Raw genomic sequence first — 72,089 nt, forward strand, 5'->3', positions numbered from 1 at the left:
CAGGGTGCTATTTGGGGTCCCGGGCCTCCCGTGTTCGGTTTCGCGCCTACGTTCATTAAAGTGAGTGCAAAAGACTATGAATAAGTTGGGGTACTATAGTCGTTTATTAAGCTGAAACAGGCGATTCCGCCCCGGGCTAGACTCTGAGCACTGTGCGTTTATGTTCGCGTTAGTGTTTTCTTTGTGTTTAGGTTGGGTTTGCGTTAGTGGTTGCGTTTTGATTTGGTTCGTTTTTGTTCTTTCTTTTTTTCGTTTTCGTTTGTGTTTTATCTTCTTTGCGTTTGTGTTTGTATTTGTGTTTGTGGTTAGTTTTGCGTTTGTATTTGGTTTGTTTTCGTTTGTTTTTTCGTTTGTGTTTTTTTCTTTGGGTTTGTGGTTGGTTTTGCATTTGGATTTGGTTTGTTTTCGTTTGCTTTTTCGTTTGTTTTTTTCTTTGTGTTCGTATTGGTGTTTGTGGTTGTGGTTGGGTTAGTTGTTAGGTTTTTGTTTTCGTTTGTATTTGTAATTGTGTTAGCGTTATGTTTGCGTTTTGTTGTTTTGGTTTTGGTTTGGGTTTGCAATGCCGGGTTTATGATGATTACTAAACACACAGGTAATGGTCTTTAACAGAAAGGTTTTTCACAGAAGCCAGAGCAGGGCCTGGCCGGGACGGCTAGTATATATATATATATACCGTATATTCATTACGGAACAATTACAGTTATATATAGAATAAAACATTTTTCTACCCCACCCTCATATTACCTCTCATTCAGTTACAAAACTTTATTTGAAACTCTTAAAATAATCAGCCCATCTTAAGGCAATGGTATGTTCTATTTATTAGTGAACATACACTGTTGTTATAATATTAGGTGATCTTAAATTAAGTAAATGAATATTAATTTGAATTGGCATTTTAAAAGAGCATATCACAATTACTTCCCATTTATTTTCTACAGTATTAACGGGAAACAACTCACAGACACAAAACCGATTCCTCACTATATAAATCAAAATTTAAAGGAAGAAAAACAAGAAAAATATGCTCACACATTATTTAAGATCTATTAAAGCAAATTTAAATTATTAATAAATGCTTAATAAGGAAAGCTGATCTTGAATGTTTTATTAATGCTATTGATACATTTAGAAAACGAATATTGTGTGCTTATTTAATGTTGCTTTCAGAGACAAGCAAATTATTAAGGTTGAACATTGCTCACTCTCACCGACACTGTTTTGGCTGAACATTTTTTATAAAAAAAAAAAAAAATACCTTTTAAAATGCCACATGTTCGAAAGAATGAAAAATAATGTGTCTTCCAACGCAGTTGAAAAGAACGGAGATAAGATTACAAAGGTAATGCTAACTGAAAGACATCGGTTGTCTATGGTCATCAGGTTACTGTCATATATGTGATGCATATATTGACCCGTGCATTCAGCGACATGATGTAGGGTGGCTAACAACCTTACACACACGTCAAAATGTGATTTTAGGTGCAAATACCGTTGCCCACCGTGTTGCAAACATGAGTGAAAACATTGTTACTCAAATAGCGAATGAAAGTCATCAAACGTCAATGTTTATACATTTTAAAATAAGAACAATTAAGCAAGACCTATCTATGTTATCTTATACAGATGAGTGTTACATTAAATTTAAATTAATTCACTTTTTAGGCAAAACATAAACTTTTCTGATACTATAATGTATAATCTAATATAATCTATTTATGTTATCTCTGTAACAAATAATGTGATATAAAAACGTTTGTCTGGAAAAAGTGAGTCAAAAACTTGGCTACAAACGAATCATAAACACAATGTTGTTCATCTTCCCCTTCCTTCATCATATTCATATCATAGCCAACAGATGGGGGAAGTGATCAACAAAGTATCTTACGACCCCCACCTTTCACGTGCTATTTTTTAAATAGTAACAGCAACAACATCTATTTTATAAAATCATGAAAGCGAGCTGACCGAGAAGATGTTGTCAATGTAGCAGGACATTGATATGGGATCTTTGATATTAGTTACAGAATCTAAGGCATTCCATACCTCAACAATATGTGACTACCAGACGCTGCTGTAGCATTTGACCAGTCAAAGGGAAACAATAGTGGAAATACCGTGTAATTCAAGAACGTAATTTCGTCCCCTTCTTATGAAAACAAAGCTATACATTATATTATTTATATCTCACCTATATAATAAACTCTATCACAACATCTAATCACATATTTATTTAACTGATTGTTTTAACTATGTGTATACGATACCGTGCCTGTACAAATACTTTTGATACCCAAGCTCAGAAAGGTACCTGAATAGCTGCAGACACATGTAAGACCTCTGTACAGAACACTTAACAGATAGTACACTTTGAACTTTATCAAAATGCCGAGTAGTGAAATGACGTAATCATTGTGGTGTCTGCTTATATGACAGTGTTAATACCTTGAATAACACGTGTATTAATGTCAACCACATTATACTCTCACGCAACTTTATATTGAGCTACATCTGACCTGCTCACAACTTTATATTGAGCTACATCTGACCTGCTCACAACTTTATATTGAGCTACATCTGACCTGCTCACAACTTTATATTGAGCTACATCTGACCTGCTCACAACTTTATATTGAGCTACATCTGACCTGCTCACAACTTTATATTGAGCTACATCTGACCTGCTCACAACTTTATATTGAGCTACATCTGACCTGCTCACAACTTTATATTGAGCTACATCTGACCTGCTAATTTTAAAACGTGAAAGACCCGACTGAACAGATTGAAATTTTCATGTGTAACAATTCACGTTTCTCAGTAAGGGGGCTAATAATATCCAAACACTGTTAGATAAGCTGAACCAATAGCATTTGCTTTTTTTCACTTGACATATCGCAATGTTCGCAGGTGGGTTTGTAAGTCAAATTAAACCAAATTGTAACCCACTTCTGATATTGAAAGACATTAAACTTTCAATCTTGTTAGATAGTCCAGAATTAAACTACCTAGTCAAAATCATGACTTGGACGAACCATGTTCTTATGACTTGATGTCAGTTTTGCAAGAAAATGATTAGGCTTTAGATCATGTTATTCATGTATGGTGTTAACTTATTAAAAAATGCAAAGAATAAAAAAAAAAATAATAATTTTCTAAAGTTAGCATTGCTGTTTAAATTTAATTAAGCACTTCACACCTAATCAATCGCTAAATAATTAAGTATGCAAACTCTCAAATGTTTTCAAAAACCAAAGCGAAGCTAGGCAGTATGCCTAGTTAAAATATATGTACGACAAATTTGGCATAAAAGATTGAAAAGAAATGATACAATGACAGATTGCTTCCAATACACATCACATTACAATCAGTAACTACTGTATATCGCACAATTGCTCTCTAGAAAGTCACGAGTTCGGTTCCCGTAGTCGAGTCCAACTAGCGTAGTGAGAAACTGCGGCCATAGCTAATACCTCCATACAGAACCCATAACAGACAGTACGCTTTGATTTTAGTCAAAATGCCGAGAAAAGAATCGGTGCAATCAATCACGTGACTATTCTGACTATTTGCTTTAAGTGACAGTTCCCATAACTTAATTAGGGAATTTATTAACATAATACATGCCATATTGAACTCAAGTTTATATTGAGCTACATGTGATAAATTTTATATTTGCTAATTTATAATGTGTTATTGTGATTAAATATGATTAAATACAATGTCGCCTATATTTTTATTTTATTTTAACATTGCAGTTAAAGTTAAAATAGATAACTCAATTTTGAGCCACCCTGACCGTGCATTAACATATTATATTTACATATTTATCTTTGTCTATTTAAATCAGTTTATGTGATTTAGGCCTGCAAAAAATGTCAGAATCTTTAGTAAACGTTTGAGATAAATATAGCAGTCTAATATAAGGCTTCTAATAGTGTTTGTCGATATTCAAGCTTCAATCATAGGCATGGTAAATATATGTTGTAAAAGGTGTGTCTAATTTTCAAGACATTAACAACACAATACAGTAATTATAGGGATAGAAATATACTGCATTTATATATATATATATATATATATATATATATATATATATATATATATATATATATATATATATATATATATATATATATATATATATACAAACACATCCGAACATAGCAATACAACCAAGACAAATTTTTACTTGGTTGTGTTGATATGTTTAGATGTGTTTTTATAAAGCCTGACATACATAGCTTTATAATATGAAAACGTTTTACAATTTTTAAGGAACAGGTAAATAGAGGTACATTTTATTTACATAACAAAAACATAATAATTAAATCTCCGAACGATATTTCCAGAACTAAAATATAATCATCGGTTTATGTATATATTTTTTGTTTAATTGTTTAATCACTAGTGTTGAATGCATTGCAAATATCCGCCATGTTTATTTGTATCTGTGTCGATGTTAGCGTCCCTACACCCAGGTGTTTTCTTTTGTATTCGTGGTGTCATCGTCTTCACGGGTCAATTGTTACGTCATCAATCTGACGTCAGCACATGTTGGACTGACCGTTTTAAATCAATCAAGCCAGGTGGATGTGGTATACGGACAGTGTATTGTAAGTCATGGCATCCGTCTGATATTTTTACACCACCTTCCACCCCATAGAACCACATGTTTTACGGAACGTTTACTAAAATAACCTAACAAAACACTAATTCTGCCATCCCAACCCTACCCCACTCCCACAAAAATAAAAAAATAAAACAGCCAAATATAACGTAATATATTGAGCTAAAATTAAAATAATTTCAAAATTCGTTGCTTTAAAGTTAAAATATTTGTTACTTGACGTTTGAGGGGAGCAAGGGTTATGTTTGTGTGAGTCTGTGTGGGAGGATAGGGTTATGTTTGTGTGATTCTGTGTGGGAGGATAGGTTAATGTTTGTGTGATTCTGTGTGGGAGGATAGGTTAATGTTTGTGTGGGCGTCTGTGTGGGAGGATAGAGTTACGTTTTTGTGTGAGTCTGTGTGGGAAGATAGGGTTATGTTTGTGTGAGTCTGTGTGGGAGGATAGGGTTATGTTTGTGTGTGAGTCTGTGGGGGATGATAGGGTTATGTTTGTGTGTAAGTCTGTGTGGGATGATAGAGTTACGTTTGTGTGTAAGTGTGCGTGGGAAGATAGGGTTATGTTTGTGTGTAAGTCTGTGTGGGAGGATAGAGTTACGTTTGTGTGTAAGTGTGCGTGGGAAGATAGGGTTATGTTTGTGTGTAAGTCTGTGTGGGAGGATAGAGTTACGTTTGTGTGTAAGTGTGCGTGGGAAGATAGGGTTATGTTTTTGTGGGAGGATTGGGTTATATTTGTGTGTAAGTTTGTGAGGAGCATGGGGACATTTGTGTGTGAGTACATAAGTGGCATGGGATTATTTTATTTATTAGTGAGGTGGCTTGGTGTAAAGTTAATATTAGAGTGAGTACGGAGGTTAGTGCCGTGAAAAAATGACAATAATCGCGTTGTCTTTATTGACATTTTATAAAACGGGTCACATTAAATAACGTAGTTATTTTAACTAAAATTTACAGATTAATTAACATGATCATCTGATATTTTGTTTGTTTATTAAATCAGTTTAATAAAAAAAGGATAACAAGGGTTAGAGCCGCGTTAAGACCTTGGTTAGGAGTTCGGATTAAAAATATTAAGCTTAAAGTCGGCTTTACCGTTTTTTTCTAAAAAAATTTCGTGATTTACGCCATTTCATGACGTATTTCGTGCATTAAAACAACCACATATGTATTGGCCAATGAATGTTTTCTTTCGAGTTCTGACATCTTCTTTGATCTAGCGGTTAGTTACCTTCCTATTGTGTAGAACTTGCCGGCTGTGCTTTGAAGAAAGGTGCTGGACATGAGGCGTGGGCGTCTCTGATTGACCGCTGTCAGGTGGTAATGATGAGCTAAGCGTGTCACCGCGCGACAAGGTTGACTGCACACACCAACCACGTGACGTTACCTCCGTGGATTGATGGGAGGAGCTTGATGCCAAATATGCAAATGAGGTAATGCTTATAGATCTGATAGTAATATATTAGACGTGTAACGTCTCCAACTGTTCAATTTATTTCTGAAATTAACTTGGATTACCTTCACAGTTAACTTTAATCCTACAGTGACCGTTGGTCAGTTCTGAAGAATTTTCCCCCTTTTCCTGGTAAGTTGTATTTTATTTAAGTTTCTGCTAGTGCAGAAAATGCCATACATGGTTGTCATTATATTTATCATTGAATAATTGTGAAGCTAATCTATAAAACATTGCTCTATAGCCCTAAACGTCGAAACATATTTTAGCCTCATGAATTTTTTTAAATTAGTGCTAATTGAGTAAGCTTTACCTGTTTATCTAACGCAATTGCGACACTCACATTTCCGTTTAGATTAAATTATATACAAATGCAGATACTATTTAAAATCAGTAAAATATACAAGAGGTATTAAATAAAGGCGATCTATATTATAACAATAATGCGCAAGACAGATGAATCCATTACAACAAGAATACAAACTTTAACAGCTCTTCTTAGTCCTTACTAACACCAGAACATTTCACACTTACAATACATTTTTCACTCATTTTATAACACAATGTACACGGTAACAAAAAAAAAATCGTACGAATGTTAACACATTTCGCTGCAGCAACATTTTATACAACATACTTAAATTGATAAAATATTTTTAACATTAGAAAAAGATAAAAATTAAAAAAAATAAGACAATTGCACGCTTAAATATTTCAACAGGCGTTAGGCGCTTTGTTTAAATACATTTCGATCATCATATAAAGAGTGCTTTATACATTAAATTTATTAGTCTATTTTTTATAAAGGAATGCACTTCTTTTATTTCTAGAATACCAGAATCTGTAATAGCGTTGTTAAACCTTGAAGTGAAATCTGAATTAACAAACTTTCCTTCAACGATGGCACAATCTCTCGTATGGCGCCCATGGGATTTTCAACACACGGATACAAATCTCAGCCCTGTTGGTTCTGATGACGCCTCAACCCTCCCAGAAAGCTGCGAAATCTCGCCAATTGCTGGAAGTTGCAAGAACTCTTTAGATAGTAATAGCCAATCCTCGCCAACACAGGCAACCTCTAGCTCATGGCCTGACTCTGGAAGCTGTGAAACAACATCTTTGCCGAGAAGTGGCGAGAGTTCACCATCATCTAGCAGCGGTGTTCATTCATCCATGTCAGGATGTGAACACAACTCACCTGAATCTAGTTCCTACAACAAACATAACCTGGAACCACAAAGATTCTCGTCTACAGCTTTAACTGCTGTACCAAGATCATCACATTTTAATCAACTAGCTAATAATGAAACTGTATCCAGAATTATTCACTTCAATCAGATACCTGGTCATAACACATTACCAAGATTTCCTCTCTACAACCTATTACCAGTTCCTGCCTCCACATTTCAACATTTCCCATTACATTACAGACCAGATATTCTCCCACCATTTTGCCCAGCCACCACCAGACCAATCTACCAGCCACCAACCAACTTATATTCTAATGTCATGCCACCCCCTGCAGCTTTTATACCTGACTTAAGGAATCTTCATTTACTACAGTCTGTGGCTTGCAATGCCCAACCATTGTATCCCCTACCTAGTTCTACTCCACCCAACCACATACCATGTCCTACTCCATCCAATCACATGCCACAGTATACCAGGTCTATACAGGTTGATGAGCCATTAGATCTCACATCCACTGGTTTAGTCAAGCAAGAAATTAATGATTCTAACATTAATGAAGTCCAACATCAAATACCTGACCCATCAAACAATGGACATCAACAGTGTGACATTCATATCAACACATCGTATCACCAGCTGCTCAAGAAAGAAATTGTTGCAGACGAAGAAGCAACAATTTTATACGATGACAGGCCTCAAGTTACGAAATCTGAGGAAGATGAAGATGATTTTATAATAGACGTGGTGACGTGCGACAACGAGGACCAGAAGATAATTGAGGATACACCTGACCAGAAGATAACGGATGATATACGTGAACAGAAGATTATTAAGGATACACCTGACCAGAAGATAATTGAGGATACACCTGACCAGAAGATAACGGATGATATACGTGAACAGAAGATTATTAAGGATACAACTGAGCAGAAGATAATTGAGGATACACCTGACCAGAAGATATCGGATGATATACGTGAACAGAAGATTATTAAGGATACAACTGAGCAGAAGATAATTGAGGATACACCTGACCAGAAGATAACGGATGATATACGTGAACAGAAGATAATTAAGGATACAGCTGAGCAGAAGATAACGGATGATATACGTAAACAGAAGATAATTAAGGATACAGCTGAGCGGAAGATAATTGAGGATACACCTGATCAGAAGATAACGGATGATATACGTGAACAGAAGATAATTGAGGATATACCTGATCAGAAGATAAATGAACACAATGCTATCTGGCTGACCCCTGTATATGAAGTTCCTGTTGTTACCTACGAGAAAAATACAAGATCTTTTCCTGACATGATGAGAGTTGAGCATGTTGCTACCAATAAGACACATGAAAGCCATGATGACAAGAATAAAGCTGATGAATATGTTGACAGCACGATTATTGATGGTCATGTTGATCAAAAGGAAACTCAGTACCATACAGACAATATGGCCGTAATTATTCAAGCAAGAAAAAGAAAGGGAGAAGGTTCTGGAAACAAATGCTCAACTACAAAAAAAGCTAAGAAAGATAACTCAGCAAAAAGAGAGAAAGTGATGCCCTATGGTGACCATGAACTTCATAAGCTAAACATAAAATTTGATTCAACAAACAAGGAGAGATTTTGTGATGAAAAGGGAAATTACATTGTAAGTTGAATCTTTTCGCTTAATTATTGCTTAAAATTTATTTATTTATTTATTTTTATTTTTTTTTGTTTTTCTCTTTTTCATAACTACAGCGTAATCCTCTTTTTTTAAAAAATATTGTAAATAAATTAAAATATTTTTGTGTTGTTTATTTTCACCAGATTACAAAATTACCAGAAGATCAGGATTCAAAGCAGGAACTCAAAACTGCATTAAGTGATTTTTTTGCCAACAGTAATTTACCCAAAATACCTGAACAACTGAAGGACAATCTTCAAATTCTTTGTTATTTCCCTGACATGACCCATTTACTCAGTGTAGGTTTATTTTCTCTATACATTTATTTATTGAAAACCTAACTTTTTAAATAATTTAAATCGCCAAATTTAATTTCTGTATTCAGTTATTTATTGAAAACCTAACTTTTTAAAGAATTTAAATCGCCAAGTTTAACATTTGAAAACATAAAATATAACATCAACTTGTCTCTCTACAGCTTCACCAAGACCGTGTAGACATCCAGACTTTGAAGTTTTCCTCCAACGGTTTTAGTTTCCAGAACCCACAGCTGGCAGCTCTTGGAGAGGACAAATTTATTCATCTTTTAGACTCCATGTATCAAACTGATGGTAGGTTGTTGTAGACAATTTAAAAATTATTAAGAACAAATGTATTAACAGAATAAAATTATATTGTAAAATCGGAAATAAATGATATTGCCGTAGTAGATTTATTTTAATTACCGTTTACTTTCAGGTGAAGGTTTAATGCACTGCTGTGTACCAAGAGCTGTTGATGACGGTGCCTTGTGTGGTCACGTGACCAAGGAACGCGGTAAAATGAGACGTCACTGCAAGGTCCACTTCCCCCATAAGAAATGGGTGTGTTGCTTCTGTAGAGCCCGGATGTTCGACACAACAGACATGGACAGACACACAGCCTTACATACAGGTAGGAATGGGTTTCTTACAAATATATCAAAACAATTTTAGTGATCTTATATTATAAACTATTATAAATAAGGCTTGTAGAAAATAGTTATTCAGATCTATAAGAAGTTATTGATTTTTTAAAACACAACGTAGAGAAACAAAATATTAATTCAATATATGGTTTATTTATTATTTTCTCTTGTCTCTGTTCCAGGTATAAAGCCTTACACCTGTAGCCAGTGTGGCACACAATATGCCCAGAAGATTTCTCTCGTCTCACACGTCAGGAGACACCACAGTTAAAAGTTACAAGACACCACAGTTACAGGTGACCACACACCACAGTTAAAGGTGTCCAAACACCACAGTTAAAGGTGTCCAAACACCACAGTTAAAGGTGTCCAAACACCACAGTTAAAAGTTACAAGACACCACAGTTAAAGATTACCAGACACCACAGTTAAAAGTTACAAGACACCACAGTTAAAGATTACCAGACACCACAGTTAAAGGTGTCCAAACACCACAGTTAAAGGTGTCCAAACACCACAGTTAAAGGTGTCCAAACACCACAGTTAAAGGTGTCCAAACACCACAGTTAAAGGTGTCCAAACACCACAGTTAAAGGTGTCCAAACACCACAGTTAAAGGTGTCCAAACACCATAGTTAAAGGTGTCCAAACACCACAGTTAAAGGTGTTCAGACACTACAGTTAGAGGTGACCAGACACCATATTTAATCGTGGACCTGAGTCACTACAGAGTTCGATTAAAAAAAATATTGTTCTATAGTTAAAGCTGTTCAAATGTTCCAGATTTTTTGGCAGTGACATCTAATTAGCCTTCAACACGGTAATATAATTTTAATGAACTTTAATTTTGGACTTAATTTGACTCTTCAAGAGTAAATGTGCATAAATGTTTTAATTTTACATTTAGAATCCCACGAAAGTTACATTTTAGTTGCTCTTTCAGTTTGATTTTTTTAAAACGGTTTCTATTGTCTCCGACCCATGTGGTACTTTCTACAACTATGTATGAAAAATATTTTGCTTACAATTATGCCATGAATACGATGATATTATTTTGATGTTGTTCTTAGAATAATTTTTTAACTCCAGTGCAAAGTATTGGGTTAATTTTATATAATAATCAAGTGATGAAAAGTTTACAATATATAGATGAATAAATTAATGTCATTGTGGTGATATTTTAAACATACTTAGTGATTATTATATTGTATATTGTAAAGATGCAACTGTGAGGTCATTTTTAAGGCTGTAATATATTTTTGATTTTTCTGAAGAAGTTACCAAATGGCTATTTCAATGAATCCCTTTTTTTATAAATACGAATATTTTCTTATGTCACGTCTACACTTAGCAAAAAAAAAGGTTAATACATATTTCGAGGTTTTGTCTTTATGATTAACACATGTCAAATGAATAGTTTACAATTTGGTGTGATTAAAATTATGGTTCCAATACTGAAATTTTAAAAAATACCAATATTAATAACTGCAAAATATGCAAACAATTTTAAAAATCATTCAGTAAAAACATTGAGTAAAATATTTATAAACCGTTTGAGTTAAAGAACATTATTTTAATATTGGAATGGACACGAAATTCCTTAAGCGTTAAGTAATTATGTGAACTTTATATGATTCACTATCGTTTTCTATCAATATAAAAGTAAAATGCGAGGGCCGAAAAAAACATTGTTAAAATAACACTTTCTTCATTGTTACGCAATTGAAAACGACAGTTGAATTAATTTTTTTTTTACCTGATAAGGTCTTTTTTGGCTGCTATTCAAAATAAATTAAAATAGATACCTGTCATATAAAGATTCTAACAAAAAAAAATATTGTTTTATATGCAAAATTGAAACATTTAGTTAAATACTAGACTTACCCGTCATACCTTGGATGACTGTGGGTTTCGGGGGTCATCTATAAATGACATCACATCGGTTACTTATCATCACAAAATAACCAGACCCCCACATTCAAAAAGACGTTTTTTTTTTTTAAAAAAAAACACCGATTTCGGCTGAGCATGGGTCTGACCACACTATCCCTTCATATACTGACGTCACAGGTGACCTTTTAAAAGTTCTATTATGCTTTTCTGGCATATCTAGCCCTGGCCACCTATAGCATGTTTATATAACGTGAAAACCCGCCATTTGGTCGTGGTAAACATGGCATAAAAATGGTCGGAAGTCTTGCACCTGGTCCTGACGCCATTGTTGTTAGCAAGCGACCACGCCTCCAAGTTAGCGAGTAATCCTACTATATCTAGATCTAGAACCTAGATAGATAAATCCCATGTATTCTCGAATTAGATGTTCATTGAAGCTAAACAAAGATTTATATAAATAATTAAGGCCTGAAATAGATTCTAGATCTAGAATTTACGTCTCGTGACCTAAATCTATCTATATACTACTAAAAGTCAAGTTTGTTTACATGTTTGAATTTTTTTTTTTTGTCTGATAGACTATACCACCTACAATCTCACTTTCTGCTATCTTTTAATTATAAATTCCTGATTTTGCTTTAGTTAGTTTACAGTACATAAATATTGTGACTAGTAAATTTTGCTGTTCAGTATTTTCAATAAATATGGACTCTAAACAAAAAAAAATTGATTAAGGAACGAAATTCACAAAACCTCCACATAGAGATAAACATAGTCCAATTAATCATTTTTTTTCTAGACATGACTGTAACATATTAACTTTTAAAACTATATTTTGATTTACTGTTAGATGTTGCCACATTTTAAATTAACTCCACAAGTGTCTCTAAGTCTCTAAAAGTGTTACATTTTAAAGACATTAATAAATCCCCAAATGTGGTTATAGAAAAAAATTCTAGCAAAATAAACGTGTGATCATAACAGAGGCATAGCGATGGGGGCGGGGGGGGGGGGGGGGGGGGGGGGGGGGGGGCAGGGTTGTACATATGTCCACGGGCGCCGTCCTTAGGGGGCGCCAAAATGGGTTGTAAAAACAAATAAAAATGCTATTTTAGCTGCATTTTTGCATTTTAAATAGTTTGAGGGGAAGGTGCAAATCGAAAGTTTGAGGGGGGGGGGTGCAAAATTGAAAATGTGCTCACGATGGGGCGCCAAATTGAAAGTTTGTCCCCGGGCGCCGAGAAGAACAACTGGAGTTCACCTATTTCTGTGACCTCGGCATATTATGAAGAGATAGTGTGGTCAGCACTATGCCAAGCCGCCTTTAATTTCCCTAACGCGTGTTAGGTACCCATCAGAGTTGGGTGGACTTAGGGACGTTCTACTTACTTGAACCTAGATTCGAACTCGAGATTCCGGCAAAGATATGTCTGATTCTGTATGGGAAAAGTGTGTTTTAGTAAGGAGCCCTTAGCAACATAGGGAAACGTAACTTCGTTAAGGTATCACACTTAAGTGTGTATAGTATGACAGTTGTTAATTCTTTACCCTAGCTGTTCAATGTTTATCAATCCGATTCTAACGAAACCAGATTAGATGTCGTTAACTCTTGCATTAACTGTTGACTTATCTCCTATATCCGTGTCAGTGTTGCTGGTGTTTTAATCTGCTAATGACCAGTGTGAAGGTGTGACCACGTGATGACCACGTGATGACACTGATACTGTTGATCTTACATGATAACCCTGACTTAAAAAACCCCTCCCCCGAAAAATGTCTACCCCCCCCCCCCTGGAACGAAATAAATTTTATATAGAAAATGTATATTTTTACCGGTGGCCACGCCCCCCCCCCAGAAATTTTATTAGTCTGCCCCACCCCCGAAAAATGTCAAGTGCCCCCTGTGACCTACTTAGGTCCAATAATGTTTTAGTTTGACATTGTATTAATGCCATATATGGATTGATGGTGCAACTACCGGGGTTTTTCCACTGTCTTATTAAGAGTGTCTAAGACGTAGAAATTTTCCATCAAGATCTGATTGATTGATTCGGATCAGATGACTACCCCAACCAATGGCTACATGAGTTGAGGATAACCACACCATAGCTCAGTGGCTAGGATCTCGGCGCGCCACGGCGGCGGCCGAGGTTCGATTACTCGGTGTGAAGCTGAGTATAGTCTATGGTGTCTAGTGGTTTAGTGGCTTAGATGTCTCGGTTCACATGACCCTCGACCACTGTTACGCAGTGGCCTGGATCACGCTCGCCCAAGGTGGCGTAGATCCCATTACACTCAGGGTGGCCCTTGTGGCCTGGATCGCTAGATCCCTTGACCCTCGACCTGTGTGGTCGTATGACTTAAGTCTCACGGGGCAGTCTACCTTGATCAGGCAGTCCACCTTGATCAAGCGGTCCATTATGACCAGGCCGTCCATTTTGTCCGGCAATAGATTCTGACCATTTGAACGTGAGAGAACTTAAGTCCTGAGTGTGCTATGCTTTCTTAAGTTGTTTTAGTCTTCTAGTATAATATTACTTGTCGCCAAGTGATTCTTGAAGCTATAGCAGTGTTGTGTGACCTGTGGCTATTTTTATACAGTGTTAAAATCTGTGATAGTGTTTTTTCTTACGCTTTGTAAGTTGGGTTTTGTTATTTTCTAAATTAAATATTTTATCTCGTTTAACCTAGTGTTCTTCCACAACTGTGTTCGCTTATTAAAGGTTGTATGCAGATTGGATGAGTGTTAACGTCAATAGTATCACTAGTTTTCCCTAAACGTCGAATTCGAGCCCTAGTGTGTTGTTGAGTTAGTGTTCATTCATTTAGGCTGTAAGTCATTTGCATATAACCCCGAAAAAAGAATCCGGGGACGTTCACCTTCTATCTGGCTGGTAGATAGGTAAACGTTACACCCCCCTCCCTCCCCCCCCCGGAGAAAATAGTCTGGAAAAAACATAGAAGTCATGACATTTAAACCAATTCTAGGGTTTTGCGTGGTCGGGCGATAACAGCTCATGCTTGCTAAACTAAAAAGTCTCGAACTCGAACCCCTGGGTTAAATCGCTGGGTATAGCGAACCATCTAGGAGAGAAAACTCCAAACAGCTGATGATTTTAGTTTGTTCTTAAAAAAAGAAACGCAGTCTGAAATCTGATTTAAACGGGACAATTTGCGCATAACATGTCGACACATTATTTATTTATGTTGGATGTAATCTCATCCCATATTAGAGTTAAGAATAAAGAAGAGGAAGAACAAATCATTTTTAGACTACCAGTTATTATACACTGTACTGTTATAAATCACTGTCTCTTTAACGATTGTTATTTCACTGCTTAACAGATAATTGTTTTTAGAAAACATTTTTAAAGAAGTGCGGTTGTGGGTATTTGTAATTTTACAGCAACATACTAAGGTTAGAAAAGCCAGTTACAAGTAAAGAAGCATGGATCTTACTCAATACTTTCCAACACTTTTAATGGCTAGTTAGCGAAATTTGTCAACAAAGCAGTTGTCCCGCTTTATACCAGTAAAGCAGCAATATTGTCATATAAAATAAGGGCTTGAGTTTAGGATCACTTTGTATTGCAGAGTTATTAAAAATTAAATATCGTTCTAATTTTTGGGGTTTTAGTTTTTTTTTTAAAGAACACATTTTATAAAAACACATCCGAACATAGCAATACAACCAAGACAAATTTTTACTTGGTTGTGTTGATATGTTTAGATGTGTTTTTATAAAGCATGACATACATAGCTTTATAATATGAAAACGTGTTACAATATTTAAGGAACAGATAAATAGAGGTACATTTTATTCACGTAACAAAAAAATAATAATTAAATCTCCGCAAGATATTTCCAAAACTAAAATATAATCATCGGTTTATGTATATATTTTTTTGTTTAATCACTAGTGTTGAATGTATTGTAAATATCCGCCATGTTTATTTGTATCTGTGTCGATGTTAGCGTCCCTACACCCAGGTGTTTTCTTTTGTATTCGTGGTGTCATCGTCTTCACGGGTCAATGGTTACGTCATCAATCTGACGTGAGCACATGTTGGACTGACCGTTTAAAATCAATCAAGCCAGGTGGATGTGGTATACGGACAGTGTATTGTAAGTAATGGCATCCGTCTGATATTTGTACACCACCTTCCACCCCATAGAATCACATGTCTTACGGAACGTTTACTAAAATAACAAAACACTAATTCTGCCATCCCAACCCTACCGCACTCCCCCCCCCCAAAAAAAACAACAAACAGCCAAATATAACGTAATATATTGAGCTAAAATTAAAATAATTTTAAAATTCGTTGCTTTAAAGTCAAAATATTTGTTACTTGACGTTTGGGGGGAGCAAGGGTTATGTTTGTGTGGGAGGATAGGGTTATGTTTGTGTGTGATTCTGTGTGTTAGGATAGGTTTATGTTTGTGTGAGTCTGTGTGGGATGATAGGTTTATGTTTGTGTGTGAGTCTGTGTGGGAGGTTAGGGTTATGTATTTGTAAGTCTGTGTGGGATGATAGGGTTATGTTTGTGTGATTCTGTGTGGGAGGATAGAGTTACGTTTGTGTGTGAGTCTGTGTGGGATGATAGGGCTATGTTTGTGTGTGAGTCTGTGTGGGAGGATTGGGTTATGTTTGTGTGGGAGGATAGGGTTATGTTTGTGTGGGAGGATAGGGTTATGTTTGTGTGGGAGGATAGGGTTATGTTTGTGTGGAAGGATTGGGTTATATTTGTGTGTCAGTTTGTGAGGAGCATGGGGACATTTGTGTGTGTGAGTACATTAGTGGCATGGGATTATATTTGTGAGTGAGGTGGCTTAGGGTAAAGTTTGTGTTAGAGTGAGTACGAAGGTTAGTGCTGTAAAAAAATGACAATAATCGCGTTGTCTTTATGGACATTTTATAAAACTGGTCACATTAAATAACGTAGTTTTTTTAACTAAAATTTACAGATTAATTAACATGATCATCTGATATTTTGTTTGTTTATTAAATCAGTTTAATCAAAAAGGGATAACAAGGGTTGGAGCCGTGTTAAGACCTTGGTTAGGAGTTCGGATTAAAAATATTAAGCTTAAAGTTGACTTTACCGTTTTTTTTTTCTAAAAAAAATCGTGATTTACGTCATTTCATGACGTATTTCGTGCATTAAAACAACCACATATGTATTGGTCAATGAAGATTTTCTTTCGAGTTCTGACATCTTCTTTGATCTAGCGGTTAGTTACCTTCCTATTGTGTAGAATTTGCCGGCTGTGCTTTGAAGAAAGGTGCTGGACATGAGGCGTGGGCGTCTCTGATTGACCGCTGGCAGGTGGTAATGATGAGCTAAGCGTGTCACCTCGCGACACGGTTGACTGCACAAACCAACCACGTGACCTTACCTCCGTGGATTGGTGGGAGGAGCTTGATGCCAAATATGCAAATGAGTTAATGCTTATAGATCTGATAGTGATATATTATACGTGTAACGTCTACAACTGTTCAATTTATTTCTGAAATTAACTTGGATTACCTTCACAGTTAACTACACTGACCGTTGGTCAGTTCTGAAGAATTGTCCCCCCTTTTCTGGTAAGTTGTAATTTTATTTTAGTTTCTGCTAGTGCAGACAATGCCACACATGGTTGTCATTATATTAATTATTGACTAATTATGAAGCTAATCTATAAAACATTGCTCTATAGTTCCAAATGTCGAAACATATTTTAGCCTCATGAATTATTTTGAATTAGTGCTAATTGAGTATGCTTTACCTCATATAACACAATTGCGACACTCACATTTCCGTTTAGATTAAATTATACACACATTCATATACTATTTAAAATCAGTAAAACGTACACGAGGTATTAAATAAAGGCGATCTATATTATGACAATACTGCGCAAGACAGATGAATCCATTACAACAAGAATATAAACTTTAACAGCTCTTCTTAGTCCTTACTAACACCAGAAAATTTCACACTTACAATAAATTTTTCACTCATTTTATAATACAATGTACACGGTAACAGAAAACAAATCTTATAAATGTTAACACATTTCGCTGCGGCAACATTTTATACAACATACATACATTTATAAAATATTTTTAACATTAGAAAAAGATAAAAATTAAAAAAAATAAGACAACTGCACGCTTAAATATTTTAACAGGCGTTAGACGCTTTGTTTAAATACATTTCGATCATCATATAAAGAGTGCTTTATACATTAAATTTATAAGTCTATTTTTTTATAAAGGAATAAACTTCTTTTATTTTTAGAATACCAGAACAAAATATAATCTGTAATAGCGTTGTTAAACCTTGAAGTGAAATCTGAATAAACAAACTTTCCTTCAACGATGGCACAATCTCTCGTATGGCGCCCATGGGATTTTCAACACACGGATACAAATCTCAGCCCTGTTGGTTCTGATGACGCCTCACCCCTCCCAGAAAGCTGCGAAATCTCGCCAATTGCTGGAAGTTGCAAGAACTCTTTAGATAGTAATAGCCAATCCTCGCCAACACAGGTAACCTCTAGCTCCTCACCAGACTCTGGAAGCTGTGAAACCACATCTTTGACGAGAAGTGGCGAGAGTTCACCATCATCTAGCAGCGGTGTTCATTCATCCATGTCAGGATGTGAACACAACTCACCTGAATCTAGTTCCTACAACAAACATTACCAGGAACCACAAAGATTCTCGTCTACAGCTTCAACTGCTGTACCAAGATCCTCACATTTTAATCAAATAGCTAATAATGACACTGCATCCAGATATATTCACTTCAATCAGATACCTGGTCATAACACATTACCAAGATTTCCTCTCTACAACCTATTACCAGTTCCTGCCTCCACTTTTCAACATTTCCCATTACATTACAGACCAGCTATTCTCCCACCATTTTGCCCAGCCACCACCAGACCAATCTACCAGCCACCAACCAACTTATATTCTAATTTCATGCCACCCCCTGCATCTTTTATACCTGACTTTAGGAATCTTCATTTACTACAGTCTGTTGCTTGCAATGCTCAACCATTGTATCCCCTACCTAGTTCTACTCCACCCAACCACATACCATGTCCTACTCCATCCAATCACATGCCACAATATACCAGGTCTATACAGGTTGATGAGCCATTAGATCTCAAATCCACTGGTTTAGTCAAGCAAGAAATTAATGATTCTAACATTAATGAAGTCCAACATCAAATACCTTACCCATCAAACAATGGACATCAACAGTTTGACATTCATATCAACACATCGTATCACCAGCTGCTCAAGAAAGAAATTGTTGCAGACGAAGAAGCAACAATTTTATACGATGACAGGCCTCAAGTTACGAAATCTGAGGAAGATGAAGATGATTTTATAATAGACGTGGTGACCTGCGACGAGAACCAGACGGCAATGGATGATTTACCTGACTCAAAGATAATTGATAATATACCTGAGGATGTAGCTGAGCAGAAGATAATTCAGGATACACCTGATCAGAAGATAAATGAACACAATGCTATCCGGCTGACCCCTGTATATGAAGTTCCTGTTGTTACCTACGAGAAAAATACAAGACCTATTCCTGACATGATGACAGTTGAGCATGTTGCTATCAAGACACGTGAAAGCCATGAAGACAAGAATAAAGCTGATGAATATGTTGACAACACCATTATTGATGGTCATGTTGATCAAAAGGAAACTCAGTATCATACAGACAATATGGCCGTAATTATTCAAGCAAGAAAAAGAAAGGGAGAAGGTTCTGGAAACAAATGCTCAACTACAAAAAAAGCTAAGAAAGATAACTCAGCAAAAAGAGAGAAAGTGATGCCCTATGGTGACCATGAACTTCATAAACTAAACATAACATTTGATTCAACAAACAAGGAGAGATTTTGTGATGAAAAGGGAAATTACATTGTAGGTTGAATCTTTTCGCTTAATTATTGCATTTTTTCTTCTGTTTTTCTCTTTTTCATAACTGCAGCGTAATCCACTTTTTTTAAAAAATATTCTAAAATAATTAAAATATTTGTGTGTTGTTTATTTTCACCAGATTACAAAATTACCAGAAGATCAGGATTCAAAGCAGGAACTCAAAACTGCACTAAGTGATCTTTTTGCCAACAGTAATTTACTCAAAATACCTGAACAACTGAAGGACAATCTTCAAATTCTTTGTTATTTCCCTTACATGAACCATTTACTCAGTGTAGGTTTATTTTCTCTATACAATCATTTATTGAAAACCGAACTTTTTAAAGAATTAAATCGCCAAATGTAATTTCTCTATACATGTATTTATTAAAAATCTAACTTTATAAAGAATGTAAATGGCATTTTTAATTTCTCTATATTTTTATTTATTGAAAACCTAACTTTTTAAAGAATTTAAACCGCCAAGTTGAACATTTGAAAACATAAAATATAACATCAACTTGTCTCTCTACAGCTTCACCAAGACGGTGTAGACATCCAGACTTTGACTTTTTCCTCCAACGGTTTTTGTTTCCAGAACCCACAGCTGGCAGCTCTTGGAGAGGAACAGTTTATTCATCTTTTAGACTCCATGTATCAAACTGATGGTAGGTTGTTGTAGACAATTTAAAAATTATTAAGAACAAATGTATTAACAGAATAAAATTATTTTGTAAAATCGGAAATAAATGATATTGCCTTAGTAGATTTATTTTAATAACCGTTTACTTTCAGGTGAAGGTTTAATGCACTGCTGTGTACCAAGAGCTGTTGATGACGGTGCCTTGTGTGGTCACGTGACCAACGAACGCGGTAAAATGAGACGTCACTGCAAGGTCCACTTCCCCCATAAGAAATGGGTGTGTTGCTTCTGTAGAGCCCAGATGTTCGACACAACAGACATGGACAGACATACAGCCTTACATACAGGTAGGAATAGGTTTCTTACGAATATATCAAAACAATTTTAGTGATCTTATATTATAAAATATTATAAATAAGCCATGTAGAAAATAGTTATTCAGATGTATAAGAAGTTATTGATTTTTTTAAAACACAACGTAGAGAAACAAAATATTAATTCAATATACGGTTTGTTTATTATTTTCTCATGTCTCTGTTCCAGGTTTAAAGCCTTACACCTGTACCCAGTGTGGCACACAATATGCCCAGAAGATTTCTCTCGTCTCACACGTCAGGAGACACCACAGTTAAAAGTTACAAGACACCACAGTTAAAGGTGTCCAAACACCACAGTTAAAGGTGTCAAGACACTACAGTTAAAGGTGTCCAAACATCACAGTTAAAGGTGTCCAAACATCACAGTTAAAGGTGTCCAAACACCACAGTTAAAGGTGTCCAAACATCACAGTTAAAGATGTCCAGACACCACAGTTAAAGATGTCCAGACACCACAGTTAGAGGTGACCAGACACCTTATCTAATCGTGGACAAATACCTGAGTCATTACAGAGTTGGATTAAAAAAAAATGTTCTATTGTTAAAGCTGTTAAAATGTTCCAGATTTTTGGCATTGACATCTAATTAGCCTTCAACATGGTAATATAATAATAATGAACTTTAATTTTGGACTTAATTTGACTCTTTAAAAGTAAATGTGCATACATTTTTTTTTAATTTTACATTTAGAATCCCATGAAAGTTACACTTTAGTTGTTCTTTCAGTTTGATTTTTTTTTTAAAACGGTTTCTATATTGTCTCCGACCCATGTGGTACTTTCTACAACTATGTATGGAAAATATTTTGCTTACAATTATGCCATGAATACAATGATGTTATTTTGATGTTGTTCTTAGAATACTTTTTTTTAACTCCAGTGTAAAGTATTGGGTTAATTTTATATAATAATCAAGTGATGAAAAGTTTACAATATATTGATGAATAAACTAATGTCATTGTGGTGATATTTTAAACATACTTATTATTATTATACTGTATATTGTAAAGATGCAACTGTGAGGTCATTTTTAAGGCTGTAATATATTTTTGATTTTTCTGAAGAAGTTACCAAATGGCTAATTGAATGAAAGCTTTTTTTTTTATAAATACGAATATTTTGTTATGTCACGTCTACACTTAACAAATAAAAATTCAATACATTTTTCGAGGTTTTGTCTTTATGATTAACACATGTCAAATGAATAGTTTACAGTTTGGTGTGATTAAAATTATGGTTCCAATACTGAAATAAAAAAAATACCAATATTAATAACTGCAAAATATGCAAATATTTTTTAAAAATCATTCAGTAAACAACATTGAGTAAAATATTTATAAACCGTTTGAGTTAAAGAACATTATTTTAATATTGGAATGGAAACGAAATTCCTTAAGCGTTAAGTAATTATGTGAACTTGATATGATTCACTATCGTTTTCTATCAATATAAAAGTAAAATGCGAGGGTCGAAAAAACATTGTTGAAATAACAATTTCTTTATTGTTAAGCAATTGAAAACGACAGTTGAATTACATTTTTTTTACTTGATAATGTCTTTTTTGGCTGCTATTCAAAATAAATTAAAATAGATACCTGTCCTATACAGATTCTAACAAAAAAAAATATTGTTTTGTATGCAAAGTTGAAACATTTAGTTAAATACTAGACTTACCCGTCATACCTTGGATGTGGGTTTCTTTTGAATTGTATGAAAGAAACTCTTCACGCAAACCACTTAGATTAGACAAAATTGGCTTTTTAAATTCAATGTTTACTAGAGAATCTTTTAAGCCCCCTCCCCCCTCCTCAACTCAAAAGAATTTCTTCATCGACACTCTATAATAAAATTACCGCCTAATTAATGTGTCTAATTCTTCGGGTAGTGGCTAAGCGCAAAACCAGTGTTTCTTTCAGACTTTTTCCTCCCAGGAGGGAGGAATTTTTCTAATCTAAAACAAGTGTTTAGCGTGCAGTTTTTTTCATGCGTCTCTTCCGGTAGGGGCGAAGCCCCGCCCAGATTCTTCCTTTAGTTTGTATGATCTACAAATGCGTCTAGTATTTATTTCAGGCTTTTTCCTCCCCGGAGAGGGGTGGGGGTACTTAAAATTTTCGGGGGCGGGTGTAGAATTTTCGGGGAGGAGGCGGATACTGGAAAAGTATATAATTATATTTCGTTGAATGGGACGGTAGACATGTTTTGGAGTATGTGTGGGGGGGGGGGGAGGGGGGGGGGAGGGGGTTGGTTTTTGTTTAGAGAAAAGAGACAGCACTATCAACCTAGCACCCGTTGTAGCCTTCCTCAATGGGCCATTTTTCTCGTGTTTGAACTTACATGTAGGCTACGTCTTTATTTTATTTTAAAATCACAAACCTAGGCCTAACGTCTACAGTGCAGTGCCTTTAGTACCTAGTGTTTACATTTTGAATATTTTCTTTGTTGAAATCATAGTTTCTTCCAGGCATCTCTTCGGGGGGTCTACTCCTCCGAACGAGATGGAATTGATATAGTAAACATACACTTTAACTAGTTCAACTACTTCGTCACATGATGGTATGTTCTAACTTCCAAAACACAATTTATACTGGACATACATTTTTCTGTTAATTATTTTGCTATTACTTCCCATTAAAGACGTCACAATTATAAGGGAGACAAAGCCATTCTAGTGTTAATTATTAGCCGCGTAAAAGATCATATAAAACAAACATGAACCAAAGTATTACGCCTAACATGTAAATCAAACTAAATATTTATGAAATAATAATTTGAAAGAGATATAAAAAATGTTCAGAATAGTAGGTGTTGTTGTTTAAAGATGTTGTATTTATAGAGTCTGAAAATTTGTTTTAATGTGTTTACATTTTTCATAGACATGCGAATAAGTTCAATTGACGGTGCTACATTGATCTTTAGTTACTTTGTTTATTACTTTTAATTGTAAACAATTCAAAATAAAAGAGGAAACGTCTATATTTGTGATGTTGGGTTGATAGATGACTATGGTTCCTTGAAAAAAAATATGACAATTGATTGTTATAAAAACTCAATTGTTGTAAGGACGCTGAAATTGATATAGATACACATTATTATTGCAGATATGTACACTACATATATAACGTGTGACTGGTAATACACATATAGTTAAGTTATCTGGAAAATCATGAATGGCATCATACTTAAGTGTAAGGTAATGTATGCCATGATATGTAAATGTAGACCAATGTGTGACACGTTATATAATAGTACGCTGATATGTCGGACGTTACTTAACCGGGATCGCCTTTTCTTAATCGTATGTAGCTTGGCATAAAGTGTAAAATCAAACACAAGTACAATTGAAAACATGCTGTAATATTTCTTTATTTGCACATAATCAATCATCTACACTCTTGTACCCTGCTATTCTCTACTTTGACTGTCTCGCCTATCTCGTAATAATCCTCGGTCTAATCTGACTACACCATTGTGTTGTCTGCTTCAAACGACAGTTTCAATAAATTATTAAGGATTGTATTAACATAAACTCTGCCATATGGAACTAACACACAACTTTATATAGAGCCACACTTGAACTGCTCCCAAAATAGTACTATATATCATACATACATATTTTCTATTTAGTTTATTTATTTAAATGTGTCTAAATGTTAGTAAAATGGCTACCACCAATTTACAAAGCACAATAGTGATTATAGTAAGTTAAGTCTTCTTTACCGTTAGTCATTTTAAGCAATGTAAGTATTATATTGTATTATTTTTTCTTCTGTAAGTTTTAGTAGGGGAAATAATTACATATTTAATTAACAAAGCACGTACATTAAATACATTGGAAACAAATTAAATGAAAACACACATATGCTTTTATAAGTATAAACAAAAGCAATGTATAGTAAACATGCTTAATTAAAAATTATTATAGATCGCCTTTGTTTTCTATTTAATATATATATGTAATTGAAACAAAAACACATTCATGATGTATGTTACCTATTTTAAAGACTTGAGATAAAGTCGACTAAATAGTACTCTTCTCATCGCTAAAAATAGGGTTTTTTCCTGAGAATTTTTACTAGATCTATACATATAACTGAGGGTCGGCAACATGTGGCTAGTGCAGGGGTCGGCAACCTGCGGCTCGCGAGCCGCATGCGGCTCTTTTGGTGTCAAGATGCGGCTCTTCAGCTCCATGCATAAGTATTAATAATTTTTATATTTTATTTTTAAAACTCAAAAATTCTTTTTTTTTTTAAACTTATAGTAATAAATATAAACAATAAACACTCGTGGAGTATTAAAATGTTTAGTTACTCCCTATTTCACTGTACTTCCTATTTATTTGTCCATCCCAAATTGAAACATTAAACTTCATGGTAGATATCATAAAGTAACTAAAGCTAAATGTACAACTGCAATGAAAAGAAAACCCAGCCTATAACTTGCTTGAAGAATTGGAAAATTACTTAATTTCGAAAAATATTAAAAAATATCATGATGAAACCGATGCTACTATTAACATGAATCACATCAGCATTACTATAAACATAATGACGGATTGGTTTACTGAGATATTTGAGCAATTCAAAACAAATGCAAGTACTCGGACGTTCTTAATAGATTCTCTTAACACAAAAACAAATGAGATTAACTGTGAGGAATTTGGAATTGATGCTTGCTCGCATCAAGTGGAATTGCAGGATATAAAAACCAAGCATTTTTGGAGTGGTAAGTTCACAGATCTACGGAGCAAGTTAGGAGAGTTTGAGGTCCAGTAAAACATGCACGAATCGCTGCATAAGTAGACAGCTCTAAAAGAAATGCCACAAGTTGAGGCACTATTATGTGACGCATGGAAATAGTCTTCCAGGATGCTACAGTGAGATGAATAAACCGGTAGTGATCTCCCCTAAACGTTCTCGAATATTCTTATATAAAACAACAGGGGATGGTAACTGGGGATATAGTTATGATTTTTAATCCATTTTAAATACTTAAACTTTTAAAAATAGAATAGAATCTCATAAAAAAAAAAGATTGCGCACCAAGCAAACGCCGAATAAAAACGCGTATAATAGTGCGCAATATTATTAGTACTTTAAAAATTTACATTAGTTTTTTGAGAAATCGGAAGTAGCGTAAATTACTACTTCCAGTCAACGGAAATTACTAAAAATTTAACAGAAGGTAGAGAATTAGATCTTTTACTTACATGTGAAATTTCATTTATCTATCTGAAATAGTACTCAAGTTATAGGCTTTTGAAAAATTCAAAGTAGGAAAAGTACCACTTCCGGTTATCGGAAATCGCTCAAAAGTTGATACGTATCTACGATTTTGATAAAATACTTATATATGAAATTTCATCAACCTAGCTGCAACGGTACTCAAGTTATCGTGTTTACACACGGACAGACACACACACAGACACACACACAGACATACGGACAAGATTGCAAAATTATGTTTTTCCGTATCAGTGAGGTGTAAAACGTCGAGATTTGTAAAAATCTCGATTTTTTTTTTTGCACGATTACAATACTTTCTCTATACTACGTATATACGAGAAAGTAAAAAGGTGGCATTTGGAGTGCTGAAGATCTTCGAGTCAACATATTCATGCGTGCAAGCGTTTTCTTGCATGAATATAATAAAAAGTATAGAAGCCATCTAACAAGTAAAAAAGTTTTAAAAAAACCACGTTTTCTGATTGAACTAAAAAGTAGAAAATAAATCCTATACATCACAATAATGCAAGCGATCACTCTACTATAAGCGATGAAAAACGTGGGGCGCCGAAGTAAAAGTTTTTTATCGGTCATTGTTAACCCATATTATCCCAAGGTCTCACATTTTTATAATTTTTTGATATGGTTTAGCTTTTGGGCACTGAATGAAGGAATGACTATGGATTTTTTTTTTTTAAATCAATACTTTTTTAAATATCGATTTTTTAAAAAACGCCCCATAAATGGGACGCTAGCAACGAACGGCCCCATGTACATTTATTGAAAAATAAAATCATTTATCACGAAATATGGCTATTCACGCAAAAATTAAGCTGTATACTGATTTTATATTGTTAGGCCATTGATTACATTGTTTAGGACAGCTAAAAATACTGATAATGATCTATTGGTTTAGCCATACCATGGTCTAAAATGCAGAAATTATGTTCAAAATCTAGTTTTCTTTCAATCTAGCATCCATCAAAGTGAATAACACTTGGAAATAAGTAAAGATGTGACTGGTACATCTAATTATACACACATGATCACAAATATTGTTATTATTCATCGAAACTGTAATTTAATCAAATATAAATAATTGATTTTTTGGCGGGCGTACTTGAAATTTTCAGGTGTGGGGACTTAAATTTTAGGGGGAGGGTGGACATTGGTAAAAGTATGTTTTGTACATAAATTCCATTTTGTTCTGAGGGCAGAGCCCATCACCCCCTCTCCTCTGAAATGATACCTGAAAGAAACTCTGCCCTCAGTGAATTTGCAAAAGATGACCCGGTCCAGTCCCAGATGTCATCCAGCCATCTTCTCTTTTGTTACCCTCGCCATTCCTCCCCTCCCTCACAGGCGTACATTAGGACATCAGACATCTTATTTCTAGGGCACGGATCCGTCTCTGGGGGCTTGTATTGAGTGTTCATGGCTCTCATCTATGTATGCACCTCACTATGCGAACAGCTCCCAATCTAACACCAGGAATCTCCTTAAAAAGTTAACAAAGTAATACTGGTATGGGGAACCTTGGAGGGAATATTATTGAGGCATGACAACTGTACACAGCTAATTCACATTTCTGCTATATGTAGCTTGAGCTCTCTTATATGAAGAGAGTTAACCAACCCCCATTACTGAATCATTTCACCTAAATTGTGGCCATTGTTATTATTCTGGTTTGTTATAATTTTAATATCACGCGCTAGTAAATTTACAGCAATACTAAATTATTTTGTATTCAATGGTATTAAATACTTCAGTAAGTGTAATTCTGAAAACTTAAAAATAAAATGTAAGTTTTTCAATATTTGCAATTTTTTAATACAATAATATATAAGAAAATATAGCTCAAGGTCATAATTAAATATCTATAAATACTACTTAATACCCCGAAGTCAACAGTTAACAAAGTCAACACTGGTTTTACCATAAATAACCATTTAACATAAATATTTGCATATGTGTTTCTCGCTAGTGTCCAATAAATGGGACGTTTGTGTAACAATCTACATGGGGCCATTCGTTGCTAGCGTCCCACTTATGGGACGCTTGTTGTACACTTGATATAACGAAGTAGTAAAAAATATTGTTATTCTTAAATTTTTATCAGATAGAAATATGGTACTGTTACAAGTTTCAAATGTATTTTGCACTTAAAATGTTAATATTTTAAAAGATATGCATTTTCCTGTGCGCATGTTTTCTTTTTTCCGCCATTTTGACAAGTCTTGCAAATCCGGCACTATAACATTTTGTAACTATTGTAAATATTAAATAGTTATATAATTTGATTAATGATTTTATATTTCTTGCAGAGCTAGCTAAAATACCTTAATATTTTTGTGCGAAACATGGGAATGTTTTTATATGAATAAATATTATTTCATATGGAAAGCTATTTATTTTAAATTATATATATATATATATATATATATATATATATATATATATATATATATATAATATAATCATAATCAAATATCATATTATTGAAACAGAAATGTTAGTGGCTCTTTAGAACTGAGAAATTGTGTTAATTTGTAACTTTTGGCTCTTCCATCTCAAAAGGTTGCCGACCCCTGGGCTAGTGACCCGCGTGCGGCTCTTTCGATGTCAATATGCGCCTCTTCAGCTATAATCACTAATATCAATATTTACATTATTTTCATTTTCATAAATTATATAAAAAATTATACTGTAAAGAAACACAAGCTTAAACAGAAGAAAAAAAAAACTCATCAGAGAACAGTGAGAACATGTGCAATAGAAAGTATACGGACAGCCGCTTGGGCACCAGGCCCACATCCGTGCTGGGGACAGACACGTGACAACAACTCCAAGTGCTGACTTTTTCGGATATCGTTAAATGGGAAATGTTATTTTTTATTCAGAATGCATTTCCCTATCAGTCAGTAATCATTAATTTGACGTGTGTGACGTAGTTTTTTTAGTTATTAGCTTCCTACGGTTGAGCCGAGTACAGGACGGTGGGGTACGACTTTACCCTGCGTCCATTGGGGTGGAAGATAAGAAGCCTGGTGAGAACCAAAGGACATAAGCGACGGATACACGGTAATCAAACATATACCCAAGCCAGTTAGTTTGAGATAGCCGTGCCGAGGCCTGCCTGGCTAATGGGAGACACCTCCTGAGCCGGTGATGTCCGAAAAGAAAAAAAAAAGTTAACTGCTTCTAAAAAGCGGATAAGGAGAGTACTTTATTATTGTTTTTATTTATTACTAATTATATTACTCTGGCGAAACAAGCGTTATGTTTTTATTTGAATGAATATTATATATATATATAAAGATATATTTTAAATAACAAGTCAAATTTATTTAGTAATCCTAACAAAACAATAAATATTGAAATAAAAAAAAAATGTTAGTGGAACTTTAAAACCTGGGAAATTTTTAAAATTGTAACTTTTCGCTCTTCCATCTCAAAAGGTTGCCGATCCCTGGACAAAACCATTACGAACTCAATAACAGTAAATATCTGGTACCACAATTGTTGCCGTTGGTGTCTCAAAGTAAGATTACAATATAAGGGTTCTTTTAAGTGTGTATAAACTAAACTAAATATAGCGGCCGGATGAAGGACATAATATACACTTTTTTTTTTTTAAAACCGATACAATAAATTAGAGCAACATTGCATTAACGTGCATGCTGTTACACTTTTACTTTTGGAAACAATTTTAAAAAATATTAGAATAACAATAAAATGTGTTATGAAACGTGAGTTGTTACATAAACACTGATATCCTAATTTTATATTTGACTTTAATTACACAATTGCCATGTAATCACTCATACGACATACTCAAGATAATCGTCTTACCCTACAACGTATTTTACAAATATCTAGCAATTAAACGACAACTCAACTGTTTTATTTAATACTTAGTGAGTTTACATTTGTGTCGGCTTAGAAGAAATTAAGTAAGGGAATTGAACGAAATGGATCAATTCAATGTTTCCCCTCGTGTTCATTCCTGTTTTATAGAGATAAGTTAGATCAGTTATCACATTGAAATATTCACTTATACTAGATCACACGGGTCACCAACAAAAGCCCACGGGTCACCACAATTATATTACGGGTCACTCACTGTAGAATGTGTAAAAAAAGCCATTTTGTTTGTCCTTGGGCATTTAGATATACAAAATACTTTAAAAGTAACTTAAAATAACTATACCGTATTCGTTTCTTTTTTTTTTAATTTTGAATATGTATAAATGTTGTCAATACAACTTGAGTATAATGAATGTTTAGCTTATTATTATATTTTAACTGATTTATGGAGATAATGGTATGAAGCATCTGTTCGTGTTTGTGTGTATTAGCTCATGTGCTTTATTTTGAGAAAAAAGAATCGGACCTAATCGGAAAAGGATAGTTAAATTAAAATGACATCAATTGTCATAAATATATATGTTTTTAATTATTTAAATATATGTGGAATAAATGCACATGTGTAGGCCTATTCAAACATTCTATTTGTATAAAACACATGTGTGGACAAACCACATCTTAGCAATGACAATGTGGAAAAAAAAAACATAACATCGTTAGCTACAAACAACTTATAGTCAAAGTCCATGTGTTCAAATCGCCTGTAGCTGGATAACCCATATCTATAAGCAACTTATTGTCAAAGCATCAAGACTATATTTTTTGACATAACCAAAGACCTATTTGTTAATTTTTAAAAAATGCAGGTCTTGTTAAAATGTTAAATTTTCTTTTGAAGAAATGCATCAATGCTGATAACCCACCAGCTGTTTAATTTTGGTATTTTAAATGTGTATTATACTGTTACATATACATGAGTTCAGACATGAGTTTATTTAAAACAATACAAATAAGTATTAAACAAGTAATTACATTTTACTGTACCCTAATATTTCAGGGCAGATAACGCGTACGTTATTTTCTTTGCCAACCTTATACAATAGCAATCACAACTAGAGCACTAACAATGTACCTAACTACGTGACAATGATCAAGGGGGAGTATAATTAATATATACGTATATACACATTACAGTTTTTAATTGCGAACTACATTTTGGTTTCTTAAAATACATCAGTACTTATTAAAAAAAAAGAAAATATATTTCATATTTTAAACTAAATAAAAACACGTGTACATAGTATTGTTTAATTTGTGTTTGATGTTGTCGTTTCATTGGTAGCAAATAGTTATTAATTGTATATATTTTTATAATAAGTTGTTATTTACGTAATTAGTTATGATTTATTTTATTAATATTATTTAGCGTTCAAAAATAACTGATGATTTAATTACGATACATTTTTGTTTTCCAAAAATGAACGGGGCAATTAGTCCACTCAGGTCAGATGGGTTACCTGACTCCGTACATAACCCATAGCAGATAGTACACTTTGATCTTAGTCAAAATATCGAGAAGAGAATCGGTGCAATAAGTAACTCGACTACTTCGACCACTAATTTAAATGACAGTTTCAATAACTTGATTCATGAGTGTATCAACATAATACCTGCCATATTTAACACATGCACAACTTTAAATTGAGCTACATTTGACCATCTCTTTTAGTAACGCATACTTATCTTACATTGTTACATAGTTTATATATTAGTTTATGTTAAATGTATTCATATGATTCGATACAATACGATATATTTTTTTTTATTTGTTTCATTTTACAGATGCTGATATTTACCAATATTTTTTTCTTGTTTGGTTATTGTGCAAGGGAAGTAATTAACTATAACATAGACTATTTGTTAAACAAAAAAAAACAAAAAAAAAAAAAAAAACACTTACATATTTTTTCTTAAAATTACAACTATATTCTACAATAAAGTGTTTCAAATAATATACAAAAAAGTAATGGATGTGTCTTTGTTTTATGTTTAAAATGTTATTGTAATTGCAAACAGCAGCACAATAGTATTATTTTTACTCATTTGAACGACAAGCGAGAATATCACACAATCTATGGTTTTAGTAAAGTATCCCTATTCTATTAAAAGAAATATATATTGAGAACAGAAAACTTTCTTTGAATTACAAATAATAATGTACATCTACATTGTTATCCTTTAATGTTTTTGTGATGTGTGTTGTTTTGCTTTACTATTAAAAGTAGAACCCATAATGTGTTGAGCTGTATGCATATCAATTTTCGCTTACAAAAGAGTACCAGATATATAACGGATCGTCTATACATGACGACATATCTGGAGAGAGAAGGGGATAGACGAGGAGGGATTGATGATGATAGAGAGAAAAAGAAATCAAACGTTATTGCAGTAAAAACTAGAAAATGAGTTTTAATTGTATTTGCGTTGTCAAGAAAATCGAGCTTAATTAAAAATATGAAACATTAAATTAAATTAACGCCCTTTTACTGTAATTTTGAGGGTGGTGTTTGGTAAAATGAGGTGTGATATAATTTTAGGGGAGGAGGAAGCACCTTAACCATTACCTCAACCAAGGCAGAAATTGCGTATCACCAAATTTTTAGAAATATTTTTAGTTTGGTTTAATCACCAATGTAAATGTCAACTTCAGTGATGATTTCATTAATTGGAAACTGCAACAGAGTGACTATTTCACAATGTAAAGTCTTCTAGTCAACTCTCTCTGTCAGGGTGAGCATGTCTCAATGTAAAGTATTCTATTCAAATTTCAAAACCATTGTTAGTTAGGTTGTACATATGGAAATATATTACACCGTAACACAGCCATACATATGTTAACGTGTTATGCAGGCTGTACTTATGTCACCATAACCTAGACGTCTATATTCATACATATAATGACACCCTAACACAGCCGTACGTAGGTAAATATTTTATACTCCCTAATACACGAGGACAGAATAGCTATAAATATGTATTTTCACTATACATCGACAATTAACTTTAATTCTTTTGATCAAAGTGTGAACTCAAAAGCGTGTTTTGTTTAAAATTAGTAACATTAAAAACACAGTTACTTCACTTGGAAAATTCTATAATCCACGCATTTTGTTTCAGTAGATATATGGCACGGTACAACAAAATGCTTTACTTTGTTTAGTTGCTTAACATAATTAATTAATATTTTTTTGTAATGCTCCAAAGTCAATGTAATCATTGCTACAATCATTTTAATAAGATAAAAATGTGTATGGTCTACTATTACTATTATCTATAATTAAAATAAAATAAATCTATTAATACTTTCTTATATTTATTAGAGTTTGCAACTATTAATTAGTGTAAAAATTGACTGCGTATCTTAGTCTGTGTTTAATCTACTAGTTCTATATTGTGAACCAATTCATTTAAACGAGACACGTAACCTAACGTCGAACCCAGTAGAAACAAGAAACCGTCAGTAAAACATACAGACACATATTATTTAAATCAATTACTAATTTTCATTCTTAACTCTAGAATAGAGTTTAGTTATCTTAAATCTAAAATCGTGTCTCTATGATCAAATCTATCAAATTCAGACTTAACATATTTCTACAGTCTATTTATCGCTTGTATTTGAAACAACAAACAGTTATATTATTACAGTTATCGACAAAAGCTAAAAAAGCACAAGTAAACATTATGCATAGACGGTTTCATTGATGCGCTATGCAAATGCAAAATATAAGTGCGAAGTTTAAGTGGGCTTCACTCTAAGCCTTAAAGTATTTCACGCTGTTCTTATACAAGTAAACATTTTGAATAGTTGGTAGGATGTTTGGTTAAATTGTAAACAGTACCCATACAAGAATATCAACTTGATGTTTGACTAAAGGCCGGGACGCGTTGTCAGCCTCTCGACTACTTCGTCACATGGTGGTATGTTCTAACTTCCAATACACAATTAATATTGGACACGCATCTTTATTTTAATTATTTTGCTATTACTTCCCATTATACACCCTCATCATTATAAATTGTCCCTTTTCAATAAAAAGACAATACATATACATTATCTCATTATATTTAAGAAACAAAAAAATAATGACTTATGAGACCATTAAGCACGTCTACCGCCCCTATAGCGGTAACATATTTATATAGAAAATATGCTTTTATCAATGTCAACCCACCCCTTAAAAAGTCTGAAAGAAACACTCTACATGCAAACCACTTTTAAGATTAAATAAATGCATTAGGTAGTATTGTTGGTGTCTTTTTTATTGAATATCAATAACGTCATTATTGTTGTGGTATTTTATTTATTTACTCTAGAATCAAGAAACTCATTTTTCTTTTCGTGTAGCTTTGAAAGAAATACTGTGGTGAAGGAGAAATAAAAGTCAACGTCAGTCGGACGTGACAACTCACATCACCAGATAGGCCGAACTCGTGAGACGATGGGTGACTGTGACAGACCTGTACTACAGACACGGACACGATCTTAGGAACCTTGTAGCGACAGTTTAAACTTTAAAGACTGGTCTAAGGGAGACAATAACTAAAATATATACGCTTTACACTAGGTTAGGTCACTGCCCTTGTTTCCTCGGCAGCAATACATAATGCACTAGACATATTAGTATATAATTCGACCAATAATAAAAGTTGTAACAGGTATGCTAACATAAATGTTAGCCATATTTTATTTAACTTTAAACATTATATGGTCTTTAACGACAACAGATGTAACAGTGACATAATATTTTAGGGGGACTGTTAAAAAAAGTGTTTATATTGATGTCGATTATTCATCAAGTAAATGTTACCTTTTCAAAAATTAAACGGCTAATGTTTACATGTATCGTGCTGTTGCCCATGTGCCTTGTGTTGTCTTAACATTAATTAGACTACATGTTGTTGTTTCTCTATAAACCAAATGTTCATACACATTATAGAGCTGATTTTCAAGGAAAACGTTGTTTTTTTTTTTATATTAGAAAAATAAATGGTGTCGTTGTGCATTATTGGCTACTTATTTGATATAGATATATTGTAATAGGGAAAGTTTACAAAATATGAATGGACTGATTCTAAAAGTGCTTACATAATTTTTAGTGTGTGAGTAGAAATGTAAAACAAATCTTTGGTTGGTTGAGTGTTGTAGGTTTGACTCGTTTCAGTATATTTGGATGAGTTGTTGGTATTTTTAAAAAAAAAAATGTTCTGTGCTTTTGGCAGTTTTGGTTTTTTTTTTCTTGTGTAGTCAAACTGTAATATTTTTAATGTATGGTAATTTTTAAAGCAGAACAGGGCCTTATTATAAAAAATATATTATACCATATTTTTTTTTCCATCTGTGAAATTGATTCGTTAATGAATTGTGTGGTCTGGTCAGTGACGTAACGACCCATTCCTTCACACGGGTCGACCTGTCAATTTGTTGACACCCCCATCCCTTCACGTGAGATGTAAATATCGTTATCAACATTTGTCAGTTTTAATTTGGTGTTACACAATGAATGTGGAAAACAATTCAATATTTCCGAATAGCCAAATGGCTGTCTATTTTCTTAATTTTGACTGTATGTCATATCAACTCTAGTTGGCGCACCCACATGGGTCGGCGCCCCAAGACATCGCCCAACCTACCCTCCCTTTGTTACGCCACTAGGTCAGGCCAGCCCTATGTTTAAGGGCTAGTGCTTTTATTTAAAAAAAATGTGTTTCACATACATATCGTACACCTCAGAAATATAACTCGACAAATCCGAACAACGTTCCCCTATGTCAAAAATATTGTAATAAACATTTAAGTGTATCGGTTTAATGTTAGACCTATTATCCACACTGAACTATATAGTGAAATATGCGTTTACCCAATTGTTGCATGAACATAATGGTCTATTTAGATAAATGTTACTTTTCACGTAACGGTAACATTATATACACACTATAAACGAAATAATAGTACTTAAATATTGACAATGAGTATTTAAAGTTTGCTTTTTATCCCTTTTCTTTAATGATGTTAAGGGAAATAACCGGTTGCTAAATTGTTATGCCGAATTGATAATAGTAATAACATTTTTACAAAAGCCAGTTTTGGTTTTTTTAAAATGTTAATATTTATAGTTCTTCAAAACATACATTAAAAAAAAAGATTGGGTACAATTACTTTTACAATCATTGTGTAGGCCTATTAAAAAAAAACATTTTATACTAGTCTATAGATTATTTGACAACAGAAAAAAAAAAACTGTTCTCTGACTAATATTACGCCATCCTGCGAATAACACAATTACATTATCTTCTGAAGCTGTTTTCGATCTAGATTAATCCAGATCAAAACATTATTTATAGTTAATATTTGTAGTTCTTCAAAACATACATTACTTTTACAATCAATGTGTAGGCCTATTAAGATCAAAACATTATTCATTTACTATCATTGAAACTTACTTTAAGAACAGACATCAACCTTTTTGTTTTCAAGCCTAGCCCCTTTTTGATGTCAACTAAAATAACGTGTTGTCGCCATAAACTACCTTCTTTAGACAGTCTATGGGAAATGAATGTGGAAATACCACGAAACTCAAGAAAGTATTATTATCCTCCCCTACTTACTGAACATAATATAACTAGTTTCAAATGATTGCTTATACACGGAATTTCGTTTAACATAATGTGGCTTTAAAAAAGTATTATAATTAATATAGTGCTAATAAAAATATACAATACAATCTAGCCATTCATCTTGGCTGAAGACTTAAAATATGTGTACGAAGAACTGGAAATGATTGGACGAAAAGTGAGAATAGAACGATTTGCTGCTTTCGATACACCTACCATTGTAGTTAGTAATAACATAACACAACAGAGAATGTAGGCATATTTATACCTGTATATCTAGCCATTGTACGGATCAGAGGCGTAGCGACCCTTCCCGACAAACTTTTCGATTTGCACCCCCCCCCCCCGATTTGCACCCCCCCCCCCCTCAGACTTTCGATTTGCACCCCCCCCTTCGAGATTTCGACTTGCACCCCCTCTCAAACTTTCTATTTGCACCACCCTCAACCTTTCTATTTATTTTTCCAACCCATTTTGGCGACCCCTAAGGTCGGCGCCCGGAGACATTATGTCCCCCCCGCCCCCCCCCCCCCCCAAATATAAAACAAAATGTCAATCACTTAGAGTTATTCATATTCGTAGAGATTTTCCTCTGTCTTCGATCTTGGTGGGAACCTGTAAAAAAATCATATTGACTGATTGGGTTCCCTATTTCAAACGCTATCATCGTGGCTAGAAACTATCATATAGTTTGTTGAACATATTTTGGATTTGATAGCCAACACTTAAAATATTGTTTGAATTAAATGATTCTATACTTTAACATATACCAAGGTTAACAAATAAAGTGATACTATTTTTGGAACCAAATCGAGAAAAGAGTTATATCATTAAAGCAATAAACCAAAACTAAAACAGGACATGTAAACATCTTTTATAGTCAGTTGCATTGATACGGTATTGTACCGTTGTTGATCGCGCTGCGCAAATGCGAAATATAAGTTCAAAGTTCAACTCTCACAGTCTTAATGTCTTACACAATGTCCTTACATTAGTAGAAGTGTTGGATTTTTGGTAATATGTTTGGGTATATTGTAAACCTAAATCAAACAAAAAATATTATGTGTTTGACTAAAAATATTTATTTACTTATTACTTCCCATTATTCTTACTAAACAGCACACGGGAGACAATTTTCTTCTAGTTTATACCACTAGCCGTGCAGATGAACTGATACAATATACAGAAATCCGACTAGTAAGTCTGAATTGCAAATTAAATACATTCTATTACAATAACAAGCTTGGGTTGCATGTAATTTTTTTCTGAACAATTTTTTTTGTAATTTTTTGAAGACCAAAAACTATAAGGAGTTTGTTATCGCTCATTAAAGACATGCGAATAAGTCGGTTCGATCATTGCTTCCTAATTTTTCCTATAGCTTTGTGTTTAACTACTTATTTTCAAAGGCTGTCTTAGTGCCATTTATGGAACTTAAAATGTGTAACAGTGCTTAGTACTGCCAGTGTAAAATTATCTATAACTTTAATTTAGTCTTTTATTATTTTTTTTGTAACTCGTATGTTAGTGTTATGTTGATTGTTACAAAGATTTTATTTTTTACCTGTCTGGTGGTGTGATCAGGGCTTTAAATTTTTTCTCAAGCCATCACAAGAGGGTTGGTTGTAAGTAGTGTCACAGTATGTTTTATCTGCTTTTGATGACATGCGAGTACTGTAATAGTTTTCATGACACATGACAAACTTGGGTCCTTGTCAATTAATGTTGATCATCATCATATCTTCACAGTTCTCCTAATGTTGTGTAGGTGTTCTCATCACATTGATAATCATCATTCACTTTGTTCATTATCATTGTATCTTTGTAGTATAGAAAAACTTGAACAAAGTCTTAAAAAATAGTCATTGTGTGTTTTTTTTTTCACCACTACTTTTCATACTTTTGATGTCCATGAAAACATGTGTTGTAATAAAATTAAAATAAAAGTAATATAACTGTAAAAAAAAAAAAAAAAAAAAAAAAAAAAAAAAAAAAAAAAAAAAAAATTAAAAACGACTTCATAGAAATTACTTAAACGTGCCAACTCCTGCTGTTGCTTCTGATGGATGACGTAACTATTGTTCCTTGAAGAAGATGACGTTTAATTGTCAGAACAAATCACCTGTTGTAATGACGTTAATATTGATGTGTTGTTCTATTTTATTTAATTTCATTTTAAAATCTCAAACATAGGCCTGACGTTGACAGTGCAGTACCTTTAGTATCTAGCATGTTTATTTCGACTTTTTTTTTTTTTTTTTGCTTTTAAAACAAAAAAGTTTGAAAGAATCAGTACAAGAAGCATATACTAATGTATGCAGAAACAATGCAACTTTCATTTTTAAATAAACTGTCAAAGGGACGCAACAGCAGAAATACCGCGTAACTCAAGAAGTGTATATTTTCTTCCCCTACTTATAAAAAAAAGGCATTTGATTGAATATTTTAATTAAGATAATATACTATCACAATATCTAATCCTACATCATTCTTTTAACTAGTTGCACATGATAATGTGCCTGTACACATACGTATGACTAAAATGTATGTCTTAAAAGTAACGCAATTTAACAGGGGTAGTACAGAAAAACACATAGGTATTAGATCTTAGCTGGAGCCTTATGGTTAATGTCAAATTTTACTAAATATGTTTACGACGAATTATAAATCACAGGAAGAAAAGATAGAATAAACCACATTATTGCTTTCCATACACCTAACATTTCCGCCAGTAACACAGGTTATATATAGTAGATGTATTTAGATCTTTATATTCCAAAATTCCTAATCCGAAAGTTCGGATCCAGAAGTTAAATCTTTTGGACGTTCTGTATTACACCCACCTCAGATGGGTACCTGACTAACGTTAGGAAAAACTGCGGCCACAGCTAAGACCTCCGTACAGAACCCGTGACATATAGAACACTTTGATCTTAGCCAAAAGGTCGATAATTTAAATGGTGAAATCAATCACTCGACTACTTAGACCAATGTAGTAATTGCTTTATTCAGGATTGTATCAACATATGGTCTTCCATATTGAATCGCACACAACTTTATATTTAGCTACATCAGACCCGCTCCCAAAGTAGTAGATACATATTTTATATGTTCAGATATTTAATATTTTAGTTCATTTTAAATGGGTATAATAGATTAGGTTTACTTCATTGTGCATATTGTTATTTTTGTTCACAAATGCAGATAAGCGTTTGCGTTAATTCATGCTCCGAAATTTTTTCAAAGGGAAATAATTACCTGAGTAATTGACATATCATATAAAATGAATGCGTTGGAAATAATTCAAATAAAATAGGCATAATGTTTTATTTGTCGAAACGTACTCGCTTTAAAATATGTTTTTTGTTTAAGAAATGATAAATACTGAATCTATGTCTTTGCTTTCTATTCAAAATGTGTATGTCATTGAAAAATAAACACAGTCGCGATATCTGTAACACATTTAGAAGACATGTGATAAAGTCTGATTAATGAATGTTTGATCTCCTGTTAAAACGTTCTATACGAATTTCCTGATTTAATGAATAATATTATATAATAACTTCACAACCGACAGAACCCTATTCGTGTAGCCACCTTAAAAAAAAAAAATCCTGTTTGAACGGTGCCATTAAAACTTTAACACATCTTTTGATAAGTTGATGGTAGTGTTATGTGGTTTTGCGAGTTTTGGCTTTGCTTTTTGTTGTGAAGTTGAATTTTCAGAGAATGTGTTTGTGGTACTTAAAATGTAGAACAGTTCAACACTACGCGTAAGGGCTATTGATATGAAAAGTTGTGTTTTACTACATTCATATAGCGCGTGTCAAAAATCATGTAATACAACACACGACACATCCGCACTATTCTTGTATGTTTTAAAAAGCTTTTAACCACAACAATAAACATTTAATTTGTTCTGTTGAGTGTTAGCCGTATATCCTTTACAGACAAGGTTATATTGAGACCAATCTGAACCTTCTCAAATTTGACTTGCATAGCTCTTGTTTTTACATAAACACAAATTAATGGTGAGTATCGGTTAAAGTTACATTTTAATAAACTTTTTTTTATAAAGGAATATATAGTTCTTTATTATTGAAAATTACAATTGAACTGTTGCTTTTTATTTTTAAAGTTATATGCTCATTACAAAATATTTTTTATGACCCTATTAATAAAAAAAAAATCATTATTCCCAAACTTACACGTTTTTTTACGAAAACTTTTAGATCTGTCAAAAAAAAGAGCGTCAACCAAATAGAAATAATATTCGTAATTTAATTGTTGTTTGATATACTGCCAAATTCTGACACTGAAGTGAACGACACAACTAACTTGTCGTTCGACTGAATTCTACAAACCAGAAATAAGAATTAACAAAGTTTATGTTAACTGAAAGACATGGTGTTGTTGTTTACCTTCCTGCATCATAGGGAGAGCCGTGTGTCAACAGAAGGGGGAAGTGATGAACGAACTCAATAGCGACTCACACATTTCACGTGCTACCTCTTGTAACATTTGATGACGATAAGTTAGCCGAAGTTTATTGTTTATATGAAACAAAATAATAGCATCAATGTATATTTTCCAAACAACTAGCAAGTAGACCACCTAGATGTTTCAATGTAGCAGAACTGACAACTAAGTTAACCAAACAATATGTCATATATGTAGGACGCCCTTATGTCCACCAAGCTCAGATGGGTACCTGAATAACGTTAGGAAAAACTGCGGCCACAGCTAAGACCTCCGTACAGAACCAGTGTGATATAGACCACGTTGTGTTAGCCAAAAGGCCGAGAATTTAAATGGGGCAATCAATCACTCGACTTCTCTGACACGTGTGATGAATGCTTTAAATGACATTTTCAATAACTTGATTGAGGATTGTATCAACATATGGTCTTCCATATTGAATCGCAAACAACTTTATATTTAGCTACATCCGACCCGCTCCCAAAGTAGCAGGTACATATTTTACATGGTTAGATATTTTCTATTTTAGTTCATTGTAAATGTGTATACTAGATTAGGCTTATTGCAGTGTACATGTTCTTATTTTAGTTCACAAAAAAATTTAATTCATATTTTGAAAGTTTGCAAGGGAAATAATTTGGTGCTTAATTGACAAATTAAGTACATTTAAGCCATTGGGAATAATTCAAATAAAAGAGGCACAATGTTTTGTTTCTAAAAACATACAATCTTTAACATATTATATCATTAATTGAAAAATGATAAAAACGTTAATATGTGTCCTTGCTTTCTATATAAAATGGTTATTACATTATTGTTTAAACACAGTTGCGATATGTGTTACACATTTAGAAGACATTTGATGAAGTCTGATTGATCGATGTTTTTGCCTGTTTTTGTTGATGTGGAATTATTTTAAAAAACTTCACAACTGATAGAACCCTATTCGTGTAGCCATCATTGACATTTTTTTCCTGTTTGAACGGTGCGATAAAATTTTTATCACATCTGTTATAACATTTCTCTGGAAATCCCAGACTGACCCTAATTTAACCCACATTTATAGACCTACTTATATTTTATATGGTAAGGATTTATTTTAAAAGTTGCTAAATTATATTTTAAATTTCGACATGATGTAATAATATGTTAAATCATCATGTATAAATACAAGTCATCTAAACTACTCTATGTCAAAACCATAGAGAATCTTGGAGAGTATAGCACGTCAAAAAGGTAAAAGAACTTTATTGTATCGTGGCCACGAGTTTTGGCTACACAGAGAACGCCAGGACGGGTCACGCGTTTGGCGGTGTACGAAGAATCGCACTTGTAAGTGCCAAGCTTCAATAGTTGCACAACATCTTGTGATTATAGGAGAGCTGATTCCTCAACATTCACACGAAGGAAACATTAGCTATGGTTTGGCAAAACGAGCTGTTGGAGAAATGAAAAGAAGACTGGAGGATACTCTTGCTACTCCAGCAGCAACACAGCTTTGTTTCCAGTTGAAAATTGGAATCAAATGCACACGATTGGCGATGGTGTAGCATGAACAAATAACATTTGTGAAGGATGGCATTACAGTCTTCAGTCTTTCATCCAATGTAGTCAACCAACAATGTGGCGTTTCCTTGAAGGTCTACAGATGGACTGCTCACGGCAAAAGACAACTTTCTTGCAAGGTGTCGCAGGGGCAAGCTACCCAGCTGAGAAGCGATACAAGATGCTGCACAAAAAAGTACAACGTGCTGTCCAGACATATGGTCAAACAGATGTACTGACACATTTGCTTGCTATAGCACATCTGTCATTTAGTTAACCATTTTATGTATTACATCTTTGACTATATTGTTGGCAAGTTTTGTATCATTTTTATCCTTTATATATGCTATGTATTTTCAAGTACATCTACATTATTTATTTATGAAACTTGTTATATGTCGCATTATTTGTGTTTCATGTATATTCAAAATAAATCTATGAGGCCTAGCACCAGCCTTTATGTGGAGGTTAAAATAGAGTTCTTGGATTTTTTAAAATACATGTTAATTTATATTAACGTACTCTCAGGAAACATGTATAAAATCGTGTTAATTGTATCACACCGTGATCAAACACCAGTTGATAGACCACCTGTAATCAAAGACCCTCTGCTGAGAAAAAATATGTGGTCGAACCCCCTATGATCAAACCCCCTATGGTATAAGCACCGCTATGGTCAAAGGCCCGCTGTGGTTAAACCCCCTATGGTCAAACCCCTTATGGTCAAAGCCCCTATGGTCAAAATTCTGCTGTGGTCAAACCCCCTATGGTCAAACCCCCTATGGTCAAAGCACCGCTATGGTCAAAGGCCCGCTGTGGTCAAACCCCCTATGGTCAAAGCACCGCTATGGTCAAAGCCCCGCTGTGGTCAAACCCCCTATGGTCAAAGCTCTGCTGTGGTCAAACCCCCTTTGGTCAAAGCACCTGTGGACAAAGGTCCACGCACCGATTAGGTGCCATTTTTAGACCCCAATAGGTTAAGAAAAAGCCACCAAATCATGTACTTTAAATTTTAAAAAATTAATTAATTCGAGATGAAACAAGATTCGAAAAATATGCAGTAAATACAAAAAATAAAATAAAAGTTATATACCTAAACATCTACGCTTTAAAAAAAAAAGATTGAGATTTAACTGCTTGGTAACTCTGCCTAGTTTATGTCTGCTTTACACAGCTTGAACAACAAATCATTTAATGTTACCAGATCTCAGTTATAGGCCTATAGATATCACACACGTGACACGCTTCAAACTTGATTTCTACAGCTCGTGTTCATGTATCAACAACATATACCAATTGTAATGATCGTAAGTTGTATCAGGGGGCTAGAAACAAAGTATTGGCAATTATTGTAGTTGTCAGCTATAATTATTATTTTGCAAATTTATACTCAGGGAGATACAATAATAATAATACCACATTTACCAAATAAAAAACAAACAAACAATAATGTATTTTAATGTAGTGCTTCAAAACAACAACAACAGCATACAAATTAATACATGAATTAATTTGTGTACATGGTTTAAAGACTAGTGATGACATTATGTTAAGTGATGTTTCTTCTTTGATTTTGTCAAGTAATAAACACTGTTTGTCTTTGAGAGTCTAGCAATAGAATAGTAATGTAACCTTAAAAATAATATGCGTCCAAGTAATTATTTTGCTACTGCAATCGGAGCCACAACACCACCCATCAGCACAACACTACACCAGACTGTAAATATATAAGCCGGTAATATGTATCTGCTAATCAGTACTGAGATACAGCTTAATTTCATACATAGGGGAGGTAAATACAACTTGTTGGGTTTTTTTTTGCTTAGAAATTTAGCAAGGGGAATAATTACCTATTAAATAGACACAATAAGTTTGGTAAAATAAAATCAAACAAAAATGACATATCATTGACAAATCATACCAATAAAGGTAATACCTTTTTTTTAAATAATAATGACATACATGGATGTGCGTTTGTTTAAAGTTTTTAAAAACATATATATATATATATATATATATATATATATATATATATATATATATATATATATATATATATATATATATATATATATATATATATATATATTTATATATATATATATATATATATATATATATATATATATATAACTTCAAACATACACACAATATCATTATTTTTTACACATGTGCAAGACAATCGAAGATATCGTTAAATCAATATTTATACCAGATGTACTTCGGGTTGTTTTTTTTTTTTTTACAGAGAGATCACTGTGTGTCTTAATTATGTATTTTTTTCATGGATTATTTCGCGTTCATAACATTTAGTGGAAAGCTGACTTTCATCGAAGCCTCTGTGTTGTTTTCTATAATTATGTGTTAGATTTTCATCATCGACATACATTGAATTTTATTGTTTACGCTATATTTCTATTGATTGTGTTTTTCAATAATACGATAATACAAGGACGTTGGCTCAATACAAGTACCAACGCTGAATTAAAAAAAAAAACACAATTTGCCACCCTAACAAATAAGCAAGACACATATATATCACAAGTATACTCTAACGAAGTACCAGGGACTGCTGTAATAAAGTCAGCTAAACAATATGAGCGACTGGCGGCAACAGAGTTTGTGTTCCAACCAACACTTGGTACAGAAGGGACACAGAGAATTTTCAAAATAGCAAATACACATCTCGACAAAAAAGATAACACCAGACGTGTTTTAAGAGGGGTGCCTTATTACTACACAAAATAAATGGTGAAACAAAATTTAGAGCCTCTATGTGATGTGAATCAACAACCAAAAGTGTTAAAAGTTGATAAGGAATATGGTACAGAATAAAACATCATAATAAAAGCCTAAAGATGGCATTAAGAATATTCCACATGTCATAGATGTATAGGACTACATTGGCATTTAGAGAAACACATAGGTCCGTCAAAAACACTCGATTTAATGCCCCAAAACTCACAAAAATTGAGTTTTTTTTTACCAAATCCAAAATTTGAAAATTCGTACGAAAATAGTTGCAAGATCTACATTTAAAATGTTTAGCTGTGTACCCCAAAATATGGAATAAGATTATGATATTATTGTTTATTGGACTTAAAATGCAGTATTTTATGATTGGTGTAAATAATAAATTAGAATTAATGCACGGCCTAGATTCTCTAGCTAGATCTAGATCTAGCCTTGTCACTAGCTCTAGCCCTAGGCTCAGCAACTTCTTTTTAAAATGAAATCTTAAATCTAGCAAGCGAAATCAATCAACAAATATTAACACGTTACCTTTCTACAAGATCTCTTTTTCTTCCACTTATTTTTGCTCCTCTTCTTCGACATTCTTTTTTAAGTTGAACTAAATTCATTTTCCCGAAGCTGACTTTCTCCATGTTTCGTGTTATCGTCACTTTAACACGCGATGAAAAGCAGAAAATGACTGAACAACAATGTGAACTTAATCTGTCAACTGAACATATATATGAACTTAATCCTTCTGCTGAACACCTATTTTTAACATATACTCTCATATAAACTCATATATAACTAAAGTATGAATGAATTGTTGGAATTTAGTTCGGCTGTTTCTAAAACTAAACATGATGAAACCATTGTTTCACGGCTTGTGTATCATCCCAATAGATCAAAAATCATACATGACGATCTTTGGGAAGTTGTTGAGAATATTCCTGGGGAGGTTTCTGCGAAAAAAAAAATTCAAATTCGCAGGGGTGGCGCCCCGGCAGGGCGCGATTTGTTTTTCTCTATATACGGTATATGAAAATAAAAAGTCGATTTGGCATCGTTCATCCGATAGCCATGACACTTTGGGGAGTTCAATATACCACTCTAGGGAAGGGTTCTGTACAAAAATAATTTTTAATTTCTCAAGGGCGGCGCCACGGGAGGGTCCGATTTTCCTCTATATATGGTATATAAAAATAATAAAATTGAAATGCAGTGATACCGTTCATCCGATAGGCATGAAACTTTGGGAAGAAGTTGAATTTATACCTGGGGAGGTTTCTGCGCTAAAAACAAATTTTTAAATTCGCAGGGGTGGCGCCCCGATAGGGCGCGATTTGTTTTTCTCTATATAAGGTCTATAAAAATAATAAAAGTGAATTGCAGTGACACCGTCCATCCGATAGGCATGAAACTTGAAGGGTTCTGTAAAAAATCATTTTTAATTTCGCAAGGGCGGCGCCACAGGAGGGTGCAATTTTTCTCTATATACGGTATATAGAAATAAAAGTCGATTTTGGTGTGACACCGTTATCCGATAGCCATGAGACTTTGGGGGAGTTGATTGGGACACTCTGGAGAAGGGTTCTGTAAAAAAAAGTCATTTTAATTTCGCAAGGGCGGCGCCACGCGAGGTTGCGTTTTTTCTCAATATACGGTATATAAAAATAATAATAGTGAATTGCCGTGACACCGTGCACACGATCGCCATGAAACTTTGGGAAAATGTTCAGAATATTCCTGGGGAGGTTTCTGCTCTAAAAACATTTTCAAATTCTCAGGGGTGGTTTTTTTCTTTCTCTATATGTTATATAAAAAGAAAAGTTGATTGCGGTAGCCATCAAACTTCAGGGACTTGATTAGAACACTTCAGGAAGGTGCGATTTTCTCTATATACGGTATATAAAAATAAAAATTGCTTTTGGTTTGACACCATTTATCTGATCGCCATCAAACTTTGGGGAGTTCATTAGAACAATTCATGGAAGGGTTCTGTAAAAAAAAAATCCTTTTTTAATTTCGCAAGGGCGGCGCCACGAGACGCTGCGATTTTTCTCTATATACGGTTTATAAACAAAAGTCTATTTCGGTTTCACACCGTTAATCCCTGTACCATAAAACTTTGGGGAGATGATTAGATCACTCAATGGTAGGGTTCTGCAAAAAAATGTTTTTTTTAATATTGCAAGGGCGGCGCCCCCCGGGGAGGGGGAGCGTTTTCCCCCTCTATACACGGTATATAAAAAATAAAACTCGGATTCGGTTCATCTGAGTGCCATGAAACTTTAGGGAGTAGATGAGAATACTCCCGAGAATATTTCTGCGAAAAAGAAAACTAAAGTTTTTTATGGGCGGCGCCATGTAGGGTACAACTTTCGTCAATACACGGTTTGGCCCCCAGAGTTTTAGAGCGACTATGTTGGCACTTGGCATCCGTTAATCGAGCGTCCTGCATAGCAAGTAAGGGGTACTACTATATTCAGCGGTAAAACTACAACAGGCTTCTAAAAATAACTTTGTAACGCGAGGACATCCTTCTGTACAGTTTCGTCCCCTTGCGAAAGATGAAAAAATAACTTTTTGAATATGAGGCGCCTACTGTAGAGTTTCGTCACTTTGCGAATGATGCAATAAGCATCTATTATTAGACGATCCAGTCAGAAATTGAGATCGAGCATCTAATAGTAGACCATTAGTAACGCTAGCATATTGCATCAGTCACACTGATGTTTAAAACACGTCAAATAATTTTTTTACGTGTTAAAGAAAAAAAATCCTGTTAATTTGTGTCACTTAAGCGAATGACGAACTCTGCATCATTGTTAACAGGATGCTATTTGGCACTCTGGGTTATAGTAATGAGCAAGATGGCGCCTGTTCGTTTTAAGGAACCAGGGGCCGTACGCTGCGACTATGCGGTAGTGTAATCGGGAGGGGCGCTCCTGAGAGCGCCCATCTACGTCCCTGACACATGGGTGGTCACCGAAGTATGTTCTATCTCATTATTTCGGTGAGTGACTAATGTACACTCAATGTTTTCATGCGGTAGTGTAGGTAAACCCGTGTCCCGATATTTATGATCCAATCGCAGGCATTGTTTACATTTAAATAACTAACTTTTAGAAAAGACAGGTCACGCGTCTAAGAACATATGATTGGTAACGCGTTGGTGAAATCCCTCTAATACATTTCGTCAAACTTTCTTCTATCCCCGCGGCAACGCGCCAGGGGCGGGTACGCTAGTTTATTATATAAAACAAAATAATGATACTTATAATAGTTTAATGTTTAAACACCAAATAAAATCGGTTTAATTAAAATTACTATAACTTTAGGGTTCAAACTAGTTTGCTTTAAATACAAATTATTTTGTCTGAATTGTGACATTACTTTTGACTTAATTGATTGCTTAAAATATATTTTTTCAGATCCCGACATTCGAGTCTGTAAAACGTCATTAAGTCCACCCAGCTCAGATGGTTACCTGACTAACGTTAGGAAAAACTGCGGCCACAGCTAAGACCTCCGTACAGAATACCTAATAGATAGAACAACTTGCTCTTAGTCAAATGCCGAGAAGTAAAATGATGCAATCAACCGTTTGGCTACTCAGACCATTGTTGTATCTGCTTTAAATGACAGTTCCAATAACTGAATTAATGATTGTATCAACATAATATCTGCCATATTGAACTCACGCGAAGCTTTATATTTAATTAGACGACCCGGCCCGCGGCATAACATACGCCGCTATTTAGTTGTTTCTAATTTTCAATAATTCATAATTTGTGAATTCGACAGTACCAACGCTGACACTGAAAATATTTCTTTAAAACACTATAAGTAGCTCGTTAAGGACCATAACCCCCCCCCCTTCCTTCCCTCCCCCCCTCCCCCCCCCCTACGTTTAAAATCGTTGGCTCTGCTTGTAAACATTTAGAGTGAACACAGCTCACTAAAACCATGTAGGGGTGGGGAGGTAGGGAGAACGTTTGCAGCTTGTTTTCTAACGGCTCGAAGAAGAGAATTATATATAGATAATTTATTTTTTCCAAAAATGAACGGGAAATTAGTCCACTCAGGTCAGATGGGTTACCTGACTCCGTACATAACCCATAGCAGATAGTACACTTTGATCTTAGTCAAAATGTCGAGAAGAGAATCGGTGCAATAAGTAACTCGACTACTCCGACCACTAATTTAAATGACAGTTTCAATAACTTGATTCATGAGTGTATCAACATAATACCTGCCATATTGAACACACGCACAACTTTAAATTGAGCAACATTTGACCATCTCTTTTAGTAACGCATACGTATCTTACATTGTTACATAGTTTATATATTAGTTTATGTTAAATGTATCCATATGATTCGATACAATGTCGCCCATGTTTTTTGTATTTGTTAGTTTAATTTTTCCGATGCTGATATTTACCAATATTTTTTGTTCGTTTGGTTATTGTGCAAGGGAAGTAATTACCTATTAAATAGACCATTTGGTAAACGAATTCTAAACAAAAAAATAAATCAAAGAAACGTATTATTTTTTTCCTAAAATTAGACATAGTATATTCTACAATAAAGTTATTCAAATAATATATATAAAATAATAGATATGCATTTGTTTTATGTTTAAAAATTTCTGTAATTGCAAAAGAAAATTACAACAGCATTTATTTTTACTCATTTGAAAGACAAGCGAGGATATCGTTCATTTCTCTATTGTTACAGCGGTATCGTCTTTTGGTGATATATCCATATTGTTTTAAAAGAAAATTGGTGATGTTTATTGTTTTGCTACACTATTAAAAGTAAAACCCATAATGTGTTGATTTGTATGCATATCAATTTTCGCTTACAAAAGAGTACCATATATATAATGAATCGTCTAAAAATGACGACATATCTGGAGAGGGGAGGGGATAGAAGAGGAGGGATTGATGATGATAGAGAGCAAAAGAAATCAAACGTTATTGCAGTAAAAACTAGAAAATGAGTTTTAATTTTATTTGCGTTGTCAAGAAAGTCAAGCTTAATTAAGATTTAAGTAGAATATATATATATATATATATATATATATATATATATATATATATATATATATATATATATATATATATATATATATATATATATATATATATATATATATATATATATATATATATATATATATATATATATAAAATAATTTTGAGGGAGGGGTTTGGTAAAATGAGGTGTGATATAATTTTAAGGGAGGAGGAAGCACCTTAACCATTACCTCAACCAAGGCAGAAATTGCGTATCCCCAAATTTATAGAAATATATTTAGTTTTAGTAGTTTAATCGCTAATGTAAAAGTCAACTTCAGTGCTGATTCCACTAATGGAAACGGCATCAGAGTGACTATTTCACAATGTAAAGTCTTCTAGTCTACTATCTCTGTCAGGGTGAGCATGTCTCAATGTAAAGTCTTCTATTTAACTGTCTCTAACACGGTGAGCATGTCTCAATGTGTATACACATATGTCACCCTAACATAGTCGTACATATGTACACATTTTATGACACTCTAACACAGATGTACATTTGTAAACATATATAAACCCTAACACAGCGGGCACAAGAAAGCTATGATGGATCCATCTTTTTCACTATTCATCCACTATAAACTTACATTCGTTTGATGAGCGTATTTTGTTTAAATTTAGTAAGATTAGATTTGTTATTTAAAATAAATAGCTTTTAATATTTACTCATATAAAAACATACACATGTTTCGCCAGGGTAATAACATTAATAATCAAATAATATAACTTTAGGACTATCCCAATCTACTTTAGAAGCTGTTAACTCTTTTTCTGTCTATACGGATATCACGGGCTCATTAGGTATCTGCCATTAGCCAGCAGATGTCCCTAAAAATGTACGACAAAAATTAACGTTACTTATGTAAATACTGTTTTAAAAAAAGGCAATGAAACACGTTAATTGTTGGTATGTTTTATTTTCTTCATATTGTATGTTCAAACTGTCAAAAAAACATACTAAATCTGCGTTTGTAAACACATTATCAAGAATTTTACTTCAACCCCACCAGAAGTTGATAAATCAGAGGAAAAAAAACGCAGGAGTTTTGCACAATGTACAATAGAAAAAAAATTAAGCTGAGTGCCCCAAAAATATGGAAGATAATTGTGAATTCATTACTTATTGGGCTTAAAAGTTAAGTGAGAGAAAACGAGAATTTACAAGTCCTTTTGTGGGTATTTTTAGGCTCAGTCTAGGATTTCCGAATAAATGTTCATGAAACTGATCTGACAGTAACATTATTTCGAAGATGCCGAAATGAAACTTGAGTGGGGGGAGGGGGTAGATATTGTGTCGATAGTAAGGTTTTTTTTTTCTAATTCACAACAGCAGGAAATAAGCCCAAATTCACCAATTTACAATAGATCGCTTAAAACGACGTCATAACGTGTTTAAAATATGTAACACACATCGTGAAAGTATTTATATTTCAATGACATAGAAATTTTAAATAGAAAAAAAAACAGTATATAATTATTTTTTATTTAAAAATTTTAATATAAGGTGTTTATGTTTATACAAGTAAAATCATACAAGTGTTTTATTTAATTGTTTTCAAAATGTATGCACTTGCTTTGTTAATTAAATATGTATTAATTACTTCCCCTGATTAAACTTTCTTTCAGAACAAGATTGAAAAAAAAAAATACAATGCAACAGTGGCGTAGCCAGGATCGTCTCAAGGGGGGGTTCCAATTTTTACCCGTGGACAAACTTTCGATTTGCACCCCCCCCCCCCCCTCAAACTTTCGATTTGCACCCCCCTCATACTTTTTATATATACCGAGGGGTCTATGGGGGGGGGGGGGGTTATGACCCCCCCTAACCCCCCCCCCTGCCTACGCCACTGCAATGCAACACTTACATTGCTGAACAAGACTAAGGGGTCCGTAATTTTTGTGACGGTGTGTGATGAGGGGTGGGGGGGGGGAGGAAATAAGATGGTGTGACGTCACACTTTTGCAATATAAAAAAGCAATGTTAGAAAACGAATTTTAAACGTTATTTTGCGTTTTAGAAAACTATTTTAATAAATTGTAACAGGAATTGATTAAAATACTTATTTTGACAGAGTTCAGACACGATTTTGGAAAATATCAATGTTAAAAAAAAAATCAACTGCAATTTTGAGGGAGGTTGTGGGCTGAGATGTGACGTCATTTTAGGGGGGGTCTGGCTTTTTGTGACGATGTGTGACGGAGGGGATGGGGGGGGGAGGTAAAAATCGTCAAAACAAAGCGTGACGGATGACCCCTAATAGTAAAGTAGACTTAAACTACTATAATCACTGTTTTGTTTTGTAATTCGATGCTAGAAATGTTACCTACATTTAGACACATTTAAAATGAACTAATTATAAAATATGTAATGATGCATGATGTTTAGTAGCAATGTTGGGAGCAGGTCAGATGTGACTCAATATAAAGTTGTGTGCGAGTTCAAAATGGCAGAGATTATGTTAATATAATCCTTAATTAATTATTCAAACATTTAAAGCAGACACCACAATGGTCGGCGTAGTCTAGTGATTGATTGCACCATTTCACTTCTAGTAATTTGTACACGGATTAAAGTGTTCTATCTGTAATGGGTTCTCCACGGAAGTTTTACCTGTGGCCGCAGTTTTTCCTCACCTTAATCAGGTACCGTCTGAGCTGGGTGGACTAAAGGACGTCCTACAGATTCATTTCCGGGATCCGAACGTAATTGTGATAGGTAATAACAAGCGGACGTGATGTAAACTTTACAAAATGTGATATTTTTTATTTTTTTTTATTTTAATTTTAATTATAAGTTTGAAGAAAGTATATTACTAATATGTAAAAAATAGTTGGTGAAAGATTCTTAAAATAAGTAAAATGTTATTATCTAAATAGTTTAAAGTTTTAAAGTCTTGATTTTTTTAATGAACATGATATCGTGATGAAACAATGCGGTTACGTATAAAGATGCCCTAAAGTATAAGGTCAAGTACTATTACATTATTTTTGTATCATTCCCTGTCATTGTCTTCATATAATACAATGTAACATATGAATATCATAATCCACAATTATATTAATACTATTTATTAATTTTTAAATAATATTTTTTTTCTAATAACAATCATTGTGTAAAGTCAAAAAAATGTCCACACAAAATAAATTTGAACAAACAATATAATACTTCCTATATGTGTTTTAAGTATCACATTCATAACATCACATCGTCAATGTGTGCAAACACGTGATTTATCTCATTACGAGTCAATCGAGTTGTTGCAGAAATGCGGTTTTCATAAGCATATATTCTTAATTTTTAAAACACTTTTAAATTGTTTCAGTTGACCGTTAATAATATCTTTCTTTTTGCAAGCTTTTATTTAACTTGCTTTCTCTGTCGTGAGTCGTAAGTCGTCAGTCTGTCTAGAATAGTCTAGATCATAACGCCCGAGCGAAATTGCAGGCACTTCTAAGTGACAGATAAGGTTCGTAGTTGGTACGTTGGTCAAGACGTATTTGTATTATATGAAGACAAAATACAACACCCCAATTATAGTGACAAACACAAACTATACGACTTCACTTGGACGAAACTCGCGGACACAATTACACAGAAGCTTGACAAGTATACAACTTGCAGTGCGACCATTAGGACAGCGCTAATTAACATATAGGCCTACACATTACCAAAACATAGCTTTACTAACACCCTTTATAAAACAAGCAAATGATTTATTAGAGATTTAATTTAAACAAAAAAAAAACATCATTAGAAACATTAACAATCAAACCCTATTACAAAGTCAAATAAATAGAGGTAAAGGACTACATGTTATTATTACATTTACATTTGTAGTAATTCTAAAGCAAAGCAGGACGATAATAAAAACAAAAGTAACAGTACAATATATTTTATTTCCAAAGTCCTGTTTCTGCATGAACACAAATTGTCTACTTCGGTTAATTTTACATGTTACATGTAATAAACTGTAATACAATATACTCATTATAACGTATAAAGTATACATTAATATTTAACAGTGTTTGAATGCTTTGCTTAAATGATTTAAAACCAGTAAAAACATCGGAATGTTGGCCACATATATAATTGTAAAAACGTGTTTACAAACGCGGTTTTAGTTTTTTGACAGTTTGAACACACAATTTGAAGAAAATGTAATAAAAGTAATTACATTGGAACCTAGAAACGTTAATTTTATGTTGTGCATGCTTAGCGACATAGGCCTTCTGCTGTTTTGAATTTTTGTTCTCTTGAATGGTTTATTTGTAGTACCATAAAAACAAACGGGTAGCATACTAATATTGCGCCAATTGAACAACAATATTCTCAAACATAATTGTTCTTTGGTAACTGTCACATCCCGACACCTTGAAGTGAACGATACAACTAACTTGTCGTTCGACTGATTTCTAAAAACCCTGAATAAGAATTAACAAAGTTTATGCTAACTGAAAGACATGGTGTTGTTGTTTACCTTCCTGCATCATAAAGAGAGCCGTGTGTCAACAGAAGGGGGAAGTGATGAACGAACTCAATAGCGACTCACACATTTCACGTGCTACCCCTTGTAACATTTGATGAAGATAAGTTAGCCGAGGTTTATTGTTTATAGGAAACAAAATTATATCATCAATGTATATTTTCCAAACCATTAGCTAGTTGACCACCGGATGTTTCAATGTAGCAGAACTGACAACTAAGTTAACCAAACAATATGCCACATTTTTAGGACGTTCTTATGTCCACCCAGCTCAGATGGGTACCTGACTAACGTTAGGAAAAACTGCGGCTACAGCTTATACCTCTGTGCAGAACCCGTGTGATATAGTGCACTTTGATCTTATTCAAAAGGCAGACAATGTAAATGGGGCAATTTACCACTCGACTACACAGACACGTGTGATGAATGCTTCAAATGGAAGTTTCAATACATTGATTGAGGATTGTATCAACATATGTTCTTCATATTAAACTCTCAAACAACTTTATATCTGACCCGCTCCCAAAGTTGTAGGTGCATGTTTTACATGATTATATATTTTCTATTTTAGTTCATTTGCATAATAGAGTAGGTACATATTATTTTAGTTCACAAATGCATATAAGTATTTACCAATACCTTTATTATTCATATTTTGAAAGTTTGCAAGGGAAATAATTTCGAGTTTAATTGACACATGAAGTACATTAATTGCATTGGAAATAATTCAAATAAAAGAGACATAATGTTTTCTTTTTCAAAACGTACAAACTTTAACATATTATTTTTTGTTTTGAAAAATGATAAAATCTGAATATGTGTCATTGCTCTCTATTTAAAAAGGCTATGAAATTATAATTTAAACACGTAGGAGATATGTGATACACATTTAGTAACATGTGATAAAGTCTGATTGATCAATATTTTGCGTGCTTTTGTCTGTGTATATATATTTTTATATATTTTAAATCAACCGTAACAGCCACAGTTTGTGAACATTTTCTGAAGGAAATAGTAGACTGTGAGAAAAAAAAATGATGAAACAGATCCTACAGTTCTAACCCCACGACTGTCGCATGTTCTTTTCTCAATGTCTGACAGCCATTTACTTTTCAAATGTAAGCACTTGCTTTTCTCAAAATTTTAGTTAATTTTACATTTTATTATAGTTTTGATTTTACCAAAAGAAATGTTGATTTACCAAGAGTAGTTACCTCCCTCTGCTAAATGCAATATTCATGTTTTCAAGGGAGACAATGCAAATCTGCCACAAATAGCAAGCCGGGTAAATTATACAAAATTGTGTAATTAAACACCTTTTAATTTAAAAACAGAGTGTGAAATTTTATAGAATATAAAAATAATTTACAAAAACCTTCAAAATGTTTAGTTTTACTTTAATTAATTATTAAAACTTTATTGTAATTTCAAAAATTGAAAGCCTTATATTTGTATTAACATTTTTTAAAGACATGCAATAAAATCTTATTAAAATTCTGGTCGTTGCGCGGTTGTGACTTGAAATGTTTTTTTCTAATACCAATAAGCAACATTTGACTTGTTCTCTTGCTCGATTTTTTACGTCGGAAATGTATGTAACAAGTACTGTTATAAGATAACTTTTATCCGTAGAAAAGGACACAAAAACATGACTATTATTGTAAATCTGTATCAGTCCTCACAAGCCGATGATGAAAACTGTAATACTAAATCGAACACACAACTAACGCTGTAATTTACATGTCTGAGGAAAAAAAATATTCCTAAACAATAAAAAAATAAATTAAGATAATTAAAGAGACAATTAAAGAAAAGGGATAGACAGTGAATGCTTAATCACTCTGGATAAATCAAACATTCTAAAATGTAGAAAAAAGACAAAATACGACACCCCAAATATAGTGACAGACAAACTCAAAATGTACGGCTTTATATGGACGAGACTGACCGACACAATTACACAGAAGATGGACAAGTATACACATTGCAGCATATCCATTAGGACAGCGCTAATTTTCATATACATATTACCAAATTATAGCTTTACCAATCCAATTTATAAAACGAGCAAATAAACATTAGCGATTAAATTTAAAAAAAAAAAAAAACATCATTAAAAAAATCATACAAAATCATAACAAGCTTTTATGTAATAATGCACTAAAAAGTAGAAAATAAATTATAGCCAACTATTCAAATAACTATAAAGAAAAGCGTGGTTCACTTTAGTATCTATTGGATACCTTTACTAATGTTTAGGAAGAGACCCACGCTTTTCTTTATAGTTATTTAAATAGTAGGCTATAATTTATTTTCTACTTTTTAGTGCATTATTACATAAAAGCGTGTTATTAAAAAGTTTTTTATGAATTTTTATTTCAGTACTTTACATGTTTTACATATTTTATTAACAATAGAGTTACATGACTAAAAACCATTGCGCGCCTACTGAACGTGATGGCGCAGCTATTGAACATGATGACGCGTGTGGTGTGGTTGGATAGACATGCCTACTATTTCGGTCCAAATTTTAATTAATTCATACAAAATTAATTAGGCATCCAATAAAGTCAAATTTAATTTCATGTTGCATTGTCTTCATGTCTTGACCCACATGCCAAGTGTGAACCGCATCGATCAAGTAGAAGTGTCCGAATTTTCACTCCGGCGTTTCGATTTAGACAGACTGACGAGGAAGTGAGTTAAATAAAAGCTTGTAAAAAAATTCATAAAAAACGTTTTTTAGTGATCTTATATTAGAAATATTAATAGGCTAGTTGAAAATAATTATTCAGATGTATAAGAAGTTATTGATTTTCAAAACACAACGTAAAGAAACAAAACATTTGGTTAATGAATGGTTTAATTAATGTTATTCTCTTGTCTCTGTTCCAGGTTTAAAGCCCTACACCTGTACCCAGTGTGGCCTTCAATATGCCCCGAAGATTTCTCTCGTCTCACACGTCAGGAGACACCACAGTTAAAGGTGACAAGACAACACAGTTTAAAGTTACAAGACACCACAGTTAAAGGTGACCGGACACCACAGTTAAAGGTGACAAAACACCACAGTTAAAGGTGTCCAAACACAACAGTTAAAGGTGACCAGACATCTTAGTTAAAGGTGACCAGATACCACAGTTAAAGGTGACAAAACACCACAGTTAAAGGTGTCCAAACACAACAGTTAAAGGTGACCAGACATCTTAGTTAAAGGTGACCAGATACCACAGTTAAAGGTGACAAAACACCGCACTTAAAGGTTACTAGGCACCACAGTTAAAGGTGACAAGACAGTCAGTGGCGTAGCGAGGTCGGGTGTCACCCGGTGCGGCACTAAATGGTGTCAACCCCCCAGAGGGGTAGCGACCTTTCCCGGGGACAAACTTTCAAACTTTCGATTTGCACCCCTCCCTCAAGTTTTCGATTTGCACCCCCCCCCCTCAGACTTTCGATTTGCAACCCCCCTCAAGTTTTTCTCTATATATTTTGCTATTTTTGCCTTGGTGTCACCCACCCCCCTCTAAATGGTGTCACCCGGTGCGGTCCGCCCCCCGCCCCCCCCCCTGGCTACGCCTCTGTTACATGCAGACTTGAAAGAGGGGCATCCTATGATAATATTAAAAAAGCTATCAAGGCTGCACCTGAAGGTCCCTTGAAGGCATCCTGGGTTATACTGATGATGAGTTTGTGTCGCGGGACTTCTTGGGAGATGACATAAGCTCTATTTTTTATGCCAGGGCTGGCATTGCCTTGAATAATAACTTTGTTAAATGGGTGTCATGGTATGATAATGAGTATGGCTACGGCAACCGTGTAGTTGAGCTTTTCCAGCAAGGTCAGTTCAATGTCGACTAACAATACATTAATCACTAGCACTGAAAAACTTATTTCCCCAAGTTTAGGTATGTCAGCTGAACACTAAAAAACGCTGGTACAAAATTTCTTACTTTAGGATTTATGTCATTGGTGTACAATTTGTAAGTTGTTTCAGCTTTGTCATCATCAAACACGGGAGATTATCTTTAATGTGAAGATCTAATTTTTCAATTTTTTTTTTCCTTAAAATACTTAATGAAGCTGTGCACACGAGTGTATGTCATAAATGACGCTAGAATAATTTATCATTTTGTACATTTTTAGATGTATGAATGGCTGTAGCACAGCGTAATACATTTGAGGCTATACAATCCCGAGCTAATTGACCCACTTAATAGGGCTGGTAAGTAGGTCACCAACCAGTTCTATGGCTCATGCAGTTTTTATTGAGCCGTAGAACTGGTTGGTGACCTACTTACCTGCCCTATTCCAATAATCTGATAAAATTTCCCTGTAACTGGACTGCTGCTTCTTTTCACAGGAATTTTCTATAACACCTACAATCTCACTTTCTGCTATTTTTTAATTATACATTCCTGATTTTGCTTTAGTTAGTTTACAGTACATAAATATTGTGACTAGTAAATTGTGCTGTTCAGTATTTTCAATAAATATGGACTGTAAACAAAAAAAAAATGATTAAGGAACGAAATTCACAAAACCTCAACATAGTCCAATTAATCATTTTTTTCTAGACATGAATATAACATATTGACTTTTAAAACTATATTTTGATTTACTGTTAGATGTTTGCACATTTTAAATTAACTCCACAAGTGTCTCTAAGTCTCTAAAAGTGTTACATTTTAAAGACATTAATAAATCCCCAAATGTGGTTATAGAAAAAAAAATTATAGCAAAATAAACATGTGATCATAACAGAGGCGTAGCGATGTGGGAGGGGGGGGGGTAAATATGTCCACGGGCGCCGACCTTAGGGGGCGCCAAAATGGGTTGTAAAACCAAAGTAAAATTTTATTTTAGCTGCATTTTTCCATTATAAATAGTTTGAGGGGGAGGTGCAAATCGAAAGTTTGAGGAGAGGGGGTGCAAAATTAAAAATTTGCTCCCGATGGGGCGCCAAATTGAAAGTTTGTCCCCGGACGCCGAGAAGGGTCGCTACGCCTCTGGATCATAAGAATACGTTGCAAATTGTCCTCCATATTACTTGATAGGTAGCCTACTCAATGATACCTAGTAGACCCAAACAAAGCCGATATGACTTAGCCAACTATTATAATCAATCTAAAGTCCTGCAAGTAAGTAAAATTAAGCAAAGTTCCCTTTCAAACCTGATGATCAATGGGGCAACTGGAGTTCACCTATTTCTGTGACCCCGGCATATTATGAAGAGATAGTGTGTTCAGCACTCTGCCAAGCCGCCTTTAATTTCCCTATCGTGAGTTAGGTACCCATCAGAGTTATGTGGACTCAAGGACGTTCTACTTACTTGAACCAAGATTCGAACTCGAGATTCCGGCAAAGATATGTCTGATTCTGTATGGGAAATGTGTGTTTTAGTAAGGAGCCCTTAGCAACATAGGGAAACGTAACTTCGTTAAGGTATCACACTTTAGTGTGTATATTATGACAGTTGTTACTTCTTTACCCTAGCTGTTCAATATGTATTAATCCGATTCTAACGAAACCAGATTAGACGTCGTTAACTCCTGCATTAACTGTTGACTTATCTCCTATATCCGTGTCAGTGTTGCTGGTGTTTTAATCTGCCAATGACCAGTGTGAAGGTGTGACCACGTGATGACCACGTGATGACACTGATACTGTTGACCTTACGTGATAACCCTGACTTAAAAACCCCCTCCCCCGAAAAATGTCTACCCCCCCCCTGGAACGAAATAAATTTTATATAGAAAATGTATATTTTTACCGGTGGCCACGCCCCCCCCCCCCAGACATTTTATTAGTCTGCCCCAACCCCGAAAAATTTCAAGTGCCCGACCCCCCCCCCCCCCGGAGAAAATATAATATGAAAACGTTTTACAATTTTTAAGGAACAGGTAAATAGAGGTACATTTTATACACATAAAAAATAATAATTAAATCTCCGCAAGATATTTCCAAAACTAATATATAATCATCGGTTTCTGTATATATTTTTTTGTTTAAACACTAGTGTTGAATGTATTGTAAATATCCACCATGTTTATTTGTATCTGTGTCAATGTTAGCGTCCCTACACCCAGGTGTTTTCTTTTGTATTCGTAGTGTCATCGTCTTCACGGGTCAATGGTTACGTCATCAATCTGACGCCAGCACATGTTGGACTGACCGTTTCAAATCAATCAAGCCAGGTGGATGTGGTATACGGACAGTGTATTGTAAGTCATGGCATCCGTTTGATATTTGTACACCACCTTCCACCCCATAGAATCACATGTCTTACGGAACGTTTACTAAAATAACCTAACAAAACACTAATTCTGCCATCCCAACCCTACCACACTCCCACAAAAAAAAAAAAAAAAAAAAAAAAAAAAAAAAAAAAAAAAAAAAAACAGCCAAATATAACGTAATATATTGAGCTAAAATTAAAATAAATATAAAAGTCGTTGCTTTAAAGTCAAAATATTTGTTACTTGACGTTTGAGGGGAGCAAGGGCTATGTTTGTGTGAGTCTATGTGGGAGGATAGGGTTATGCTTGTGTGTGTCTGTGTGGGAAGATAGGGTTCTGTTTGTGTGGGCGTCTGTGTGGGGTGATAGGGTTATGTTTGTGTGATTCTGTGCGGGAGGATAGGGTTATGCTTGTGTGTGTCTGTGTGGGAAGATAGGGTTCTGTTTGTGTGGGCGTCTGTGTGGGGTGATAGGGTTATGTTTGTGTGATTCTGTGCGGGAGGATAGGGTTATGTTTGTGTGAGTCTGTGTGGGAGGATAGGGTTATGCTTGTGTGTGTCTGTGTGGGAAGATAGGGTTCTGTTTGTGTGGGAGGATAGGGTTATGTTTGTGTGGGAGGATAGGGTTATGTTTGTGTGGGAGGATAGGGTTCTGTTTGTGTGGGAGGATTGGGTTATGTTTGTGTGGGAGGATAGGGTTATGTTTGTGTGTGTCTGTGTGGGAGGATAGGGTTATGTTTGTGTGGGAGGATAGGGTTATGCTTGTGTGTGTCTGTGTGGGAAGATAGGGTTCTGTTTGTGTTGGAGGATTGGGTTATGTTTGTGTGGGAAGATAGGGTTATGTTTGTGTGGGAGGATTGGGTTATATTTGTGTGTAAGTTTGTGAGGAGCATGGGGACATTTGTGTGTGTGAGTACATTAGTGGCATGGGATTATATTTGTGAGTGAGGTGGCTTAGGGTAAAGTTTGTGTTAGAGTGAGTACGAAGGTTAGTGCCGTGAAAAAAAAACAATAATCTCGTTGTCTTTATTGACATTTTATAAAACGGGTCACATTAAATAATGTAGTTTTTTACACTAAAATTTACAGATTAATTAACATGATCATCTGATATTTTGCTTGTTTATTAAATCAGTTTAATCAAAAAGGGATAACAAGGGTTAGAGCCGTGTTAAAACCTTGGTTAGGAGTTCGGATTAAAAATATTAAGCTTAAAGTTGACTTTACCGTTTTTTTTTTTTAAAAATTCGTGATTTACGTCATTTCATGACGTATTTCGTGCATTAAAACAACCAAATATGTATTGGTCAATGAATGTTTTCTTTCGAGTTCAGACATCTTCTTTGATCTAGCGGTTAGTTACCTTCCTATTATGTAGAGCTGACCGCCTGTGCTTTGAAGAAAGGTGCTGGACATGAGGCGTGGGCGTCTCTGATTGACCGCTGTCAGGTGGTAATGATGAGCTAAGCGTGTCACCTCGCGACACGGTTGACTGCACAAACCAACCACGTGACCTTACCTCCGTGGATTGGTGGGAGGAGCTTGATGCCAAATATGCAAATGAGGTAATGCTTATAGATCTGATAGTGATATATTAGACGTGTAAAATCTCCAACTGTTTAATTTATTTCTGAAATTAACTAGGATTACCTTCACAGTTAACTTTAAACCTACAGTGACCGTTGGTCAGTTCTGAAGAATTTTCCCCCTTTTTCTGGTAAGTTGTAATTTTATTTTACTTTCTGCTAGTGCAGAAAATGCCACACATGGTTGTCATTATATTAATTATTGACTAATTATGAAGCTAATCTATAAAACATTGCTCTATAGCTCCAAATGACGAAACATATTTTAGCCTCATGAATTATTTTAAATTAGTGCTAATTGAGTATGCTTTACCTCATCATCTAACACAATTGCGACACTCACATTTCCGTTTAGATTAAATTATATACACATGCAGATACTATTTAAAATCAGTAAAACATACAAGAGGTATTAAATAAAGGCGATGTATATTATGACAATTCTGCGCAAGACAGATGAATCCATTACAACAAGAATATAAACTTTAACAGCTCTTCTTAGTCCTTACAAACACCAGAACATTTCACACTTACAATAATTTGTTCACTCATTTTATAACACAATGTACGCGGTAACAAAAAAAAAATGTACAAATGTTAACACATTTCGCTGCAGCAACATTTTATACAACATACTTAAATTTATAAAATATTTTTAACATTAGAAAAAGATAAAAATTAAAAAAATAAGACAACTGCACGCTTAAATATTTCAACAGGCGTTAGGCGTTTTGTTTAAATATATTTCGATCATCATATAAAGAGTGCTTTATACATTACATTTATTAGTCTATTTTTTTAATAAAGGAATGCACTTCTTTTATTTCTAGAATACCAGAACAAAACATAATCTGTAATAGCGTTGTTAAACCTTGAAGTGAAATCTGAATTAACAAACTTTCCTTCAACGATGGCACAATCTCTCGTATGGCGTCCATGGGATTTTCAACACACGGATACAAATCTCAGCCCTGTTGGTTCTGATGACGCCTCACCCCTCCCAGAAAGCTGCGACATCTCGCCAATTGCTGGAAGTTGCAAGAACTCCTTACATAGTAATAGCCAATCCTCGCCAACACAGGCAACCTCTAGCTCATCGCCAGACTCTGGAAGCTGTGAAACCACATCTTTGACGAGAAGTGGCGAGAGTTCACCATCATCTAGCAGCGGTGTTCATTCATCCATGTCAGGATGTGAACATAACTCACCTGAATCTATTTCCTACAACAAACATCACCTGGAACCACAACGATTCTCGTCTACAGTTTCAACTGCTGTACCAAGATCCTCACACTTTAATCAAATAGCTAACAATGAAACTGTAACCAGATATATTCACTTCAATCAGATACCTGGTCATAACACATTACCAAGATTCCCTCTCTACAACCTATTACCAGTTCCTGCATCCACTTTTCAACATTTCCCATTACATTACAGATCAGATATTCTCCCACCATTTTGCCCAGCCACCACCAGATCAATCTACCAGCCACCAACCAACTTATATTCTAATGTCATGCCACCCCCTGCAGCTTTTATACCTGACTTAAGGAATGTTCATTTACTACAGTCTGTGGCTTGCAATGCCCAACCATTGTATCCCCTAACAAGTTCTACTCCATCCAATCACATGCCACAATATACCAGGTTTATACAGGTTGATGAGCCATTAGATCTCACATCCACTGGTTTAGTCAAGCAAGAAATTAATGATTCTAACATTAATGAAGTCCAACACCAAATACCTGACTCATCAAACAATGGACATCAACAGTTTGACATTCATATCAACACATCGTATCACCAGCTGCTCAAGAAAGAAATTGTTGCAGACGAAGAAGCAACTATTTTATACGATGACGACATGCCCCAAGTTACGAAATCTGAGGAAGATGAAGATGATTTTATAATAGACGTGGTGACCTGCGACAACGAGGACCAGAAGACAATGGAGGATACACCTGACCAGAAGATAACGGATGATATACGTGAACAGAAGATTATTCAGGATGCAGCTGAGCAGAAGATAATTAAGGATACACCTGACCAGAAGATAACGGATGATATACGTGAACAGAAGATTATTAAGGATACAGCTGAGCAGAAGATAATCTAGGATACACCTGACCAGAAGATAAATGAACACAATGCTATCCGGCTGACCCCTGTATATGAAGTTCCTGTTGTTACCTACGAGAAAAATGCAAGATCTTTTCCTGACATGATGACAGTTGAGCATGTTGCTACCAATAAGACACATGAAAGCCATGATGACAAGAATAAAGCTGATGAATATGGTGACGACACGATTATTGATGGTCATGTTGATCAAAAGGAAACTCAGTACCATACAGACAATATAACAGTAATTATTCAAGCAAGAAAAAGAAAGGGTGAAGGTTCTGGAAACAAATGCTCAACTACAAAAAAAGCCAAGAAAGATAACTCAGCAAAGAGAGAAAGTGATGCCCTATGGTGACCATGAACTTCATAAACTAAACATAAAATTTGATTCAACAAACAAGGAGAGATTTTGTGATGAAAAGGGAAATTACATTGTAAGTTGAATCTTTTCGCTTAATTATTGCTTAATTTATTTATTTTTTTTTTTTTATTTTTTTTGTTTTTCTCTTTTTCATAACTACAGCGTAATCCTCTTTTTTTAAAAAAATATTCTAAATAAATTAAAATATTTTTGTGTTGTTTATTTTCACCAGATTACAAAATTACCAGAAGATCAGGATTCAAAGCAGGAACTCAAAACTGCATTAAGTGATTTTTTTGCCAACAGTAATTTACCCAAAATACCTGAACAACTGAAGGACAATCTTCAAATTCTTTGTTATTTCCCTTACATGACCCATTTACTCAGTGTAGGTTTATTTTCTCTATACATTTATTTATTGAAAACCTAACTTTTTAAATAATTTAAATCGCCAAATTTAATTTCTGTATTCAGTTATTTATTGAAAACCTAACTTTTTAAAGAATTTAAATCGCCAAGTTTAACATTTGAAAACATAAAATATAACATCAACTTGTCTCTCTACAGCTTCACCTAGACGGTGTAGACATCCAGACTTTGAAGTTTTCCTCCAACGGTTTTAGTTTCCAGAACCCACAGCTGGCAGCTCTTGGAGAGGACAAATTTATTCATCTTTTAGACTCCATGTATCAAACTGATGGTAGGTTGTTGTAGACAATTTAAAAATTATTAAGAACAAATGTATTAACAGAATAAAATTATATTGTAAAATCGGAAATAAATGATTTTGCCTTAGTAGATTTATTTTAATAACCGTTTACTTTCAGGAGAAGGTTTAATGCACTGCTGTGTACCAAGAGCTGTTGATGACGGTGCCTTGTGTGGTCACGTGACCAACGAACGCGGTAAAATGAGACGTCACTGCAAGGTCCACTTCCCCCATAAGAAATGGGTGTGTTGCTTCTGTAGAGCCCAGATGTTCGACACAACAGACATGGACAGACACACAGCCTTACATACAGGTAGGAATAGGTTTCTTACAAATATATCAAAACAATTTTAGTGGTCTTTTATTATAAACTATTATAAATAAGGCTTGTAGAAAATAGTTATTCAGATCTATAAGAAGTTATTGATTTTTTAAAACACAAAGTAGAGAAACAAAATATTAATTTAATATATGGTTTATTTATTTTATTCTCTTGTCTCTGTTCCAGGTTTAAAGCCTTACACCTGTACCCAGTGTGGTACACAATATGCCCAGAAGATTTCTCTCGTCTCACACGTCAGGAGACACCACAGTTAAAAGTTACAAGACACCACAGTTAAAAGTTACAAGACACCACAGTTAAAGGTGACCACACACCACAGTTAAAGGTGTCCAAACACCACAGTTAAAGGTGTCCAAACACCACAGTTAAAGGTGTCCAAACACCACACTTAAAGGTGACCAGACACCACAGTTAAAGGTGACCAAACACCACAGTTAAAGGTGACCAGACACCACAGTTAAAGGTGACCAAACACCACACTTAAAGGTGACCAAACACCACACTTAAAGGTGACCAAACACCACACTTAAAGATGACCACACACCACAGTAAAATGTTACAAGACACCACAGTTAAAGATGACCAGACACCACAGTTTAAGGTGTACAAATGACCAGACAACACAGTTTAAGGTGTCCAAACACCACAGTTAAAGGTGACCACACACCACCGTTAAAGATGACCAGACAACACAGTTTAAGGTGTCCAAACACCACAGTTTAAGGTGTCCAAACACCACAGTTAAAGGTGTCCAAACACCACAGTTAAAGATGTTCAAACACCACAGTTAAAGGTGTCCAAACACCACAGTTAAAGGTGTCAAGACACTACAGTTAGAGGTGACCAGACACCATATCTAATCGTGGACAAATACCTGAGTCATTACAGAGTTGGATTAAAAATATATTGTTCTATAGTTAAAGATGTTAAAATGTTCCAGATTTTTTGGCAGTGACATCTAATTAGCCTTCAACACGGTAATATAATTTTAATGAACTTTAATTTTGGACTTAATTTGACTCTTCAAGAGTAAATGTGCATAAATGTTTTAATTTTACATTTAGAATCCCACGAAAGTTACATTTTAGTTGCTCTTTCAGTTTGATTTTTTTAAAACGGTTTCTATATTGTCTCCGACCCATGTGGTACTTTCTACAACTATGTATGGAAAATATTTTGCTTACAATTATGCCATGAATACGATAATATTATTTTGATGTTGTTCTTAGAATACTTTTTCTAACTCAAGTGCAAAGTATTGGGTTAATTTTATATAATAATCAAGTGATGAAAAGTTTACAATATATAGATGCATACATTAATGTCATTGTGGTGATATTTTAAACATACTTAGTGATTATTATATTGTATATTGTAAAGATGCAACTGTGAGGTCATTTTTAAGGCTGTAATATATTTTTGATTTTTCTGAAGAAGTTACCAAATGGCTATTTCAATGAATCCCTTTTTTTTTATAAATACGAATATTTTCTTGTGTCACGTCTACACTTAGCAAATAAAAAGTTAATACATTTTTCGAGGTTTTGTCTTTATGATTAACACATGTCAAATGAATAGTTTACAATTTGGTGTGATTAAAATTATGGTTCCGATACTGACATTTTTAAAAATACCAATATTAATAACTGCAAAATATGCAAACAATTTTAAAAATCATTCAGTAAAAAACATTGAGTAAAATATTTATAAACCGTTTGAGTTAAAGAACATTATTTTAATATTGGAATGGAAACGAAATTCCTTAAGCGTTAAGTAATTATGTGAACTTTATATGATTCACTATCGTTTTCTATCAATATAAAAGTAAAATGCGAGGGCCAAAAAAACATTGTTAAAATAACACTTTCTTCATTGTTAAGCAATTGAAAACGACAGTTGAATTAATTTTTTTTTACCTGATAATGTCTTTTTTGGCTGCTATTCAAAATAAATTAAAGTAGATACCTGTCCTATAAAGATTCTAACACAAAAATTATTGTTTTATATGCAAAATTGAAACATTTAGTTAAATACTAGACTTACCCGTCATACCTTGGATGACTGTGGGTTTCGGGGGTCATCTATAAATGACATCACATCGGTGACTTATCATCACAAAATAACCAGACCCCACATTCAAAAAGACGTTTTTTTTTGTGTGTTTTTTTTAAACACCGATTTCGGCTGAGCATGGGTCTGACCACACTATCCCTTCATATACTGACGTCACAGGTGACCTTTTAAAAGTTCTATTAATTTTAATGACACCAACTTCAAAATGTAGCTTTCATTCTCCAAAGCAAATTTTAAAATGCTTTTCTGGCATATCTAGCCCTGGCCACCTATAGCATGTTTATATAACGCGAAAACCCGCCATTTGGTCGTGGTAAGCATGGCATAAAAATGGTCGGAAGTCTTGCACCTGGTCCTGACGCCATTGTTGTTAGCAAGCAACTACGCCTCCAAGTTAGCGAGTAATCCTACTATATCTAGATCTAGAACCTAGATAGATAAATCCCATGTATTCTCGAATTAGATGTTCATTGAAGCTAAACAAAGATTTATATAAATAATTAAGGCCTGAAATAGATTCTAGATCTAGAATTTACGTCTCGTGACCTAGATCTATCTATATACTACTAAAAGTCAAGTTTGTTTACATGTTTGAATATTTTTTTTTGTCTGATAGACTACTGTAGAGTATCTACGCTATATGCAGAACTGTAAAATAGTATGCAGGTAGAGAACACTTTTGTTTTCAGACAGACTGTTAATCGCAAATTTATTTAAAGACGTTAATTAATGTATTGATTTATTCATAGGTAGATCAACCACATTAATTTTAAAGTTTTGGAACAATGGCTTAACTTTGACTGAATTGTGACGTTACATGAAATGTTTACTTTTTAGTACAATAAGATGGCGGCTTCCGTCATCGCCTTTTTGGCCCATTCAAAAGTTTAACGCGTTCTAAAGCTAATTTTCTGCCGGCTATAACTTTAACAATATGTCCGTTTGCTGTATTTATTACGTTTCAACACTATTATCAAAGTTTTAACACTTTTAATCTTTTAACGTCTTTAAATAAAGACGTACATGATAACCCTGACTTAAACTACACTATAATGTCTCTATAATGAGGTGTGTTGGGTCATTAACACTATTATCTACCCCGAGGAAGAAAAAAAAGGACCCAGATTATTATCGAATTTTAGACATTTAATAAAACTTAGGGGACGGCGTGGTTGGACAAAGGCTATGGAAGCAAATCCAAATAGAAAAGCAGGCTGAAAGGCTATGGAAGCAAATCCAAAAAGAAAAGCAGGCTGAAATCGGAGTCAATGGCCACAATGGCGCATAACTAGTTGACACGTATCATTAATTGTGATGGAAGCATAACAGACAAAGCTCATGGTTGTTACATTCGAAAAAAAAGTCTCAGATAAAAATGCAGATAAGGCTCGATCCTTTGCAACACTAAAAATTAAGAACGAAGAAGAAGAAAATAAAACATAATACATCGGATTGAGTTCTCAGTTATTTATTTTTATTTGAAATAAAACTCGTTATAATTATCTTATGTGGGAAATGTCTACGTTGTATTTTCACTAAACAGTGATTTAGGAAGCGTTTCCCAGAACGGGAAGTTTGAAATATTAGCATGGATTTACAAAATAATATTTATATAATAACGAAATAATATAAAATAGTAAGGGCTGACAGATCGTGGCATTTTTTAAATTAAGTTTTGACATCTTAAATTGTCCAGCTTTTCTGGTAAATACTAAACCAACTAAATATTGTTTTTCGAGACTGAATACATAAACTTTTTTAAACTCCAGACAATGCATTTGTTTTAGCTAAAATGATAGTCTTGGTTGGTATTTAAAGTGCATGAGGTGGAAAAAATAGTACAATAATGTGTACTTATACAATCATGATTTTGTGTTTTTTTTCAAATTACCTTACTTTATTTAAATACTAAGTTATTCGAATGTTTCTGTCAATATCACTTGACAGCAACGCTGGTATTTTATATGAAAATCAACAAAGACAACGTTTTTATGTATACGTTGTATTTATGTAGCAATAAGTTTGTTACACTGTGTAACAACAAACTTATTACCCCCCTCCACCCATCCATACAAGTAGCTTAACTTATGTACAAATAAACGATCTCTCGGTTACCATCAACTTAATTAAATCTTATCTCTGTTCTTTTTAACTGAGTTAGAAGAGATATTCTATTTCTCATTCACTTATGTCAGAATTTTACAGCCTCAGATTAATCTTTTCGCTCATAATATTTTGAGGCAGATTTATGCACATCAGATACAGATCAGCTAGTTAAAAACAATTATATAGCCACAGCTTTGTACAGCGATTAAAACATTGTTTAAACTGTTAAATTACAAACCTTTGAAATCTACTTGAAATAAGTATCAGTTGTTAGCTTTTTAAATTTATCATAAGCGTTTATTCACCGTTCAATGTAAGCAAATTATGTTTAGATAGCTTATAATAAACAAATTAATGTCAATGGATCAATCATAGAATGAATGTATTATTTTTTAAACTACTTGGTTTATTTATCTATTAGTCGGATTTTGTGTCTTTGAGTTGTCTCCCGTAGTTTGTTTGGAAAAATAAATATGGGAAGTAATTGTGAACTGCTCGTTTTAAGCACCAAATCAAAATAATATATATTTATTTTAGAGCAGGGGTTCCCAACCTTTTTTTTTTACTCTAGAGCACATTCTAAAATATCGGTAGGGTGGCGGGCACCACCTATTTTAAATCGACAAACTCCATCCAGAGGCGTAGCGACCCTTCCCGTCACTCGGGTACAAAACTTTCGATTTGCACCCCCCCCCCCCCTAAAACTATCGATTTGCACACCCCCCCCCTCAAATTTTCGATTTGCACCCCTCCCCCCCTCAAACTTTCGATTTCCATCCCCTTCAACCTTTCAATAATGTTAATGAAAAAAAAATCTGTCTCTGTCGAATAGTGAGAGGCGGGCGCATACGAATCGTTCGGCGGGCACCATGGCGCCCGCGGGCACGGGGTTGGGAACCCCTGTTTTAGAGCAACCAAAATATTAAAATAAAATATATATAACATTATTGCCTGAAGATAAGTTAATGAAGATAGTTGGACGTTTTCAATAATCCCCAAACTCGCTTCAGTTGTCAGCCGATCATCTTACATAAATTGTCACATAATTTTTTCTCTGAAAACTCTAATAATCTTCCAACGATTTCTACATCCAACTCGCAACTGATGCTTCAGTGGTCAGCTGATCATCTCACGTAAATGGTCAGTTTCTCAATGCATTATATTGGTTCTGCTTGACCAATGTCTAGTTGACCTACGCTATCTATCGCTTATCTATGACCAACATTACACTATTTCGTCATCGCAGTGCCACATACAGTATCTTTCATGTACATGGATAGCTCAAGTGTGTTGGGTCCATGTTGTGTTTTAGTGTTGATTAGAAATGCTACAATGAAGGTGTGGGTCGCAGAATCTGGTGCGGGCTGATTAGACTAAGGATTATGTGGCCATAGATAATGTGATGGCCATTGGTCTTGATGATGGTCCATCTTCATCTGATATTTTGATTGAGATTGTTAGTGACTTGGCTGTATCTGAAAAGTGTGGGGCTCATGATTTCATTTAGCAACGTGGACCGTAACCATAGAGGCTCCTCCCTACAGCTTTTGCCGTAGATGGATCATGAATTGGCGCAACTTCATTGTTGTTGTTGATTATACTTATATATGACATTACTGTGTTGGCGAAATGTTAAAATCTAGTGCTAACTCAGGTCGTGTGTGACTCGAATAGTCTTATCGTAGATAGACTTGAACTAACAGAATTATCGGGACATGTC

At 34.1% G+C, this 72,089-nt stretch overlaps 1 protein-coding gene across 1 annotated transcript; it reads left to right on the plus strand.

Moving 5' to 3' along the window:
* The first annotated feature begins 25,286 nt into the window (after window positions 1-25,286).
* LOC131945046 (uncharacterized) lies at window positions 25,287-58,688 on the plus strand. The gene is made up of 2 exons (XM_059306032.1): window positions 25,287-25,510; window positions 58,481-58,688. Exons 1-2 carry the CDS (start codon window positions 25,287-25,289, stop codon window positions 58,686-58,688), a joined length of 432 nt encoding a protein of 143 aa, XP_059162015.1.
* Window positions 58,689-72,089: the final 13,401 nt, after the last annotated feature.

The sequence above is a fragment of the Physella acuta genome, unplaced genomic scaffold (assembly GCF_028476545.2).
Source record: "Physella acuta isolate Inbredline_101_S28 unplaced genomic scaffold, ASM2847654v3 ptg000520l, whole genome shotgun sequence".
Taxonomy (NCBI): Eukaryota; Metazoa; Mollusca; class Gastropoda; family Physidae; genus Physella; species Physella acuta.

Coding starts and splice junctions, on each gene's coding strand:
- LOC131945046 (XM_059306032.1), top strand. CDS start 25,287: ATGACGGATTGGTTTACTGAGATATTTGAGCAATTCAAAACAAATGCA. Junction 25,511..58,480: donor TTAGGAGAGTTTGAGGTCCA/GTAAAACATGCA, acceptor CTGCACCTGAAG/GTCCCTTGAAGGCATCCTGG.